Source organism: Phyllobates terribilis, unplaced genomic scaffold (assembly GCF_046119375.1).
Source record: "Phyllobates terribilis strain yellow unplaced genomic scaffold, ASM4611937v1 Scaffold_11__3_contigs__length_659146591, whole genome shotgun sequence".
NCBI classification, from domain to species: Eukaryota; Metazoa; Chordata; class Amphibia; order Anura; family Dendrobatidae; genus Phyllobates; species Phyllobates terribilis.
In genome coordinates this window covers 324,204,935-324,265,882 of record NW_027362771.1, presented here as the reverse complement: position 1 = coordinate 324,265,882, position 60,948 = coordinate 324,204,935, and the positions used below count along the sequence as shown (strand labels likewise).

General features: G+C 44.5%; 1 protein-coding gene across 1 annotated transcript; it reads right to left on the bottom strand.

Moving 5' to 3' along the window:
* Window positions 1-692: 692 nt before the first annotated feature.
* CHKB (choline kinase beta) lies at window positions 693-49,885 on the bottom strand. The gene is made up of 11 exons (XM_073652628.1): window positions 49,485-49,885; window positions 43,248-43,356; window positions 42,121-42,234; window positions 41,551-41,684; window positions 39,487-39,591; window positions 38,078-38,136; window positions 30,739-30,826; window positions 24,446-24,554; window positions 20,337-20,434; window positions 11,554-11,635; window positions 693-3,362 (listed from the first exon to the last, which is right to left on the bottom strand). Exons 1-11 carry the CDS (start codon window positions 49,643-49,645, stop codon window positions 3,306-3,308), a joined length of 1,116 nt encoding a protein of 371 aa, XP_073508729.1. The 5' UTR covers window positions 49,646-49,885; the 3' UTR covers window positions 693-3,305.
* Window positions 49,886-60,948: the final 11,063 nt, after the last annotated feature.

Sequence of the window (60,948 nt, the reverse complement as noted above, 5' to 3'; positions counted from 1 at the left end):
GCTTAATTCAAATCTAAAATTAAAATGTATACATGAGCATACATACACACTGAGCCAAGCAGCCTGGGCTTCTGAAAGACACATTGTAGCAAACTACCAGAGTTGTGCAGCTGTTCTTCACATATTTAGCTCACAGAGAAGGCCTAGATTGGCTACAATTGTATCCACTTCTCAGCTGAAAACAGGATTAGATATATAGGGGTCATTAGCCTCAATTTATGAACAAGTGTCATTCACTGGCACTAAACCAAGGCCTTTTGTCTCCATTTAAAGGAGTTTTCCAGTCTAATCAAAAACGTCTGCGGTCACTGTCAACTTGTGCAAAGTGCACACCGTCACGTGACCACATGTATTATTTGCATACTTAAGGTCACATGCCGACTAGTCTCATCCAGCTGCTCGCAACTCTTATTGAGGACTAGTCGATGTGATTGTAGATATGCAAATTTCATACATGTGGTCAGGTGACCGCTCAATCGCATGGGGCCCATTGTTACGATTCATCTTAGACAGTACAACTCCTTTAATAAGTGTATACTGTCTAACAGACAGCATAAACCACGAGAACAGGACTTTGCACCAAGGCCTTTCTGAACAGAACGTATGTTGAGCATGAGCACCTCCTATCTATTCATGTGGGACAACTCCCTTAAGAGAGGATAGCAAGGATAGAACAAATGATTAAAGAAAAATTATATTTGGATAACATTTTTATTAAAAACCATGAATAAATTATACTGGCATCATTAAAATTCAGTCATTATACATAGAAGAGCAGATCTGGAAAAATTAAGTGCACAAATGAAGCGTCAGGAACATTTCCTCACAAGAGCCGCATTCACACATCGTAGTACCACAGTCAGGCCATAGATCTCTTGACCTGAAATGGACAGCTTCATAGGCATAAATGAGGCGGTCAAATTGGGTCATGAGTACCGCGGCCGGTCCATGAATCACGACCAGTACTCGGACTGCAACGCACGGATATGTGAATGTAGCCTCACAGAAAAGTATCAGCATCCTTATTTAGCAGCCTTTTCACGGTTACATATTGTCCTTAGAATACATGCATTGTATAACGGAAGCAAAAAACATTTGTTTAAAGCTGATCACCATGGAAAAAGGAGTTCGGCTGACATACTGCTAAAAACATATATTTACAAGGCGGCCATCATAAAATTAACATCCGACCCTGTAATAACGTGGGTGGGCTTGTCTGATTTTATTTTATGGTTAAATAAAATCTGACTGCAACAATTTTGTGAGTTTACACACAGATGTGACCAATTTTAATATCTGCTTTTTCTGTGAAGTGTGTGAAATTTTAGTTATTGTGGCACCTTTTTGTTATTTTATCTGCAAGTAGATTGAAAGAGAATGGGAAATATAAAGAAGGGACTTACATCTCCTTCCCCTTCATCCAATTTTAGCTTCATTTAAAAAAAAAAAAAGACCTAAAAACCGCCTTGTAGACCTGCCCTAAAGCGTGATACAGACAGCAGTATTGCAGGTGGATCTTGCAGGTATTGAAACCTCCATTAACAGTATCTTGGTGAAGCATGATGCGGTTTGTTGGGGCAAGCAGACCCGCCATCAGGCAAGTACTTGAGGCAGCAGTAATAGGATGCTGAAATGTGCACACAATGCCACCATCAGAATGAGGCCAACAGGCATAACTACATGCGAGTTGTTCTACAGATTGCATTTACAAGCCACAAACCGTTCAGTTTTATGAAGAGAGATGGATTTCAGAACCATTTGCCATTCACTCACATGAATGTAATTATTGGACAGAAATCTGTATGTTTAAAGGCTAAGAACATTTCCCGTGATAGTTACATTAAGTGACCTGATCAATACCGGTCTCTCAATTTTTAGCAATACACATGCTAAAGTCTTGATGGAATGAAAAGAGTGCACAATTATAAACCTTAAAGGGAATCTGTCAGCAGGTTTTTGCTACCTCATCTGAGAGCAGCCTGATGTTGACAAAGAGAAGCTGAATCCAATGATGTATCACTTAGATTACTAGGTGCAGTGTTCTCACAGAGATTTTACATTTAGAATGAAGCAGAGCTGAGGGAGCTAACCCCGCCCACACCAGGCTCTCCATGTGCAATGTCTATAGACAGTGAGGTGCTTATCACAGGGGGGGGCGGAGTTGGGCCAGGAGGCTGCTGTGTCCCAGCAACGATGAGCTAAAACAATCATTGTAGGCAAACAAAATGAAGCTTGATAAGAGATGCATTGCCGAAATCTGTGTTTTAACTCCTACAGCATGCTGTCTCCAGATTGCATAGCAAAAACCAGCTGACAGATTCCCTTTAAGGATATATTCACAAACCATACAGCTTACACTGAAGATTTCTCTGCTGGGTGTTCAGGATGCTTTGTAAGTTCTCATCCACAATGCTTGCACTGTAATAGATTTTCCATCTAAAAATATGCTGCATACAAGATCTGCGTGATGATAAACTTAAGTACCAATTTAGGCTATAAATTGAAATAGAAGGCCAGGGTCAGGTGGGCGTATGAAAAATCATCTGATTTTCATCCAGAAAACGCAAAGGATTTTCATCAGTGCGGTATCCATATTTATTCATCAACATTTCAAAATAGACATGATCAGTTTCATATATTAATAATGGCAGTGTATACATAAAAATAAGATGCAATACAGATGATCTGTATGGGATCTGATTTAGTTTTGCACACCCATAGGCTTGTATAGGTGATTCTCATCAGCTATACGGAAGAGAATAGTGCATGCTGCAATTCGCAAAAAAATAAAAACCTGTGATCTGAACAGCCCTATTGAAGAACATTGATCGGAGCGCTGTCCGAATTGTTCAAGGACAGCACACAGCCATATAATACCTGTACTGTCTAAATTTGCATTGCAACTAGTGTTCTTAAGGGCTTGTTCAATTCTGAAGACTATACAATGATTTAGTCCGTGCCGAATTAGAAATAATGGTGTGAAAGGGAAAGGCTTGGAGTAAAGGCGAAGTACTGCTGCCATGCAGACATCAGAGATGACCAGGGAGCATGCAGCACATGCCAGCTGGATAAATTACTGTATCGGAAGTTTTATAAAAAAGAAAAGCATGTAAATATCAGTAACTGCATATTCTCAGCTGCTGTCTGGTGTTTACAGGCGGAAGAAGAATTGAACATTTCCTCTCTTAGGGTTTCTTATACCATTCGTACTTCCAGTGCTTATAGTTGGCATCAGTGCGGCTGGACGGAAAGGAGAAAATCCTCAGCAGTGAAGATGAGGAGTTGTGAAGTCAGTCATCTGGAATTCAGGACCACAGACTTTTCTGATGAAAATATGCCTCAAAGCGAGAGAGAGCATAATCCTACAATGAAAGGACAAACTTGGTAAAAGATTTGAAGATTTCATCCATTCCGATTTCCTATACAACAGGCATTAAATTGTGACTCTTCATCTGCTGTGGAACTAGAAGTGTCAGAACTGTCTGCTAGGGTTTGTGTTCTATAGGGAGATCTTGGCAAATACAAAAAATAACCCCTTTAAGAGAAAGTGAAGGTGGTATTTTTCAGTTATGGGGTAGTTGCTAGTCCTTCTGCAGAACAGGTAGGTAGATCTCTCTCCCGGCTCAACCGGCGATTCCCCTGCTTCATTTCACCTCTCTTTATCAGAGCAACTCTGCTCTGTCGATGGGGCATCACGGCCGACGTCATGCTAATTAACAGCTGGCTCCCCGCAGTTAGGCAGTGGGGAGCTGGCTGTAAATCATCATGATATCGGCAGAGACACCCCATCAGCAGAGCAGAAGAGAAGATGCTGCTCTGTCTATATGACGCTAGTGGAAGCAGGAGAATCAACAACAGGAGCAGTTGGTGACCGCTCTGAGCCAGAAGAGATAAGTCACCAGGAAGAACAGGTAGGTAGTTAGCAACTACCTGCCTGTTAGTCCTTAGCACCATACTTAAAAATAATGCAAGTCACGGATAACCCCTTTAAAAGTGTAATTTGAATTACTAAATTAAAATAAGTTTACCATTGATCGGTCTAGGCAGTTATAAATCTTTGCAATACACTTCATTACATCATCTTGCTTTGTTTTCTCTCAAACTCGATAGTGAAGGGGCTGATTGGACTGCTGTGTTCATACACATAAAATAGGTGAGCGTTTGCCAATAGTGTGTGAGCATGGGGGAGAGGAACAGAGGTTCACACAGGAGTACAATTGGTAGACCTGCAGTCCAAACTATGCACTCTTACGAGAATGAACACAGCAATTTACACGGCCCGTTCAGCATGCAGTTTGAGAGAAAAAGAAGCAAGATATTGTGATGGGTTATACTACAAAGTCAGATCAAGAATTACATTAAATTAGCTGCTCTTTAAAGGGAATCTGATTTTTCAGGAACGGACTGTACATGTAAAGTTATTGCTGCACTTTTTTTGAAAGGGCTACATGCGCATATAAATAGTTTGGGAGGTGAAATCCTGACAGATTCCCTTTAAAGGTCTCCAAATACTAGAGTCACTTTCACTTATGAGGTCTACATTAAATCTACCTGTTGAAGATCTATTCGCACCTATTGCCTAACACATACACATACAGTATATTTCTATTACAATGAATGAACAGGTTATACCCAGAATGTTTCAACAAGCCTATATGTTTACACGTGAATGCTACAATAAAATGTAGGTTAATCTGTAACTAATAGACATGTGTGAGGGAGCTCATTCAATACACAGAAAAAGCTCTAGACAACTTGCAGAACAAAAAAAGAAAAAAAAAACTGCAGACCCACAAGTTAAAGCTTGGTTCTTCTAGAAAGCTCAACACGCCCTGGTGCAAAGCGGAGAACACTAGCTGCACAACTAAGTGCATTTACACTGGCCAGCCGTATGATAGCCTGATCACACAAGCAGACCACACTTCCAAGCACAGAGATCGATCACTAATTCGATTGTTGTGTGTGAATGGATCATCATGTTTTGGGCACAACATCATCTGTTTACACAGAGCGATATGCAGCGGAGAACAAAAAAGGTTATAAAATGGAACTTATCAGGTGTTTCACGCTGTCCTAACCACAAGCAGCATGAATCTCTGCCTGGCTGCATGCAGTGGCTTAACTAGAGTCTGATGGGCCCCGCTGCAAGATTTGGACTGGGCTCCCCCCCTTCCACCTCATCCTGGTATAAAATAAAATAAAATTATATATAATTTTATTTTATTTTATACCAGGATGAGGTGGAAGGGGGGGAGCCCAGTCGAAATCTTGCAGCGGGGCCCATCAGACTCTGCCGATATGATTAGTGATGGGCCCTCTGCAGCAGCAAAGCAGGGATAGCGATCTCCCTGCTCTGCCTGCTGCCGCAGTGCCCCTCTGCCTCCTCTGCGCAGCACAACACTGCCGGCGCGTGCGCAGGAAGTCAGTCTCAGGGCGATGACATCGCCCTGGGACTGCTTCCTGTGCGCGCTGTGGAGGACGGACCCGGTGTCGCCCCAGGCAGTGGTAGCAGAATCCATGGGCTCCTGTCAGGTATGTATTATTGGAGGCAGCAGAATCCATGGGCTCCTGTCAGGTATATATTATTGGAGGCAGGAGAATGTATGGGCTCCTGTCAGGTGTATATTATTGGAGGCAGGAGAATGTATGGGCTCCTGTCAGGTATATATTATTGGAGGCAGCAGAATGTATGGGCTCCTGCCAGGTATATATTATTGGAGGCAGCAGAATGTATGGGCTCCTGCCAGGTATATATTATTGGAGGCAGCAGAATGTATGGGCTCCTGTCAGGTATATATTATTGGAGGCAGGAGAATGTATGGGCTCCTGCCAGGTATATATTATTGGAGGAGGCAGAATCCATGGGCTCCTGTCAGGTATATATTATTGGAGCCAGCAGAATCTATGGGCTCCTGTCAGGTATATACACTGCTCAAAAAAATAAAGGGAACACTCAAATAACACATCCTAGATCTGAATGAATGAAATATTCTCATTGAATACTTTGTTCTGTACAAAATTGAATGTGCTGACAACAAAATCACACAAAAACCATCAATGGAAATCAAATTTATTAAACAATGGAGGCCTGGATTTGGAGTCACCCCCCAAAATTAAAATGGAAAAATACACTACAGGCTGATCCAACTTTGATGTAATGTCCTTAAAACAAGTCAAAGTGAGGCTCAGTATTGTGTGTGGCCTCCACGCGCCTGTATGACCTCCCTACAATGCCTGGGCATGCTCCTGATGAGGTTGCGGATGGTCTCCTGTGGGATCTCCTCCCAGACCTGGACTAAAGCATTCGCAAACTCCTGGACATTCAGATCTAGGATGTGTTATTTGAGTGTTCCCTTTATTTTTTTGAGCAGTGTATTATTGGAGGCAGGAGAATGTATGGGCTCCTGTCAGGTATACAGTACAGACCAAAAGTTTGGAAACACCTTCTCATTTAAAGATTTTTCTGTATTTTCATGACTATGAAAATTGTACATTCACACTGAAGGCATCAAAACTATGAATTAACACATGTGGAATTATATACTTAACAAAACAGTGTGAAACAACTGAAAATATGTCTTATATTCTAGGTTCTTCAAAGTAGCCACCTTTTGCTTTGATGACTCCTTTGCACACTCTTGGCATTCTCTTGATGAGCTTCAAGTGGCAGTCACCAGAAATGGTCTTCCACAATCTTGAAGGAGTTCCCAGAGATGCTTAGCACTTGTTGGCCCTTTTGCCTTCACTCTGTGTTTATTTGTTGTTTTGGGCCTTTCGCGAACAATTAAATGGTATTGTATTATAGAGGAGAGGAAAACGTGCAATACAAACTTCCAAAATGCTTGCAGAATTGTTTAAGTTTTCCCAGTGGGCCAAGTTTGGTGCTGCTACAATGATGCTGGCTGCTGGGATGTTAGATAGATGCAGGTTCAATTTGTGGCACTTATACTTTGAGAATGTACCTTGAAAGTATTTATTATTACTGTTATGGCACTTTGTCACACACTGGTGTGAATAAGATAACAGTGTTCCTCTTTTGCCAGGAGTGTTTCTTTAGTTGGTTATTTATTGGTGAATAAAGTTGATTCATTTTGAAAGAGTTTGTGGACTTATGTTATTCCTATATACGGTAACTGCATGGTGCTGGTGGGCCCCAAGATTGATTTTTTTCCTGGTGGGCCCCAGGTACTCCAGTCCGGCGCTGTAGGAAACCCTGAAGAAGGAAACTGTAGTTTCATAAACATGTAGGTTTTCTGGTTCCTACAGGCAACCGTACTGGTACATACCATGTGACTATACGTCACGCAGGTCCTCCTGACCTGCTGCAGCGCGCCAATGTCGGGAGACCTACGAGGAGCTTTGAGTTATCTGCCGGGACTCTGCCCCTACCCTCTTCCCCGTCGCTACACCCACCGCTACAGAATAGCCCTGAGCACGCTGGCAGATCAGACCGCAGATCCACAGGCAGCGCCTCTGAAACGGTCACCCGACACTGGGACTTCTGAACTGTAAGTGACTACTCGCAGAATCTCTGCCATGTCTCCTCCTCGAGCGCTCTGCACGCCGCCGCTTCCCACAGCGGCGCTGCATCTCCTATATGCAAGGACTCTCCGCTCTCTGGCAGAGCAACACAAGCATACCCCATGCTCTATTACGCCTATCATCCCCCGTGTACCGCTGCACAAGCAGCACCTTACACAGCTGATTCACAGAGCCTGTGACAGTTAGCACAGCCATCACGGCCTGCTCTTCAGAGATCCTGCAACCCACACCTTAGTGGAGAGAAGGAACCCCATTCAAAACTTCAAGCACCATCGAGCCCAGTTGGACATCTGCAGATATAGGGATAACTCCCTACTTCTTGCCTACCAGCAACTTTCTTTAGCGCGTACTACCGCCAAGTGCGGCCTACACTGAACAGGGACATTATCTGCTACCGTCCATCTAAGTCTCCGAACTTTATACGGACACCGAGGGCTCTCTGGACACACACCACCAGTCCTGGTGTACCTCACTGCACTTCCGTCTGCCTAGGTCACCTGGAGACTAACTTACCTATATACGCTGGAAATTAATATACATCGAGTTTATCTCAGGTATACCTTATCCTTATATCCATTGTTTTATTTATTCTCTTTTCTCTCCCATCCTTACCCTTTTTTTTTCCCTAAACCATCAGCACCAGGTACTCTGTTTGTCCACCAGGGGCATCATCTCCACCAACACACACGTATCAATTAGTAACTACGAACAGGTAACTACTACCGATTATTGCTATTATTCACATTAATTACTCCTGGTTAAGTTACTTGTTACCTTTGTTTTTAGCACGTCGACACGGTTGCTTACCAACTGGATCCACCTTCCTACTCCAAACCTCCACTACCAGGTAATCACCACTCCAGCCCACCTGCTCATTGCTACTAGTGCTTATATTTACATTTCTATTTCTCCTTCTCTCCAATCAGGGAATTACCACGACCCTAGGTTAAATCTCACCCATCAGACTACGCTTCCAAGCTCCAACTGCCACCAACAGCTACGATCAATATCCTCAAACTTATCCTTTTATAATTACCCTATATCCTAACTTTTACCACCCCACCCTTATGTTTTAATCCCACTAATAAAATTTTATTTTTTTTTTTGTATTTTGGGGTCTCTTATGTAATCATTTATTTATCCTTTTAGCAACTTAAGTACATTATTTATATTACTCTAATCCTATTCACCCATTATTCCTATTCGTCCAGCGCAAGTTTATTTTAATTATTTTGAAGTATTTGATCATGTATATTTTTTTTTAGAGTAGTTGTATGAAAATGGATTGCACATGGATAGCGCATGAACGTGTTTTCTAGATGAAACTCGGACAATTTTTCATACGCTCGTCTGCAGACAGCCTTAGTCCGAGGAAAGAAAAAAAACTTTTTTTTTCCCCCCCATTTCCTTCATCTACATTTCCAAAAAGGGGACATGCAAAACTTGGAATTTTAATTATGCAGTTTAATCAAAAGAAAATTTGCTGTGAACATTTACTGTTCTGAAGGCCATGGGCTTTTTAAAGAGTTTGTGATAGAGCTCTTTCGGTTCTACATTAAAATTTCGAAACTTCTTAAAGAGTTTTTCTAAAGTTTACCTTATGTATTTAAGAGTGCACCACCACACTGTCTCCCACTTCTGAAGACTGCCAGTTCGGGCCAGCAGCGTGGCTGTGTTGCTGGTCCCAACTGAGTGCCACCCAATGCAGTTAAGAAAAGCAGATTTATCTCTGCAATACTGGAGAAGTATATGGAGATTGCAGTTGCCTGAGAACAGTGATCTGACCAGCGCCAAAGCAGAGTCTGCCAGCAGCGCTCCTTGCCTGGGTATCAGACCTCTCAGACTGCAGGGTGGTCCGTAACCTAGGCAAGGAGTTGTAAACTACAAAGTTAAAAATCCCTCAATTCTTGAGAACAGAGAGGATTTTGAAAAAGTAAATTGTAGAGTTGCTTAGTTGCAATTTTAACCACTAAGAACTTGAGGCAACCACTTTAAAAGGGGAGTTCATCGGTCCCAAAACGCTAATGTAACCACTTTAAAAAAAAAAAAAATGGTATGTAGGGAACATAGCCCCTATAAAATTAGGAGCCCCCTCATTTGCATATGACTTTTTTTGGCTACCAAAATACCTAACTCTGTACTACAGCTAGGATTTTTATAGGAGTTAAGTCCCCTACAAACCTGTTCAAGTGGTTTTATTCCATCTCTTTAAAGAACAGTCATACAGAGCTAATTGTGTCCACCCTAAAATGCTATCAGGAAAAAAATTGCATTAGGACCCTGTGCCCTGTATCAGTGTTTAATTTCCCGTAGACTTAGAAAAAAGCTGCATCTATTTACAAATGTTACTGCAAGTTCCCAAAATTATTGCCTTTCTAGCATATAATTGGCATTAGTATAATATATTTAAGAAAGCTGTCTGGTCATTGCTCTTACCTCCCCAATGGCTTCCGCTAGGTTAATATAGTAAACTCCAGAGTTATTCATCTTCCCCAGGTACAGGGCCGACTTTCCACCACTGCCCAAGTATTACTGACAGACTGCAGCAGTGACGTCACGACTACAGCACACATGATGTACCAGGCACAAGTCCCCGAGCCCAGCAGTCAGCAGCAACAGTCAGGAACGCGGCAGTCATGATGTCATTGCTGCGGCCACTCACACCGATGCAGCGGAGGGGGATAAGGAGGCATTGCTCGGGAGGGTCAATAACAGCCATGTTTATTAGATTAAGCTAGTGGAAGCTGATGTGGGGGAAATACATAGGTAAACATGTTCGAGTATGACCCAACTGTGGATCAATTTTTACAATAAAATAAGTGATAGTTGGCCAAAACATGTCGGAAGGGAATTGTTTCATGAGCATGGCAGTCTTACATTTATTAAAAAGAAAGTAAAACTATTTTATTGGCTCTCTGGATGCTGGCATATTTCTTCTTTTACTGATAGAAAGTGCCAGCTTATTGCCATGCAACAGGGGGTGAGCTGTGACTTACCATGTTTGTTTACTTATCCCATTAAAAAAAGGAGTACTCCCATATGTGCAGCATAAAGTGTTCGGGGCTATAGAATCAGCCTAGTGGGCTATGCCACACTGTTTCTACATCTCCCACAGAAGTTACAGAAACAGCCGAGATGGGCATATAACCCTCTAATACACTATTTCATTCCATGATCATTCTTTTTTCAGATTCTGGGCCAGGTAGCTACAAAGTAAACCTGCCAAGTAAGAATTCTCCATACGATATAGTCTTTATGGAACAGTAGCCTATTCGCTATACTGCAAAAGAATATAATTTCAGAGCTGACCGAGAGCAGATTCACTAAAATAGATAGTAGGAGCGTACATAACCCCTAGTACTGCCAATACAGGTCGTAGGTCTTTGAATTATAGACGTGATCCAATAAAGATGAAACCTTTAAACGCTCAGAAAGAAGCCAACAGTGATTAAAAATCTAAAGTATGCCCTGTTGAAAGGCAGTGACTTCTTCCATGCAATCGCCAATTGGTTTCACAGGACATGTAATGTGCGCAGTGGGGTTCAGCCTGAATCCCCCTAATATCGGGATTCAGATAAACCTCTGATGGGGCCATAAGGATGCAATGACACAAATGAACTCTAAGTTTACTCATTTTTAAAACAGATAGATACTGTCAGGAGGAGAAAAATAATATTTTAATTTTAACTCCATTCCTGTCATTACGGAAATTCTGTAGCCCTATCGGGGGTTTGTATTAATCCCGTTTTTAAATACAACTGGTAAAAGGCGAATGGACATCACAGAGGAGATTCCTTCTTGGGACCTTTCTCTTGGAGCAAAAAATAGCACTGTTGTATTGAAGATCCTCTGCTCCAATCAAGATGGGGCTCTACTAAGTCAAGCCCCATTGTTGGAATCACTGGGGTCCAAGCGGTCAGATCCTCAGTGATCAGCAAGTTATCTCCCATCTTATAAATAATGGGTTATTACTAAAATAGCTCATCACTAAATACATGAATGCATACTCACCAGGTATCCAAACTCAATAGTGGACATTTTTGCTTGTAAAATGGACCAGAGACCCCAAAAGAAATGTGAAGCCAAAGCAAATCTAAAAGAAAAAGAAAAAGTGAACAAAATATCGAACACTGAACAAATGAAAAAGGATTCAATTACTTATGACTACTGGAGTATAGGGGAGATTCCTAGTAACCCAGTCAGTGTCAGGGTAGGGTAACATGACTTTTCTCCACATCTGAGAAAAATGGTCCGAGTATTCTGATCAGACTCTGATCAAACGTTTCTCCACCTTCTCCATTCTGTCAGTCCGTGAAAATGACATCAGAGCGCGGGTCGATTTTTTTTTTTCCCCCCACAGACCCTTTGACTTGCATTGCTAGTTTGATCCGACACTTGGATCAAATCAGATAAGTCTCCATCCGATTCTTTCCGTGGACCACTTGGTCTAAGTTAAAATAAAACAAAAAAAATATATATGTGCAGAGCCCCAGAGAATATCATAAGTTCTATCTGTGAAAACCACAGATAGCATTCATCTGAGAAAAAATCGGTTGTGTGAATGAGCTTTACCTCTGAATCTTGGGAGTGTATTGGTAGATGGCAAGGTGTGATAACAGTGATCTTGTCTGTTGTACATCAAACAGGTTTTAAAATTTAACCGGTATTCCCATCTCCAAGATACTATCTAAATATGTAGTAACATTAGCAAATACCTCCAATTAGAAATGTAGAATAGTTCTTCTGATTCCCCATATTGCTTACCCCATGGCCAGGACATTGCTGTAGCTTAAGGGTCCATGGTTATGACCACTCATATATAGTGACGGTTAGTTAGCTGTTAATGATCAGAACCATGGATACCCAAGCAACAGCAATGCCTGCACATGGGGTAAATGACATAGCAAATCATAAGAACTATACTACATTTATAATTGAAGGCATTTGCTATCATTATTAGTATACCTACTACATGCTGGGATAGTATCTTGGAGATGGAACTACCCCTTTAAGTCTAATCTGTGCACAGCCTGCCCTGATTATAGGAAAGCCTTAAGCCCCCGTCTCACATAGCGATATCGCTAGCGAGATCGCTGCTGAGTCACGGTTTTGGTGACGCAACAGCGACCTCACCAGCGATGTCGCTATGTGTGACACTTTGCAAAGATCAGGCCCCTGCTGTGAGGTCGCTGATCGCTGCAAAGTGTCCTGGACCATTTTTTGGTCGTTGGCCTCCCGCTGGCCAGCACACATCGCTGTGTGTGACCAGCGGGACCAACGATCAGGCTGGTATCCATGGTAAACATCGGGTTACTAGGGGCACGTGCGCACTTAGTAACCCGCTGTTTACCATGGATACCACTCTGCTACGGTGCGCGGGAGGTTACCGCTCACCTTAGCAGAGTCGTATCCATGATAAACATCGGGTTACTAAGTGCGCGTATGCCCCTAGTAACCCGATGTTTATCATGGATACGACTCTGCTAAGGTGAACGGTAACCTCCCGCGCATGGTAGCAGAGTGGTATCCATGGTAAACAGCGGGTTACTAGGGGCACACGCACTTAGTAACCCGATGTTTACCATAGTTACCAGCCTGCTCCTGCTTCAAGCAGGAGGCTGGTAACCGGGAGCAGGACATCGTGGAACGATTCTTTCCACGGTGTCGCTGCTCCCCTGATCGTTGGTGAGCCTGCCTGTTTGACAGCTCACCAGCTATGTATTAGCGACGCAGCAACGATCCCTGACAGGTCGTATCGTTGTCGGGATCGCTGCTGCATCGCTTAGTGTGACGGGGCCTTTATTCACTAAAGTTGAAATTCAATTTATTTATTTAGAACACCGAGTCATCCACTGTTTTTCCTCGGAGGGCGTAAAATGGCACCAAGATTGTATATAGGAGATGCTGTGGAGCACTTGGTTTAATCTAATCCTTACTATACATTTTTTAGTTTCACAGCATCATGACCCAAGCATTAATAAATTAAACAATCCTTATTATAGAATTTCTCCTAATATCTATGAAGATATCAGGAAGAAAACATCAGTAAAGCACTTTTCTCACAATGGACTTCTGCTTGACTGCAGAATTTAGCAAGTGTAAGCTCACAGTAATCTTTATCCCCATAATCCCCTTTTCTCCATACAAACCATTTGCGTTCCTTATAATCTTTTAGATATGAAAGTTCCCTCAAATGTATGAATTAGCTTCTAGAAGATACATAGCCAAGTTGGAAAGCCATCACCCATTTGCATTTGGAAAATCACAGACAGAGGTTCAAGTATGTTACAAATTTATAAATGGCTAATTCGATGACCTTACATACTGCAGATCAGGGAATGTGTCACCCCCTGGGCGATATCAGCCCTCTACTATGGGCATACAGGTGATAAGTATAGATTTACTTTTCTACCTGTATGGCCCAGAGGTCTGATTGCAGAGAAATCTGGTTCTATAAAGTCTGTTTTCCAGAGACTTTACAGACAGAAATCCCCACGTATGTGCTCATTATTCCCCTAAATCACCGCCTTTGTGCTAAATTACCATATTCCCCCCCTCCACTACACGTCACAGGGCCCTGTGACCGGCCCTGCTCTGCCCCACTCCCGCGCATGCGCAAAGCTCCGCTCCCATGGAGCGCACTTTGTTTCACTCCGGCTCCGTTTGGCTGCGTACTGCCAGCGGAGCAGAAGTCTCTGACTCACCATCGCTTGAGCAATACAAGGCAGCAGCGCAGTACGCAGCCAAACGGGGCTGGAGGGAAACAAAGCTCGTTCCATGGGACACATTCCCTTTAAAAAGGGGTATTCCCATCTCCAAGATCCTATCCCAATATGTAGTAAGTGTAATAATAAATACTAATAACAAACACCTCCAATTAGAAATGTGGTATGGTTCTTCCGATTCGCTATGTCACTTATCCATTTGTGCAGGACATTGCAGTAGCTTGGGTATCCATGGATACGACCACTAACTGTCACTATGAGTGGTCGTAGCCATGGATACATAAGCTACTGCAATGTTCTGAACATGGGGTAAGCAACATAGCGAATCAGAACTATACTACATTTCTAATTGGAGGTATTTGCTAATATTACACATATTACATATTGGGATAGGATCTTGGAGATGGAAATACCATTTAAAGGGTAGGACCTACCAGGAGGGTCCTGATCAGAATCCTGGAGGAGATGCCCATTTTCTCTTAGCCAAAATACTAGGATTATCTCCTTCATGAGATCTGGCAGCCTGTCCACTTATCCTCCCTCTGTCCCACAAGCAGACAGAGAGCAGCAGTGTTTAGGATAATGTTAACCCCCTTAACGACCGTCGTAACGCATTTTTACGGTGGTCATTAAGGGTACTTATGCCACAGCGCTGTGAAAAAGCGGCGCTGTGGAATAAGTGTATAGCGCCACTCGATGGCAGAGATTCCTACGGGTGTCAGCTAACCAGCAATAAGCTGGATCTCACAGACAGTCAGTGGGTTCAGTGACTCACTGACAGGTCTCATGCATATGAGACCATAGATCAGAATGAAAATATACAAGTCCCACAGTGAAAAAGTAAACAAACAAAAAAAAAAAACATAAAGTGCACACATCACTAAAAATCCATTCCGCCGCTCAAAACGCAGCGTTTGTGATAAAACAAAAAAAATTAAAAAACGTACACATAATTAGTATTGCAGTGTCCAGAACGACCCGGTCTACAAAACTGTTGCGTTATTTAGTCCGTTTGGCGAATGCCGTAAACAAATCAAATAAAAAAACACGCCAAAAATGATGCTTACTGACTCTCAAAAAAGTGATCAAAAAGTCGTATGTAAAAAAAAATTATACAAATAAAAACGCTAAACTGTCCCGCAAAATACAAGCCATAATTTGGCTCATTCGGCAAAAAAATTAAAAAGCTACAGCTCTCAGAATGTGACGATATAAAAATCAAAAATTTATTGTAAAATACGGTTTTTAAATGTGTACAAATAGCAAAGAATAAAAAAATAAATAAATAAATTTATAAATCTGGTATCGCTGTAATCATACCGACCCGACGAACAAATTGGTCTTATCACTTTTACCGCACGGCACAAAAAATAAAAATTTAAATAACTGAATTACAGTTTTTTGTTCAGTGTTTGAAAAAATCGGAATAAAAAGTGGCCAAAAATTACAATGTGATAAAATGGTACCAAAAATATCTGGAACTCATCCAGCAAAAAATAAGCCGTCATACAGCTCTATTCACCAAAAAAATTAAAAAAAAAGTTACAGCTCTCAGAATATGGCAACGAAAATTTTTACTGTGCGAGAGCAACAAATCCTAAAAAAAAACATTTAAATCTGGTATCACTAATCACACCAACCCGAAGAATAAATCCGCCTTATAACTTCTATCGCACGGAGAACAGCGCAAAAATAAAATTAAGAACTATTCTTGTACTGCTGTCTATTTCTTCATTCAGCCTCCAAAAAAAAATCGGAATAAGGCTCAGCTCACGTTTATCCTGTGCTCTCAGCTAAGCGCTTATGTTAGGGTTTCCATGTAAATTCACCAAAACCACAATGCAGACAAAAAACCCCAGATGGAGCCACTCACTTATGAGGCCGATGGAGTCCCTTGGAACTGGTCTCGGTTGCAGCGGCGTCCCATCATTTTAGGCTTTTTTTAGCGCATAAGTGTGGACGACCACAGATCTGTGTGCGCCTATAAAAATGGAGACCACCAGAGAAGACGTCAAACAGACTCCAAAGTGTCTCCATCTGCCTCATTATGGTGGGTGGTTCTGTTGGGGGTTTCGCCTGAATCGCATTTTTGTGGGATTTACACGGAAACCCAGACGTAAGTGCTCAGCATAGACTGGCGATCAAGTGTTATTCTAGAAGCAATCAAAAATTATGTACCCCAAAATGTTACCAATAAAACCCCTAATTTATCCCACACAAGACCAGCCCCCTCTCAGGTCCGTCATATATTACTGGGACTATAGAGGGTCCCATGTTACTGGTAAAACAAAGACTCTCCAAAAGCTACGACTCCCACCCCCTCAAATAAAATCCAGTGAATTCTGCGCTCCCAAATCCAAATGCCTCCCTCCTTCTGAGCCCCCATGTGCCTAAATCACAGTAAGTAGCCACATGTTTGACATTCTTGTAGCGGGAAGAGCATTTAATTTATGGTGTGTGTCACCAGGAGAAATGAATGGGGGCACAATGTATGGGCACTAAACTTGCATATTTGGAATTCTCCAGAATAAAGCCTGGTGTGGATGTTACATAATAGTCACTGACTGCAGCAGCAGATTAATTCATTGAGATGTGCAATTTCTACAATGGGGTCACTTTTGGGATTTTTCTGCTGCTCTGGCACCTTCGTGGCTCCTCAAATGTCGCCCACAAACTATTCTACCAAAATCTATGCTCCAAAAGCCAAATAGTGCTTCTCAGCCCTGACGTGTGGCCTAACAGTAATTTCTGATGACATATGGGGCATCATCGCGTTGGGGAGAAATAGCATAATAAATTTTGGGGTCCGTTTTCTCCTGTTATCCATTGGAAAAATTACAAAATTGGGGCTAAAACTACATTTTCAGTATGATGACCTAATATCAAATTCTGTGTAGTACCTGTGGGTTCAAAATCCTCACTATACCCCTGGATAAAATCCTTGAGGGGTGTAGTTTTCCAAATGGGGTCACTTGTTGGGGTTTTCCACTGTTTAGGCACATCAGTGGCTCTCCAAACGCAACATGACGCCCACAGACGATTCCATAAAAGTCTGCGTTCCCAACGTCACTCCTTTCTTAAAGCCCTGCCATGCGCCCAAACAATAGTGTTCCTCTACATATGGGGTATGTCCGTACTAAGAAGCAATTGCACAACAAATTTTGGGGTCCATTTTCACCTCTTACCCTTGTGAAAATAAAGAAATTGGGGCTAAAAGTACATTTTTGTGGAAAACCATTTGATTTCTTAAATTTCATGGCTCTACGTTAAAAAGTTCTGTTAAGCACCTGGCGGTTCAAGGTGCTCACCACACATCTAGACAAGTTCCCTGAGGGGTCTAGTTTCCAAAATGGGGTCACTTGTGGGGGGGTTTCCACTGTTAAGGCAAATCAGGGGCTCCCCAAACATGACATGGCGTCCGCTCTCAATTCCAGCCATTTTTGCATTCAAAATGTCAAATGGAACTCCTTCCCTTCCGAACCCTGCCATGCGCCCTAACAGTAGTTTTATCCCACATATGGGTTATCAGCATACTCAGAAGAAATTGCACAACAAATTTTGGAGTCCATTTTCTCCTGTTACTCTTGTGAAAATAAAAAAATTGGGTCTGAAGTAAACATTGAGAAAAAAAGTTAAATGTTCATTTTTTTTTCCCCTTCTACCTTGCCTCATTTCCTGTGAAGCATGTGAAAGGTTAATAAACTTCTTGAATGTGGTTTTGAGCACCTTGAGGGATGCAGTTTTTAGAATGGTGTCACTTGTGTATATTCTGTCCTATAGACCCCTCAAAGTCACTTCAAATGTGATATGATCCCTAAAAAAATGGTTTTGTAAATTTTGTTGGAAAAATGAGAAAAATCGCTGGTCAACTTTTAACCCTTATAACTTACTAACAAAAAAAAATTGTGTTTCAAAAATTGGGCTGATGTAAAGTAGACATGTGGAAAATGTTATTTATTAACGATTTTGTGTGACATACAGTACAGACTAAAAGTTTTGACACACCTTCTCATTTAAAGATTTTTCTGTATTTTCATAACTATGAAAATTGTACATTCACACTGAAGGCATCAAAACTATGAATTAACACATGTGGAATTATATACTTAACAAAAAAGTGTGAAACAACTGAAAATGTGTCTTATATTCTAGGTTCTTCAAAGTAGCCACCTTTTGCTTTGATGACTGCTTTGCACACTCTTGGCATTCTCTTGATGAGCTTCAAGAGGTAGTCACCGGAAATGGTTTTCACTTCACAGGTGTGCCCTGTCAGGTTTAATAAGTGGGATGTCTTGCCTTATAAATGGGGTTGGGACCATCAGTTGTGTTGTGCAGAAGTCTGGTGGATACACAGCTGATAGTCCTACTGAATAGACTGTTAGAATTTGTATTATGGCAAGAAAAAAGCAGCTAAGTAAAGAAAAACGAGTGGCCACTTTAAAAAATGAAGGTCAGTCAGTGCGAAAAAATGGGGACACTTTCAAAGTGTCCCCAAGTGCAGTTGCAAAAACCATCAAGAGCTACAAAGAAACTGGCTCACATGAGGAACGCCCCAGGAAAGGAAGACAAAGAGTCACCTCTGCTTCTGAGGATAAGTTTATCCGAGTCACCAGCCTTAGAAATCGCAGGTTAACAGCAGCTCAGATTAGAGACCAGGTCAATGCCACACAGAGTTCTAGCAGCAGACACATCTCTTCAACAACTGTCAAGGGGAGACTTTGTGTAGCCGGCCTTCATGGTAAAATAGCTGCTAGGAAACCACTGCTAAGGACAGGCAACAAGCAGAAGAGACTTGTTTGGGCTAAAAAACACAAGGAATGGACATTAGACCAGTGGAAATCTGTGCTTTGGTCTGATGAGTCCAAATTTGAGATCTTTGGTTCCAACCACCGTGTCTTTGTGCGACGAAGAAAAGGTGAACGGATGGACTCTACATGCCTGGTTCCCGCCGTGAATCATGAAGGAGGAGGTGTGATGGTGTGGGGGTGCTTTGCTGGTGACACTGTTGGGGATTTATTCAAAATTGAAGGCATACTGAACCAGCATGGCTACCACAGCATCTTGCAGTGGCATGCTATTCCATCCGGTTTGCGTTTAGTTGGACCTTCATTTATTTTTCAACAGGACAATGACCCCAAACACACTTCCAGGCTGTGTAAGGCTATTTTACCAAGTAGGAGAGTGATGGGGTGCTACGCCAGATGACCTGGCCTCCACAGTCACCAGACCTGAACCCAATTGAGATGGTTTGGGGTGAGCTGGACAGCAGAGTGAAGGCAAAAGGGCCAACAAGTGCTAAGCATCTCTGGGAACTCCTTCAAGATTGTTGGAAGACCATTTCCGGTGACTACCTCTTGAAGCTCATCAAGAGAATGCCAAGAGTGTGCAAAGCAGTCATCAAAGCAAAAGGTGGCTACTTTGAAGAACCGAGAATATAAGACATATTTTCAGTTGTTTCACACTTTTTTGTTAAGTATATAATTCTACATGTGTTAATTCATAGTTTTGATGCCTTCAGTGTGAATGTACAATTTTCATAGTTATGAAAATACAGAAAAATCTTTAAATGAGAAGGTGTGTCCAAACTTTTGGTCTGTACTGTATCTCTCTGATTTAAGAGCATAAGAATTCAAAGTTTGAAAGGTGTTACATTTTCACCAAATTTCCGTTTTGTTTTTTTCCACAAGTAAATGCAAGTCATATCGAAGAAATTTTACCACTGTCAAACAACATGTCACGACAAAACAAGCTCATAATCAGTGGAAGTGGAGTGGTGCTTTAACACTGAATAGCCAGCAATTCTGCTCCCAATCACTGGTGTGGGAGATGTGGGCAGAGCCTTAGACTATGTCATAGCCTCAAATTTTAATGGAAAACATAGCGCAGTACCTGATCAATGGCTGCACTACACACCCCAGTATTTTACATGGGGTTCTGCCCTGCTTCGCATTGTTCTGAGCGCACAAAATTCCGTTGTCAGCATTAAAATCACTATTCCATGAACCAAGACAATACTATAGGAAAAAATAAAGTTCAAGGAATACCAGATGTAAAGCAGAGTTTTCTTACCGGTTCACCTCAATGACCATGGCAGATTCCTGAACACACCGCTCCTCCTCCCCAAGCTCTGGGCAAATTTCCAACAAATAAGATCGGAAAAAATGAAGCTATGAAAATGACAATAGTAAATGATGAGTAAATTAATTAAACCATAAAAAGGTGTAAACAGATCTAACATTTGGTGCTGAATATTTTGTCCTGAAAGCTAAGCACCAATGATTTAAATAGACCTTTTTACAAAGTGATCCAAACCCTCTGCCTACAACCACTGTGGGGCGTTTGCTCAGGAGCTTGATGCTGCGAGATGACACATTGAACTATGCTGCATACAAAGACCCTGTAAAGCCGTTTAAGTGCGGAGCTTATCCTGGGAAAATGCATGCTGTCCAAGCCACAGGCAGCACACATCACACACCGGCTCAGTTATTGCAGCCATGTAAGTTACACTCAAACACTGCGCCATTTCATAGAAAACATCCTTTAAAATGCCAGTCAGGGACAATGTGACTAAAATGAACAGATACAAATTAAACTTGCTTCTCCTGACTGACAGGTTTCTCCCTATAGACCTGCATGACGATGATTAGGGTAAAGCCTCCGGGATCTGGCTCTTGGAGTGGTCATCACAGCTGCATCATCCCCAGCTAGTGCTCTAAATTAGGTTTTCTCTGAAATGCCGCAGTGTTTGAGTGATGAATACCAGGCTGAAATAAGGTAGCCTATCATTGATGCACGCTGCCCGTGGTGCAGGCAGCATGATGCAACTGACATGTTCCCTTTAAGACCTCAACAACCTGAGAAATGTACACACTTTATTTTATTTTTATTATTGCTCCAACAGCCATAATTTAATAAAACTTCTAATATGGCTATTTAGGCTGCGTGCCTACTATGCGTTTTTACAAACGTTTTTGTTTAAACGCGTGGTAATATGTGCCTCACGGTCCCCCAATGATAATCCGCATGTGCTGTGCACATGCTCAGGAAATTTCCGCTGCGGATTATCATTGCGGAAAAATCAGCAGCATGGCCATTATTTTTGCGGAAATGCGGCGTAATTAACTTGCATTGAATCGCTTAATATCCGCATGACTACATGTGCACATGCGGATATTAAGAGATTCAATGTGCGGGTGATACCTGGGTCTGGAGAAGAGGAGACTCTCCTCCAGACCCGGGTACCATAGTACCTGTTAAAAAAATTTAAGATAAAAAATATACATTATACTCACCTTCTGATGGCCCACGATCTTCTCTCTGGTGCATCCTGGCTCCCGATGCTGTAAAGGGACCTTCCATGACGTCATTTAGTCATGTGACAGGTCACTCAACCGCTGACGTCGGCGGTCACATGACTAAATGACATCATGGAAGGTCCTTCCACACCACCGCAAGCCGCCCAAGACACCGGATGCAACGGAGAGAAGACCGGGGGCCATCAGAAGGAGAGTATAATGTTTTGGGTTTTTTTTTTTACTCTTTTTTTAACTATTAACTTGGTCACACTATATAAATCCATGCCTGTTGCATGCATTATATAGTGTGACCAAGCGGTCAAGCACTTTTCCAAGTGACGCTTGATAACCCGCATGCAGAAATGCATGTGAAGAACGCTTGACAAACGCTTCTATCTGGCAGGAAAAACGCATACAAAATCCGCATGTGTTTTTCCTGCCAGGGAGATGCAGAAAAAATCCAGAGCATTTCTGCTTCTTGGGCACTTCGCCTAATAGAAGATATCATATACAGAAGAAAAAAAAAAAAAAAAAAACACAACTTGCTATTTTGCTATGTTTTTTGTGTTTTGTTTTTATGCTTCAATAATTTTTTATATTTTGAGTGACTGGAAACCACAAAGCCAAATGTTTTTTTTGTGCTATACATATCCACCTCTCCCCCCTCATTCGTACCTTTACTTTATTTTTTCGTACCTGTAGTGGGCTTGAACCTGCAAGTGTCCAATTACTTGTACTATACAGTGCCTACAAGTAGTATTCAACCCCCTGCAGATTTAGCTGGTTGACACATGCGGAATTAACTTGGCATTGTGACATTTGTACTGTAGATCAGCCTGGAAGTGGGAAACGCACTGCAGCAAATTTTGTTTTTGTTTTTTTCTTTTTTTTAAAACGTAAAAAGTTAATTCAGAGTGTCATTTATTATTCAACCCCTCAAACCACAAGAATTCTGTTTGGTCCCCCTAAAGTATTAAGAAGTAGTTCAGGCACCAAGAATAATGAGCTTCACATGTGTGGATTAAAGATCTCTTTTGCCAGCCTTTTCTGACTATTTAAGACCCTCCCCAAACTTGTGAACAGCACTCAGACATGGTCAGCATGGGAAAGACAAAGGAGCATTCCAAGGCCATCAGAGACAAGATCGTGGAGGGTCACAAGGCTGGCAAGGGGTACAAAACCCTTTCCAAGGAGTTGGGCCTACCTGTCTCCACTGTTGGGAGCATCATCTGTAAGTGGAAGGCTTATGGAACTACTGTTAGCCTTCCACGGCCAGGACAGCCTTTGAAAGTGTCCTCCCGTGCCGAGGCCAGGCTTGTCCGAAGAGTCAAGGCTAACCCAAGGACAACAAGGAAGGAGCTCCGGGAAGATCTCATGGCAGTGGGGACATTGGTTTCAGTCAATACCATAAGTAACGTACTCCACCGCAATGGTCTCCGTTCCAGACGAGCCCGTAAGGTACCTTTACTTTCAAAGCGTCATGTCAAGGCTCGTCTACAGTTTGCTCATGATCACTTGGAGGACTCTGAGACAGACTGGTTCAAGGTTCTATGGTCTTATGAGACCAAGATCGAGACCTTTGGTGCCAACCACACACGTGACGTTTGGAGACTGGATGGCACTGCATACGACCCCAAGAATACCATCCCTACAGTCAAGCATGGTGGTGGCAGCATCATACTGTGGGGCTGTTTCTCTGCCAAGGGGCCTGGCCATCTGGTCCGCATCCATGGGAAGATGGATAGCACGGCCTACCTGGAGATTTTGGCCAAGAACCTCCACTCCTCCATCAAGGATCTTAAGATGGGTCGTAATTTCATCTTCCAACAAGACAACGACCCAAAGCACACAGCCAAGAAAACCAAGGACTGGTTCAATAGGGAAAAAGTCAAGGTGTTGGAGTGGCCTAGTCAGTCTCCTGACCTTAACCCAATTGAAAACTTGTGGAAGGAGCTCAAGAATAAAGTCCACATGAGACACCCAAAGAACCTAGATAACTTGGAGAAGATCGGCATGGAGGAGTGGGCCAAGATAACTCCACAGACCTGTGCCGGCCTGATCAGGTCTTATAAAAGACGATTATTAGCTATAATTGCAAACAAGGGTTATTCCACAAAATATTAAACATAGGGGTTGTATAATAATTGACCCACACTTTTATGTTTAAAATTGAATAAAATTCAACTGAGCAACATAACTTTTTGGTTTGTAAGATTTATGCTTCTGTTCATAAAACCTACTCTCGTTTGCAGTTTGAAGGCTCTAACTTATTTGCATCTTATCAAACCAGCTAAATCTGCAGGGGGTTGAATACTACTTGTAGGCACTGTATACTGCAGTATAATGGTATTGTGGCATATAGAAAAATAGCGGTTCTCCTATGAAGCTCAGTATGTGGCTAAACTTCACATGAAAACACAAGATGGCATTATGGGGGCTTTCAGCAGGTTCCTTGCGATTCAGCTAGGGTGCACGTCCTCCCTGGCATTGACATCATTTCAATGTTAAATGTTGTGAGTGACTGCAGCATTGAAATTGTTAAACTGTGACAATTAGAACAAGCTCCAGACGCTGCAGTTACAGGCAGATGCCAGCTGTGTAACACGGCTGGCATCTGCCCAGTATATGGAGCAGGCTCAGCTCCTGAGATGGCTTAATACATTCCTTATTGGCCAATGATGAAGAAAGTACTTCATAGGTCATTAAAGAGTTTTAATATACAAGTTTGCTTGACTGCAGACTTGTGAATCCTCACATTGCGTGCAGTGAGGATTCTCTGATGATGGCACCAGCTTTTTGGACGTGATAGAAAAGTACATTTTTCCAGATCAGTTGCCAAGAAATGCAACTTTTACACATTTAGTTGAATAATTAATAGAATACCTGCTGCTCCCGCGAGGGATAGTTGCTCAGCTGTGCTTTGTAGAAAGGCCACTCATCATGTTGATAATTATATACCCACTCGCAAAAGTGATTCCCCATGTCAAATCCTCTGAGGACAGAAAAGAGAAATGGCTTTAAATAGACCATGAAAAATAGAAAACGTAGAACAAATACACATGGGGAAACTACAGCAACAGACTGGCACACAGATGGGACCGCACATTTCTCCCAAGTTTTAACCAATGTGGACAATAGACATTGCAGTCAATGGCAATGAGCAGGACTCCCTGAGGCATCGTGATACTGTGCACACATCTCTGCCCGCTCCAATAAGAAACAAACAATAGCTGGTATCTACAGGTCAGGGACAAGAAGCGTGTACTAAACGCTTACACAAGATTAGACCAGAAGAAACTGATCCCAATACAGATAGTTGGCAATTTGTCGTATGCCTCGATACATTTTGGTGAGTCTTTTGGAAACTTGTGCACACACATTGACGAAAACATCTTAATGAATCGAGCCCAGTTTTCTGGTGTAAAACAACTTAATAGGGTAAGAAGAAACAAGTATGCAAGTGCTATATTATCACCATATATACATAACTTGTTTTAACATTAATACAAATGACACCAAGCTAGTGACAAAAAACACAAATTTAAAAAGCCAAAACAGCCATTATAGATACAGAGGTGAGAGACTATAGTAAGGCACCAATCCAATAATCATGATAATACTCAAGATATCCAAAGACCATACTACAGACAATTATACAGTGCTGCTCACCATTATTGGCACCCCTTCATTTTTTTCATAGACTGTACAATATCTTCAGAAATACTGTATTTTTCACTTTATAAGATGCACTTTTTCCCCCCCAGATTTGTTGGGAAAATAGGGGTGTGTCTTAGAAAGCGAAATCACCTTACTGGCTGCAGTGGAGCGGGTCCTGGAGATGCGGACGGGGTGCTGGAGATGCTGCAGGGTCAGGACGGAGGGTTCAGAGCCGAGATCTCAATCTGAGCATGCGCCGCCTCCGGCAGCCATCTTCCGAAATCCATCACATAGGACAGTATGGAAGATGCGGGGTTTCGGCTGCCACAAGATGCCGGCGGAGCCCCCGCACCACCGGACACCTCCAGAGCAGAACTTGGGAGACAGCATGGGGCCCGCAGCCACCTCCAAACACTCAGTCCTGACCCCACAACATGTCTGACACCCAGTCTGCATGTCCGGCACCCCGCAGCATCTCAGGCTTCAGCCAGCGGCAACCCTGGGACCCCGCTCTACCAACGCCACTCCCCAAGTAAACTGATTATAATACGCACCGGTTTATTAAAAAAAACTTTTTTTCCTATTTTCCTCCCCAAAATTTGCTGTGCTCTTATAATCCGCAAAATAAGGTAAATGGAAATGTACCAAAGTTCTATCCTCAGGATTTTGTAATTAGTGGTCCAAAGTACTACAATAATAAAACATTGTTTTAAACTTCCATGTTGCAATTTCAAAGAAAAAAACTGAATAAACAGCATGTGCAGCAATAAAGGCACCCCTAATTAATACTTGCTTGCACACCCTTTGGCATTGCTGACAGCCTCCAAACGTTTCTTGTAGCCATCTATAAGCTTCTTGCACTTCTCAGCTGGAATTTTCTCCCACTCTTCCTTTGCAGATTGTTAAAGCTCTTGGATGTTTGCAGGGTTCTTTTTCCCAATGGCAGATTTCAGCCCACCCCAAAGATTTTCAATGGGATTGAGGTCAGGACTAATTGCTGGCCATTTTAAAACAGTCCATTTTTTCCTTTTCAACCATTCCTGTGTACTTTTGGATGTGTGCTTTGGGTCATTGTCTTGCTGGAGGACCCATGATCTTTGACTCAAACCAAGTTTTCTTACACTGTAGGACATTTCGCTCTAAAATCTCTTGATAATTCACAGATTTCATAATTCCTGTGATACCATCAAGGCCTCCAGTACGAGACGCAGCAAAGCAACCCCACAGCATTATAGATCCTCCACCATGCTTACCTGTTGGTAAGGTGTTCTTCTCCTTATACGTTTCATTGCGCCGTCTGTAAACAAATTGTTGCTTTGCATTGCCAAAAAGCTCTATTTTTGTTTCATCTGTCCATAGAACAAACTCCCAGAAGGATTGTGGTTCGTCAGGTTACCTTTTGGCGAAGATCAGTCTTCATTTTTTATGTCTTTTCTTCAGCAATGGTTTCTTCCTCGGCCTTCACACATAAAGCTCTGCTTGGTTTAGTGTACAGCATATGGTACTTGTTTAAACCATGACCCCAAGACTGTTCCAGGTTGGCCTTCAGATCTTTGAATGTTTGACATGGCTTTTTTCCCACCATTCGCACAATCCTTCGAAGACATCTCAATTTTCCTCTATCCCCCACGTCCAGGGAGGTTCTTGACAGTTCCATGCTTGGCAAACTTCTTAATAACATTGCGCACTGTTGAAACTGGGATACCAAGGTCTTTGGAGGTGGCCTTATACCCTTTTGAAATCTTGTGTTTGCCAATAGCAGTTCTGATGTCCTCGGATAGCTCCTTTGTCTTCACCATTGTGACAAAGGAACAGGGCCTACTATGTGTTTTTTTTAAAACACTGAGGTCATCATTCATTGGCTAATTCATGCCACATGGGCTCCAATAATCACAGGTAAATCACAAAAGGGATTCACCACAGGCGAGTCAAAATGTGTTTCCGTACTAAATTAATGTAAAAAATGCCAATACCAGTGTCAAAGCAAGCTTTAGATTTTTCTATTTTCCCCTCCCATTGTGTTTTTGTTTTTATTCTTTATTATTTGCTCTTTTGTGTTTAACACGAGGGCTCTATACAAAAACACTTTCACTCAGTTCATTTTTTTCAGGAGATATTCCATATTATGTACTTAAACTTCATGGGTGAAAATAACGATGAGCAGGACTGTACCATACATAAATTCACAAGACTAATATCATAAATAATATAAAATCAAACCGCAAGCACTACAATAGTACTATAATTGGTAGGGATGTCCGGAACAGCACTGTATGAAAGTGTGACGTATCAAAAGATCCTAATATAAGGGTAATTAGATAATATAACGAAGACCAATGACCCTGATGAGAACATGTCCCATAAGAAAGATGAATTGATGCAAAAGGTATGCTAAATGATGGGTAAGACTATAATTACCAAGTAGGGAAAAATCAGACAAATCCATCATTAAGGCTATGTGCCCACGATGCGGAAATGCTCCGGATTTTTCCTGAGCGTTTCTGCATCTCCCTGGCAAAAAAAAACGCACGCGGATTGTACATGTGTTTTTCCTGCCAGGGACAAGCGGATGTGAAGCGTTCGTCACATGCATTTCCGTATGCGGGTGTCAAGCGCTTTCCAGGCGATTAGCATCACTTGGAAAGTGCTTGACAACTAGGTCACACTATATAAATCCTTGCAAACGGCATGGATAGAGAGATATATAGATATATATATAGATATATATATATATATATATATATATATATATATATATATATATATATATATATATATATATATATATATATATATATATATATATATATATATATATATATATATATATATATATATATATATATATATATATCCGGAAAAGAATGATAAAAAATAAATATCACACACACTTACCTTCTGATGGCCCCCGGTGTCTTTATCCGATGCGTCTTGGCTAGCCGGCAGCTCGCGGTACACTAAAGGACCTGCTGACGTCAGGGGTCGCGTGACCCGTCACATGACTAAATGACGTCATGGCAGGTCCTTAAGTCCACCGCAATCTGCTGGCAAGCCAGGACAATACACTGGGGGCCATCAGAAGGCAAGTATATTTTTTATTTTATTCTTTTTTTTTTTTTACAGGTACTGTGGTACCCGGGTCCGGAGGAGTCTCCTCTTCTCCAAACCCAGGTACCATCAGCACATTGAAACGCATGGATTCCACATGTACAGATGCAGTGATGCTGATTCCATGCAAGTCAATGGCGGCGAAAACGCAGCGCTTCCACAAAATAATTGTTAGTGCTGCGGATTTTTCCGCAATGATAATCCGCAGCGGAAATTTCCGCAGCATGTGCACAGCACATGCGGCTTATCATTGGGGAACATGGCAGGCCTTCTACCAAGCGTTTAAGCATTTCAGCAACGGAATTGACGCTGCGGAAAGGCTTAAAAAAAAAAGCATCGTGGGCACACAGCCTAATAGTAAAATCACAACTGAGCCGGAAGACCTATAGTATAAAATGGAGAATGGATAGATAATAGATCTAAAGCGACTATCCAGAGGAAAACCTCGAATGAGGCATATAATAAAATGAGGAACTGAGACCCCACGCTTATCGCCACAGCTGTTGTAGCTTCCTCACCCCTTTAATCTTCCTCTTGGGACATGTTCTCATCAGGGTCCTTGGTCTTCGTCATATTATATTACTACACCTAAATTAGGATCTTTTGGTAAGTCATGCTTTCATATCTATTTCAGTACTTTCATACAGTGTTGTTCCGGACATTCCTACCCATTATAGTACTATTTTAGCTCTTGCAATTTGATTCTATATTATTTATTATATTAGTTTCGTGAATTTATGTATGGCATATATAATTATCTATAGTATTGTCTTTGGATACCTTGAGTATTATCATTATTACTGGATTGGCAAATGAGGATAGGAGTTAGCCTTATAATAGTCTCTCACCTCTGTATCTATAATGACCGTTTGGCATTTTAAATGTTTTTTCATTTATGTTTTTTGCCACTAGCTTGGTGTCATTTGTATCAATATTAATAAAAGTTATGTATTTATGGTGATTGCATAGCTCTTGCATACTTTCTTTTTACCCTATCGATGTCTTTAAAAATATTCTAGGTTGATCCCAATTATTTGGTTGTGCCCTCATACAAACATTTTCTTAAAAGCACCTTAAGTCGCAAACTTTCTATGCAACGGAGAAGTTGCAAAAAAAAAAAAAAAAATGTTAACCTCAATTGGTGCTTTCACGCCAGTCCAGACCAACTTCTCCAAAACAGGAGAAGTATGGGCATGACTATGTCCACCTAATTTATGAAGAGTTATGCCACTTTATTGGATTCCCTTCTGCGGCCATGTCCGAGCCTTCTAATCTGTTCCATGTTCTTGAGACTGTGCCTGGAGGCATAGCTAACCCTGTTGTGATGGCACATACTGATGTGCCTGGCGCTGGACTACCCATGCAATCTGAATAGACTGCCGGTACAGCTTTATGCCATCAGTTTTATTTAATTAAATGGATTGTATTAGGTTAGAAATACATGGCTTTCTTCCTCAGCAGCACCGCTCTCGTCATAGGCCATGTTTGGCACTGCACTTCATTCAAATGGAGCAGAGCTGCAATGCCACATAAGGACCATGGACCAGATTGTTGCTGCCCGTTGGCATTGGATGGAGTAGTCTGATATCTTACTACTTTTAGGGTATGTCCAACGTAAACGCTTGTGAAACGCTAAGTAATCCACCCCCCCATGGTCCCCAATGAGAATCCGCAATTTCAATGCCCATGCTGAGGATTTTTCCGCAGCGTTTTTGATGCGCTCAAAAATCCGCAGCATGTCCATTAATTTTGCGTTTACGCATGCGGAATTGCCTCGTCAATGCAATAAAAAACGCAAGGCAATTCCGCATGTCCCAAACGCATCATAAACGCGCGAAAAACGCTTGCCAAATTCCGCAAGCGTTTTTCTGGGAGAGGACATGCGGAAATGAAGCAGAAATTTTCTGCTTCATTTCTGCAACGTGGGCACATAGCCTTACCCACTCCCCAGATATATTAATGGTTCTAGCTAGTCATGAGCAAGTGTGCTCGTTTAACCCTTTAAACGAGCACGCTCGGGTACTTGCCGAGTAGTTTCGGTGTGCTCGGCATTTCAGTCTCAGCCGACGCGGCTGCATGTGTTGCAGCTGTTACACAGCCGCGACATGTAGGGATTGCCGGGCAATCCCTACATTTCACAGCCGCGACACATGCAGCCGAGGCGGCTTAAACTGAAATGCAGAGCACGCCGAAACTACTCGGCGAGTACCTAAGCGTGCTTGATTAAAGAGTTAGACGAGCATGCTCGCTCATCACTAGTTCTAGCTATTAAAAACATAACATAACATAGGGCTGAGCGGTCTAATAGAGGTACCACTCCTTTACGTAGCTTTGTGAGCTAAAAGGGGGCTGTCTAAAGACTGTCTTTAGCAAAATATTTGAGAAAACTAGCTCATGCGGATTTGCCGGACCTGTAATTGTAGCTGCTGTACTCGAAGTCAATGAGCATGAGCTTATCTGATGGGTGGGAGGAACGAGACGACAGCAGCAGGATATTTCCTATCAGAGAAAGACAAGTCAGTGAAGTTCAGTAGAAAGGACATTCTTCACAGTCATTAGAGCAAAGTCTAAGCCATATGTATATCCTGAAATAACAAAAGTCTCACTGACAGATTATGTAAAATTTATGGGTACAACCATATTGTAACCAGAATGCTGAAGATATATATCCCATTATAGAAAGCATGAGAGATCCAAGAATACAATTTATTAACTTTGCCTGCAGTGTCAGACTCAGGTGCCAAGGGCCCACCAGTTACACTGACTGTGGGGCCACTGTTCAGTTACCTGCCCCTCATTCACCATTTTCCCTCTGCTTCTATAATACACTGGGTCATTAGCGAGATGAATGAGGAGATGCTGCCTGTACATAGGGAGTCGGGTGTATTGTGCCAACTACTGCTTACAGAGAAGGGTGGGGGGCCCACTGCTGCACAGAGGACCACCGGGGATCCACCTGTGGCCTGTACGAGCCCGTGTGGCCAAAATACGCATTACAAACCGCATGTGCATTTGCCGTGCTCTTCTTTGTGGTTTAGCACAATCATACCTGAAACCACACAGACTGCCCTGATCTTTGGGTGGGTAATATACACTGGCAATGAAGGGAAGGCGTCTAAACCTGTTCTTAGTGGGACTAATCACAGGCTGTGTATATTAATGAGTTTACCAGCCCTTCTTAGTGACATCCAGCGAACATATAGGCTGGACGTACCCAGTTTTATGGAGCGTGCTCAGGAGTGGATGTATTATACAGCCGATGGCTTATTACAGCAGCTTGATCTCATAAATGCTACTGTCACCATTAATGGTGGGACCTAAGTAGTTAGACAATGGATCTGTTACCCCATCAGTCCTTCTGCAATGTAACTGCTGGGTGTCAATGGATAGTCATGACAGCTGGAAGGCCCCTATACCTGCCATGTTAGCACTTTTATGAAGCCCTGACAGTAATTCATAGGAGAGCGGTAAAATGACAGTATAACACTGCAAAAGCATTGTAGCGAATTGTAAAAATCAGTCCTCACCACCCCTCCCCCTACAACATGTTTTCAGGATTTCCTTAGTATTGGACAGGTGAGAGAATCTGTGGCCATTTTTGTTGTCTTAATAATTCCATCACCTGTGCAATACTAAGGAAATCCTGAAAACATGGTCATGTTGGGGGCTGTGAGGACTGGAGTTTGGCAAACACTGGTATAAATGATAAAAAGGTTCAAACCCACATAGTCCAACAACAAAAAAAAAAGCCACAAACTAAAACACAGCAGATCTCCATAGTCTGACCCATTATGCCCCTCATATACATTAGACAAGTATCAGCAGATATTGACAGGTTCGGCCAACAGTATAATGTGTATGGGAGCCCCAGACAATTTATTGTCAGGATAAACATTAGGTTTTGTTCACACGTTGCTTTTTTGTTTCAGCCAAAACCTGATCTCTTGACAGTAAAAAAAGATGCAGACAAAAAGCAGGTTTTGCTGGCTTTTTTGCTACATTTTTCAGGATTCCAAAGTTCAGCTTTGCTGCCACCATACAAGCATGAACAATACAAGGTGTTAGGCCACCAATGCAAGACACACGTGAAACCAAAAAACATTTTTGAAAAATAGGGCAAATTGATCAAATTATTTAGTGGAAAAAGATTTTTGTCAACACCAGGTCATATTACCAATGCACTACAGGATGCAGCAGACCCCCATGACAAAGGCGGGAGCAGCATAGGTGCAAAATACTGACGCAACAGCCACTCCTTACCCACCAATTCATGGAGGGGATGGCTGTGTAGTATTAAAAATGCACACAGATGAGGTTTGCGTAGGACGCCAGTCACACAGATACGTGTGATGCACAGTGTCAAGCTTACAGCCTATTAACCGGTTCCCGACCACCGCCCACTGTACATAAACGTCGGCGCTTGCTGGGCTCTGTGCAGCGCCGACGTTTAAAAACGGTGGGTGGTCCCGCAGCACTCAGGACCCACAGGGTCCTGCTAGCACTGCGGTACCGGTTCAGAGCGATAGCTCTGACATGTGGCATCATGGGGACCTGATTGGATCAGGTCCCCATGATGTAAACCTGTTCCTATCTTCTAGATGCCGCGATCCATAGCGATCGCGGCATTTAAAAGATAGTGACAGCCGGTGGTCGGCGATCGGGACCCCCCACGTACCTTACCAGCGGCGGGGATCCCGGTGCTGTGACCTCTGACATCATGGAGACCTGATTGGCTCAGGTCTCGATGATGTCATCGTCACACCAGCCAATCATAGAGATCACCAGGGAAGTTTGTTTTAGCAACAAACTTTCCCGGGCGATCTGCCTGATAAATACATTGTTTCTCCTCCGATCTCAGTGAGAGAGCAGAGGAGAAACACTGTGACAAGAGCTGTCAGCCTTGCCACTGTGAAAGTGAAAAATAAAAATCAAAAAAGAAAGTAAGGTTAGGGTTAGTCAGTCCTGTCAGATCGGTCAGTCCGGTCCAGTCAAAAAATATAAAAATAAAATGGCCCGTCAGAGACTTATACCGCAGAGGATGTGTATGCCCTGCTATGTTCTGACACTGATGACAGTGCAATCTCAGATGGAGATATGGATTTTGAGGGCTTTAGTAGCGGCGACACTGAGCTCAGAAATGAGCAGTGATTCTGTTCCATCCTCAAGCCCAAGGACCAGAACAGCAATAGGGGCAAATAGCGCTACTGGAGAAACGTCTCCAAATCAGGGAACACTGCCCAGTACAAGCGCTGTCCCTGCTACTAGTGAATTGGCGCACGCCAGTGTACAAGGGGCTTTGCCACATGATCTAGCATTTCCCAGATGGGAGGCTTCGGATTCGGCTGCTCCATTCAGCCCTGATTTCAACGCCATTCCTGGTATAAATGTGGAGGTGGAAGATTTTGGACCAATTCATTTTTTTAATTTGTTTTTTACAGACAGCTTGCTAGAGCATATTGTTGTGCAAACAAATTTATATGCATCCCAATTCATAAGCCAGAATCCCCGATGTTACTATGCTAGGGCAAATTTATGGACACCAACTAATGTCCCGGAAATAAAAAAAATTTTAGGACTTACATTTGGCATGGGGCTTGTTAAAAAACCGAGCATTCGATCCTACTGGTCCAACCACCCTGTTCAAGCCACCCCTATGTTTTCAGTCGTTCTGTCTAGGACCCGTTATGAAATGCTCATGCGGTTTTGGCATTTTAACGACAATAGTCAATGCCTGCCCAGATATGCCCCAGAACATGACAGGTTATATAAAATTAGACCCATCATTGAAAATTTGTCAGAAAAATTCTTAAGCCTCTACACCCCAACACAAAATATTTCTATAGAAGAGTCCCTTGTAAAATTCAAAGGAAGACTGCACCTCAAGCAATTTATCCCATCTAAAAGGGCAAGGTTTGGAATAAAGATCTATAAAATGTGCGAAAGTTCAACTGTATACACATCCGCTTTTCGCATATATGAGGGGAAAGATAGCAAACTAAACCCACCAGGATGCCCTACTTATCTGGGGACATCTGGAAAGATTGTTTGGGAGCTGATAAGTCCATTTTTTCAAAAAGGCTACAATCTATATGTGGACAATTATTACACCAGCATACCCCTATTTAAAAGTCTGGTTGAACACAACATCGGGGCTTGTGGGACCATCCGTAAAAACCGTCAGGGGTTTCCACAACCATTGGTCAACCAAAAGTTTCAAAAGGGGCAGTCAGGGGCTGTACGCAACGGAGAGCTGCTTGCCCTGAAGTATAGGGATAAGAGGAATATTTTTGTCCTCAGCTCGATCCACACAGATGCCACAAGGGCCACTGTAGAACTAGGATCCACCACTCCGAAGCAAAAACCTGTGTCAGTCATTGACTACAACAAACACATGGGGGTGTGGACCTTGCAGATCAGGTTCTACAGACATACCAGGTATCAAGAAAGTCCTATACCTGGTATAAAAAGTTGGTTATTTATTTGTTTCAGGTGGCCACATACAATTCTTTTGTGTTGTACAAAAAAGCAGGAAATTCAGATCCTTTTCTTGATCATCAAGAAAAGGTAATTGAAAATCTTGTCTTTCAAAGTGTTAGCCCCGCTCATCCATTAGAATCTGAGGATGTGAAAAGACTCACTGAGCGACATTTTATTGCACTTATTCCAGCAACGGAAACAAGAAGGAACCCCCAGAAAAGATGTCGTGTATGTACTAAGAGAGGAATGAGGCGTGATACCCGCTACTATTGCCCACAGTGCCCATCATTGCCAGCCTTATGCGTCACTGACTGCTTTAAAATCTTCCACACAGAACCACGTTTTTAAACTGTAAAAATGTATCCCAATTTGTCATTCAAACATTTGGTTCATTTAGTGAATGACACATTCGAGTAGAGCTCACTTAATTTCCAGGGGGAAAGTGCTTGTTTATGGAAATCATCCATGGAGTTAAAATGGTCACTAAACCCATAGATGAATTCCCAGAGGGGTGTCATTTCCAAAATGGGGTCACTTCAGGGGGGAGTCTATAGTTCTGGTACTTAGCGCCTCTGAAAAGTGCCAGAACAGCAGAATCCCCCCTGAAGTGACCCCATTTTGGAAATGACACCTCTCTGGGAATTCATCTATGGGTTTAGTGACCATTTACCTATCTACTTATTTTCCCACCACTAGATTAATTTATACAGAGGAGTAGATTGTAAAATTCGGTCACTTGTTGGGGGTTTCCTCTGTTTAGGCACCTCAGGGTCTCTCCAAATGCAACATGGCGTCCGCTATCCATTCCAGTCAAATTTCCATTCCAAAAGTCAAATGGCGCTCCTTACCTTCCGAGCCATGCCGTGCACCCAAACAGTGGCTTTGCACCACATATGGGGTATCAGCGTGCTCAGGAGAAATTGCACAACACATTTTGGGGTCAATTTTTTCTGGCTGCCCTTGTTAAAATTAAAAATTTGAGGTTAAAGTAGCAGTTTTGTGAAAAAAAAGTTAAATGTTCATTGTTTTCTTCCACATTCCAAAAATTCCTGTAAAGCACCTGAAGGGTTAATAAACTTATTGAATGTGGTTTTGAGCACCTTGAGGGGTGCAGTTTTTAGAATGGTGTCACTTTTGGGTATTTTCTGTCATAAAGGCCCCTCAAAGTCACTTTAAATAAGAGGTGGTCCCTAAAAAAGTGTTTTTGTAAAAATGAGAAATCGCTGGTCAACTTTTAACCCTTATAGCTTCCTAACAAAAAGAAATTTTGGTTCCAAAATTGTGCTGATGTGAAGTAGACATGTGGGAAATGTTATTTATTAACTATTTTGTGCGACATATCTCTCTGATTTAAGGGCATGAAAATTCAAAGTTTGAAAATTTGCAAAATTTTCGCCAAATTTCCGATTTTTTCACAAATAAACGCAAGTGATATCGAAGAAATTTTACCACAATCATGAAGTACAATATGTCCCGAAAAAAACAATCTCAGAATCAGGGGAATCCGTTGAAGCGTTCCAGAGTAATTACCTCATAAAGTGACAGTGGTCAGAATTGAAAAAATTGGCCCGGTCACGAAGGCAAAAACAGGCTCTGGTGCGAAGTGGTTAATGACGCCCATAATTTTAAATCAAGAGGGCTACCCAGCACTATATACGTGCAGCCCACAAAACAGACGCTCCAATTCACCCAACCAACACTGCAGCATCCTGCTAGTGCATTGGTAATCTGAACCGGTGTTGGTAAGGCTGCTTTTCTTTTCTGTGATGTTTTTTGAATTTATGTCCCTTTCTTTTTTTTACTTTTAGAGTAGGGACTTGCAAGTATGAGGACCCTTGGCATGGGTTGCGAGCTTGCGTATGTTGGCCAAAATATCGACCAATACCTCATTATACATTATTTTTCATATTTTTATTGCACATTTTTCATTTTTTGCAAGATGCAGCCAGGCCCTTTAGTGTTGGCTGAGTGAATTGGGGAGTCTGTCCTGTGGGGTGCACGTATATAGTGCTGGACAGCCCGCTTGATTTTAAATTATGGGCGTCATTAATAGGCTGTAAGCCAGACACTGTGCATCACACCTGTCTGTGACTGGTGTCCTACACAAGCCCCATCTGTGTGCATTTTTAATGTTACATAGCCACCCCTTCCATGAATTGGTATGTTGTGAGTGGCTGTTGCATTAGTATTTTGCACCTGTGCTACCCCTGCCTTTATCATGGGGGGTCTGCTGCATCCTGCTAGTGCATTGGTAATCTGACCTGGTGTTGGTAAGGATACTTTTCTTTTCTGTGATATTTTTGAATGTATGTATTTTTCTGTGAGCCAAAAAAGTGTGTGTCTGAAAAAAATATAGTGACTATTCTGAACAAAAAAAAAGTTCATGAAAAAATTGCAAATGTAAAAACAGCGGGTGTGGGGTTAATTGGTCAGGAATAGTTTACCTAAGACATTGGCAGTGCATTGTTTACCTTCACACATTTTTCAGCCATTGAGTTGGTCAGGTATTGTTTAATTTCACACATTGGTCAGGCATTGAGATAGTCAGACAATGTTCAGTTTTACACATCACTAATTTAATTAAACTGTACTAATCATAACTGCCTTGCTCCTGTGAGGAGACAAGACAGTTTAAACTTGAGAAAAATCACAAAAAAAAAAAAAAATGGGTTTCACATACTGCTGTACCCATTTTTTTTCCACTAACAACGCAGCAAAAACTGATGGCAACTTTTTTTTACTGCATTTGTGAAATTACTCTATTCTTTCTATAGACGCTGCAAAAACACTAAGAACTGTCATGTTGCAGTAAAAAAAGAAACGTTTTCTAAATTCAGTCAGGAAAAAAAAAAAACAATTAGTGTGCATGAGATTTCTAAAATCTCAGCTTTTGCTGGTACTGTCAAAAGCAGCTTTTAAATTGGCATAAAAAAAATGCAGCAAATATGCAACGTGTGAACATATCGGACATGCCGGATTAAGGCTTTCAGACTGCCAATAATAAGAGAAGTTCTAGAAGTAGCTGGCATTAAAGAGAAGATTGCTAAAACGGATACTTGAAACAACTGTTCTAAATGCAATCTCATGACACAAAAATGTGTTCACTTATGTAAAGTATTTAGAAAAAGTGTTTTCCATTTCATCATAGGAAGGGCGCTTAGCTATTTACTAGTGTCCCAGTAGCTAAACAATTTACATTACGGAAATCTGCTCTGACAACTCGCTGCAAGGCTGCATTTCATCTCCATGCTAAGGAGGCTGGTGGTCACCTACCTTCCTGAACATCATTGTGGCAGAATACAACAGGAGATGGTGTAGACTCCAGCAGAACCCTGGAAAGATAAGAGGACACAGGGAAGAGTCAGGTCCGCGCACCACAGATTTGGCGCTGAAATGTCAGCATCTGCCTTGCTCATCAGACTGCAGTTTGCAGATGTCTATGCTCATGCTGCAAAATCTACACCAGTCAGATGTATGGCATGGACTGCAATCACACAAATCAGCCACATGTGAACAAAAAGTAGTATCCTCAGTAGGGTTCTCACACTAAATCACGTTACCACAGGCAATTATGGAAACCATATGGGACAATGCTTGCTTCACTTCTACATAACCAGAGAATCCAAAGATAATTTAGTCTTGGAGTATGAATGTAATTGTATTATGGAGGTGAATTCTGGCAAGCTCGTGTCTAATCACCTGAATTAACAGCATCATAACAACCCACAATTCTGTTAGCCCAAATTTTTGTTGTACAAATCCCAACCTGCTAATCTGAGTAAATGAACTAGGAAATAGGTCCACATTACACTAGAGCAGTGTTTCTCAACTCCAGTCCTCAGGACCCCCCCAACAGATCAGGTTTTCAGGATCTCCTTAGTATTGAACAGGTGAGAGAACCTGTGACATATTTTGGTACCTTGATAATAATTCCATCACCTGTGCAATACTAAGGAGATCCTGAAAACCTGATCTGTTGGGGGGTCCTGAGGACTGGAGTTGAGAAACACTGCACTAGAGTGAAATTGGCTTAAAAGTGTTTATATGGTTTACTTCTGCATCAGAGGTGAGCAGTATCAATGACATTATACCCCACTGACCTGTCGAGTAAGTATTGTGCATGTGTCCTGTTCATTAAACCGTACACGCATCTCGACAGGTGTGTGGGGACTGAACATTTAATGGCACCGCTCGCCTCCGATGTAAAAGTCAGAGTTGCAGAATTACCCTTAGTCCGATTTCACACGTCCGGATATTTCCGGTACCGAAGACATCCGTGTCCATGTGCACCTGTGTGGAACAATTGCGGCAACTGTGTGCCGCATCAGGAGCACACTCAGAAAAGGATTGGAACAGCGCTGGGCACCAGAGAGACTGGCGGTAGGTGAGTATATTAACACATTCCACTAACATACATACATGTTTAGCGGGAGAAAAAAAAAAAAAAAGTTCATGGGAGTACACCTTTAAATAAATTACAAGTTTGGCTAAACCTTTTTTTAAATATCAATCTTCCCGGCTCTTCTTGCCATATAACATGCTGCCTGCATTCTGTCAGTCATTTTCTTTGAGTGAAAGTCCCAAGTATTGTCTTTAGGCAAGTATATAATTCGTGGACATTACAATACATAAGCTATTGCCTTCTTCAAGACATCTTTAAAAAGAGCTTTTCAAGGGCTTACTTAAGGCTTTTCATTTCTTCCTCTAAGTGAAAACTCTTCAACTTGTTGAACTTCTCCACCAGGGCCGCTTGTGTGAATGACAGAGAAGAAATCTGAGACAAGTACCTAGAAGAAAGTGCATTGCACATAAGGCAGTTGCAAGACGGAAGTGATGGTGCTACAGCAAATTCAAGATAGTGGATTGCTGGTCAAGTATCACAAAATAATCTACACTAAAATCCACAGCAGAAAAGAGCAGAAGTCACCATCCAAGGTAAAAGCTCAGCAGTTTTCAGTGTTAGCAGTTCTAGAAAAGTAAGGTACTATATTGTATTATTATTTTACTCACTTATATAGCACCAGTAATTCCATAACACTTTACAGTCATCATCATCATCACTGTCCCAATCTAAATGCCCGATCAGTATGTCTGGAGTGTGGGGAAACTGGATACAAACTCCTTGAAGACAGTGTCATTGGTGGGATTTGAACCCAGGACTCCAGCGCTGGAAGGCTGCAGTTCTAACCACTGAGCTGCCTTTTCAATGCTGCAGTTTTTACACAAGACTAACATCAGTAATCTGGGGCTATCCTTAATTTAATAAAAAAAAGTGAACATCCGCAGATTGGGGATTTTTCTAAATATATACGTTATCAAAAGTGCTCTTAAGTAATCTGAAAGCACCCAACTTTCTCGTACAAGTCTGGCCTGAACTTGAGAGTTGTGGGATCCCACAACAGTCTGTGACCCCTCTCTAATTGAAAGAGCAAGATCTCTCTTTGCACTAACCCAATGCTGTAGCATACTATACAGCGGTTACTCACACACCTACTGGCCGCAGCTATGGGAGCAGAGGAGCCAGGAGTGTTCTCTCTCCTCACCTGCAACCCTGGAAGTATGGGCAATAAATCAGTGTGCAGCAGCAGATCCGGTCCATCCCCACACTTCTGCTTCTCCAGTATATGCAGTCACCAGCCCCCTCACTGTGTCCAGTGCCCTGATAGATTCAATAACCCATTAGTGTCTGTAAGCAGCACTGACGGTGCACTCCCTGAGCAGGGAGGTTGCCCGGGGGTTCTGGCCGCTCTTCTCACTGCACTTGATTGCAGTGCTAGTGGCCGAGCAGCCACGTTTGGCAGGTATGGACATCCTAAGCAGCGAGCGGCCAGGACACACAAGAGACCACCCTCTCACTGCTCAGGTGAGTGAGACATCGATATTGCACGCAGAGAAAGCCCTGAGAAGGTGGTCTGCAGCGAGGAGGAAGAGCTGAAAGAAGAACTGCCCAGACTCCAACATGTTGTATTCAGGGACCACAGCAGAGGCTCAGAGGCTGGGCATGGTGTTCTAGTGGAGGTGAGAGCTCCTTACTGCTTTATTTTTGAAAAAAAGTAAAAGGTGTTTGAAAACATGAATACATTTTAAATTCTAAAGAAATTGCCCAATATTAAAATATTGGGGCAACCCTTTTAAGTCAATAATTGTGCAAAAGGTCAACTGTCCTCGACTTTGCCGTACAGTCAATGGTGCAACTGATAAGACATAACGTAAGTTAGGTTTCCTCTTCAAATATTTACTGTGAATGTGGAAATATCTGGAAAGTGGATACAACGGGGATACAATACAATAGCTAATAAATGAAGATAAAAGATACAATGGAAAAATCCTCTTTTCCTTCTTCCTTGAGTCCTTTCCTGAAGAATGAAGAGAGGATCTTTCTGAAACGCGTTGGTTTTTGCCTCTTCCAGGTCATCACATTGTTGAGCAGCGAAGTCACACGCTGGATCCAGAAGGACGAGCGCGGGTTCAAGGAACGCCACCGGCCGGGGCTTCCGGGTTATACACCACAGCGTACGCCAGTAATAGACTTCATGTCCAAGGACAGACTTGCGTCAAATCTTGCGGTGCATTTTTGAGACACTAGATTTACCTAGCGCATATATTTTCTATGTGTTACATACAGTACTGTATTCTAAACCCTCAGTGTACTGTAATATAGGGCGTTTTACAGTGAGCGTGGTTATCTACAAAACAATTGCTATTCACAAAGAATCTGAAAATAATTACAAAAAAGTTGAACGTACTTTTCCATAGTCTTAAATAGCCAAACTGGTTCTTTGTTGAATGGCATCTCCATCATGTGGAATCGGGCCAGCTTCTGTGCGATCTCACTAGAGATTTCTGGAACGCTGAGTTCTGGGGTCACCAGTCTACGACTCTGAGGGAATAAAATAAAGAGAGAATCTAGATCCCAATGACATAATAAACTGATGGAAACATGGGCACATGTGAAGGGAGTCCTGTTCACTAAATGCTATTAATACATATTTATGTAATATATGTAGAATAGACATGACGCTGCCCATTAGTGTTCTAAATTCGGCCTTTTTAGTGACTAAGCTGTTGCTTGGTAAAACATGAATGCAGGTTAAGGCTCTGTTCACACCACATTTAGCTACTCTGCAGCCATACAGTGATAAATGTCAGCCATTAAAGGGGCATGGTGCATGGAGGCTTATGGCTACATATGGGGAACAAGCTCATCTAAATACAGTATGAACATGGTCAAACGTGTATGTTGTATAGAAGGATTACAGAAAAGACTTATGAATTAACAGTTGAAAATTCAGTGCTTTCCAGCCAGCACTCCTCACCGGAATGTATTCTTCCAGACGGCCTTGTGGAAAAACACCATACAAATGTGGACCCAGGGACCGTTCAGCAAGGATCGCAAACATTACACTCTCCAAGACAAGAGAGTCCACACCCTGCAAAACACAAAGAAACAGAAGAAAGATTTAAAGCGTACCTACCCTTTTAGAAAACTGATAATATGGCGCCAAGATCATTTTTTTTGTGAATCACCACTGGTAACTTTTGATGATAACACGGACCACGTGAAGTCTGTGCTGTGGGCTACACTAAACTTAAGAGGGTCCTCCTGCAGCCGGGCTTCTGTCTTCAGGGCGGCAGCAGACGCTGCATATTTTAGCAGCACAGACTTCCGGTGCTCCGTGTTATCATCAAAAAAAGGTAATAGAAAAATAAAGAAAAATTATTATATTGTAGAGTGCTGCACTACAGTCATTTAATTGTGAAAGCAGAGGTCACTAATTGTTAGAAGATGCAGCCAGCTTCCAAAGCCATCAGCTACTCCGGCTGTGTGCCTATGGTGAGTCTTTGATGTTGCAGGATTTCTGCACCCATTAGGTTACATGTGGGTTGTTTTTTTTTTTTGTTTTTTTTACACACACACACACACACACACACACACACACACACACACACACACACACACACACACACACACACACACACACATGCGGTTTTGACGCGGCGTTTTTTGTCTCTTGTTGGCATGTAGTGTTTTAAACAAAGCTGCTTTGTTTTTGACATTTTATGGTATTTGTCTTTGACAAAATGTTATTGATACAGTCACATGCTTTTGTCGCTACAGAAACGCATGTGCGTTTTTTTTTTTTTTTTTATCTGCGGATTTTCCGCATCTAACGCAAGTCTATGGGAGAAATCTGCACATAAAGCTCAGCGTAATTACAAGAGAAATTGACACATTGTGGATTTGAAACACACAGTAGATCTGTTTAGAGTTAAAATGGGGAAAGAAAAAAAACCCATACACTTCACTGGAACTGTAGACGCTGCGTTTGACGCAGCAAAAACGCGTCATGGGCACACAGCCTTATGTATAGCCAACATACTCCAAACTAATATACAAATTATGTTCTAGAACTAGAAAATAAGAGTCTGAAAAACAGATTACCTGCAGAATGGCTCCATAAAGCCGCAGCAGCACTTGTCGTGGCTCCGTGGATTGCGTTTGCACGGTGTCTGTCAGACTACACTTATACAGCAGGTTACTGAGGCCGCCACTGAAAGACACAAGTGAAGCAGTTAACAAGACTACAAAGAATTCCTTGTGAAGAACCACATGTGACCACTTTATAGATAACGAAGGTACTAGTAATCCACAATCTACCACTGGGTGCTAGTTAACGTGTCGGCCCAGGATGTGCATAGTGAGAACCCTTCTTCTCAATGACGGTTTGGATTTTGACGCTACTTTGTAAAAGTGTAAAAATACTCTTAAATGCAAATGAAAACACTGCTGGACGGATTCATCAAAGCTCTTACGCCAGAATTCTGGCACAAAAAGCCTTGAAAAGTAGCAACCTTTTGCAGCAAATCCAGGCTTCGCTAAAATTCTGTGACAATTCGAGGTCGTTTTCATTCTATAGTGAAACCTGACCTGATAGAAGCTGCCCGTTCCACAGGTAGCATGTATCACCTGTCAGGGTCCCTTTAAGAGAGCTGTGCATAAACCTCAATGAACTTAAGCAAGGTTACAGAGAAGAGGGGGACAATTTTTTCCAGAACTATGTGAAACTGATAAAGTAGTACAGAAAACACCTCCAATTGCTGCTAAATGTAGTTGTATAAGCTATTGGTTCATAGGATGTACATCATTTTTCCACTCAACATCTAGTTTTTATTAAATAATGACAGTAAAATGGAATTTGTCAGCAGGTTGATGCTAGGATATGACAGTTGCATGATGTAGGGGGAAAAAAGCCCGATTCCAGCGATGTGTCACTTACTGGACTGCTTGCTGCAGTTTTGAAAGAATACCTGTTTTCTCTGTTGTAGCTGTAGCAGAGGACAGAATGCGGAGGTGTAAAACCAAGCCCACGCTCATGATTGGCAGCTTTGCTACAAATAAGTGGTGGGGGCAGAGTTACAGATTGGTTGGACTTCCTGGAAAGCAATACCTAGTACCGCAGTGATAATCTCCTTCTGATAAAACTATTATTGTATTGAAACTACAGCAAGCTGCTGAGAAAGTGACACATCACTGTAATCAGGCTCTCTGCCCCTACATGTGCTCTCTGCTGAACTACCAAAAACCTGCTTGCATCTTCCCTTTGTTGTGTTTTGCTGTTCATCTGAAGTTGTATTTATCCAATTTCAAAAGCTTCTAAAGGACCTTTTTTTTTTTTGCGTGCATAAAACCGTAGACTTCAAACAGGGTGTACTTAGTTTCTCTCATTACTGTATATTTAATAATGGCACTGTGATGCTGATTAATATGATACCTGATATGAAGGGATCTGCTGAGTGGTTGTTTAAATACTCGCCTTATGAAGTTTTCAGAAAATCGAGTCTTGTGTGCTTCGGGGCGGGATGTGGGGGCAGGGTCTTCTTGTTCTCCGCCTCCCCACCAGCTTCCTCTGTTTCTTGTACAAGTCACTGATTATTCAGTGACCTGCCTTCTGTTTGAAATTCAGAGCCGCCATCATTGTGTTGGCGGCGCATGTGCAGTGGGAGCCGGCATCCTGTGTGCAGGACTTCAGTAAAATGGCGCCGGGGAACGCGCAGATCAAGGTCTTGGCTCAGTTCAGTAACTTTGCAATTTACTTATTAAAAATCCCTCAGATGGGAGAAATTTTCAATTTGATAGTTTGGCCTATTAGGCAGGGAGTTCAGCGCTTACAAGCTCATTGCTATAGAGCTTGTTAGCGCTGGCTCTGAAGCTGGAGTGGACCATGCATGCAGGATGGGAGAGCACACAGCAGAGCCGCCATGTCACTGGAGTGAACTGTCAATTAGTAGTGCACCCCCCACCCCCAGCTAGCAGAAGAGCAGTGAGCTCCTGAAGTTTGTAGCTGTTCATAACCTGACAAGGGTGGCCAGGCTATGAATTACTGCTTTTAGATGTTCGTGGGACCCTAGTGGTGACAGTATGTGCTTTGTTAATGGTTTTGTTTGCACGTGTGTATGTGGTCTGGGGAACAGGCCAGCAATCAGCAGACTGACTTGCATTTAGCTGCCATATGACATTTTCAGCAATTTATCACCATCTCCTAATGACCTTGCAGAACAGTTCATGTTACTGCTGAGGAACACAGGAAAAGACTGGAATGGAAAGAGCAGAGGACGAGACCATGGGATGGGGAGAAGACACTGGGGACCTGCCTTCTGGACCAGTCATGGTCGTTAGATACAGGTTCCCTGGTCGGGTTTTACAGGTATGATTTCTCTGAAAGACCACAGCTCTTCAGTGTGACACACAGCCGGTCGGTCTCTCGGTTTACGCTGCCAGTGTTTCTCGGTCAGGTCCAATATAAAATCAGACATACAGCCCCACTGCTCACCATTATCACAGTGACAAGCTTCTGCTTGGGAGAATAGCCTTGAGTGTCGCATGTTGGTTTCTTCTGTAATTATGACAGGTGAGACTGAGATTTACCGCTGCCACCTTAGCAAAGTCATTAAAGAAGCACTCCTCCCATCACAGTTTTAAATCTTCTTGATATATTGCAGTCATCATATTATATAGCATTGTGTATTTACAATTGCTCGTTTTGCCTTTCTACGCAGGTAATTCTTCTCAGTATGAAGGAAAAGAGAAGAGGACGAACCTTGTGTGGATCAATGAGAAGAAACAATATTGCAGTGGTGAGTGATTTCACTCCCCTGAACTTGTGCAGCGTCAGGCACAACACTGATAATTATAAAACCAAACAGAGACTAGGAGTATAAATGGCTTACAAAAGAAGATTGTTTATTAATAGACAAATATACAGTACAAAAATTTATTTTAAATATCATAAATGTAGGAAAAGGGGGAAAAAAAAAGTGTAAAGTGCCTAGACCAAGGTCCCCAAAAGTTCACTACATCCCATCCCAAATGCTGAAGAAGTTGCGGCCATCAGAATTTCAAGCCACACTCACCACGGCAATAGTGGCCCGAATGGATGTCATTAGACCCCACTTACAAAGTAGAAAAAACAGTATGTACTCACCACAAAGTGGATGGGAACGCAGGGAAGGGGGGAACTTCGTACGTCGAGGTGCGCCTGCTACCCTGTTTCGCTGTCACAGGACAGCTGTCCTCTTGAGGAACTCTAACCCGGTTTTGTTTGGTTATTTGACATGTTGGCTGCTGTTTATAAACAACACTGATAATTGCAGGGATCAGCTATAATGGCTGCAGCTCCCCCCCCCCCATCTGGATCTCAGAGGATCCAGACAAAATAAAATAAAAAAGGAGGTTTTCTTTGGATTAATAGTGCAGCCAAAAACAGAGAGAAATAAAACTTCTTTATTCCAGCTACGCTTTACGGAGCTGATCCAGCTCCTTCCTCAGGCTCATACAAGACAGATAGTGAAGGCTGGCTGATATACCCGCCCCAATGACATCAGAAATCTGGTTTAATTAATTAGTATACAACAACATGTACTATCAATCTTAAGTAAAGAAAGGTAAGAAGCATTAACAATACCAATGTTAAACACATGCTTAAGCCAACCCAATCCTATCATTATTTTTATATATTTGGGCTGTATTAAGCAGGTGTTTAACATTGGTATTGTTAATGCTTCTTCCATTTCTGTCCTTAAGATTGATAGTACATGTTGTATATTATTAATTCATTAAACCAGATTTCTGATGTCATTGGACGGAAGCTGGATCGGCTCCGTAACGTGTAGCTCAAATAAAGAGAAGTTCTTTATCAGCGCTATTAATCCAAAGAAAACATTTTTATTTTTACTCTTTGCTCAATGTAGAAACATGAAGTATATTTTCCCTGCATTTATCATTCCGCTCTTCAAAGCCTCACCCAGCTCCTCCTCTCTTTTTCCATTGACTTTTGCAGTGTCTCATGACTCATACAGGGAAAATTTACCTACTGTTAGTACATAAAGATGAAAAGGATTCAGCTAGTCAGTTTCTAATCACATGATGCCATAGACCTAATAGAAAAGAGAAGAATTAGCTGGATAAGGCAAAATGACCAATTGTAAGTATACAGCGCTATATAATAGGGATGACAGCAATATATTAAGACCAGAAATGTTTTGATGGGCGTGCTTCTTTAAGAGGCAGCCGAGGTTACAGCAGGTCAGGAGACAGGTATACAAAACAGGACTCATCCGTAATCAGTTAACTTTGCCCTTGCCATGTAACCAGAGGATGACGTCAGACCTGACTCTGCACCACTGTGAAAGGTCAGACAAGGACTAGGAGCCAGTGACTGGCAGGAGATGTCACCCACCGTCAGATTGAATCCTCTGTCTACTCTCCAGCACTGGGAACGGACGACCATCATTTATGCATTATCCTTATACACCACTGGCACATGTACAGAATAACAGGTGACTTCTCTCTGGTCCAGAGATCCGGAACAGACGCCATGATTTCTGCGGCACTTGTTGGTAGTCAACCACCAAAAAAATAAGATATGCACCCTGTCTACAAGTGGGGGCGAATGAGTAAACAGTTTTCTATTAATCCCTGCAGCAGCCGCACCTTATGTATTATAGACCAAACCCAAGATATAAACAAAATGAGCATATACCCTAGTGTAAGAAGCATCCCACCCTGTGGTGGTAAAAAGTTGGTGACATATTCCGTGTAAACCCCATCATTCTCAGCAGCACATCTTGTGTAATCAGGACATGTGCTGCCGAGTGTGATGGCAGTCTATGTATACTAAACCAACAATGCTGAAGTTGGTTTCTTATTATACAATTTTTTTTATTTTTTTTACAGGTTTAACAACAAAACACAATGTAGCGAGGTGCCCTGATGTGAACACTTAAAAGCAGCTGCAACAATTATAAAGCTGGCTCCAAAGGGTTATTGAAAGGGTTAAATGACTTTGGGTCACAGATCTCACAACGCAGACATACAGATAGTGATGCGCCACATCTAATTCAGCTTACTACAGCCTGGCCCAAACGGGTTCTGGGCATCAGGACTGGCATTAAAATTTGCTTTTTGCCCACTTTGATGTCAGTTCTGATTCCTAAAACCCATTTGGGCCACGCTGGAGTGACGTGAATTTGATGCGGGGCATCACCATCTATGGAAACACTGATTAAACAAGAACCACAAGACGAATTTCTTCAACACAGGTATCATTTTAATCAGTGTAACAGCGCCAATCTGACAGTAGGTAGTTTACTTAACAAAATCCTAATGACAGGTGCGATTTAAAAACACTAGCTACTTATTCAAATCTGTGAAAATTGGCTACTTGCCCACTAGAATGCCAGTTTCAGGAATAGCAGGGTTTTGGATGCAACTCACCTGCGCTGCGATACAACGATACAAGCAAAGTTGATGATTTATAGAAATCCCATGCCCGCTGTGCTTCTATTTGACGCTGCGTAAACTCACCGGCGGCACGGCTTTACGAGCCGCAGCATGTCAGTTTCTACAACAGAAATTTCCCCAATAGAAAGTATAGGGTGCGGTAACTCTGCATGGCTCAGTGATCACATACGGACTTAACTGCGTGATTGGATGCAGCTTCCAAAACGCTGCAATTTCCTGATCGTGGGTACGTAGCCTTAATGCCCTGAACCCATTTAGGCCAGGCTGGAAGGACCCGAGTTTAATGCGGGGCATCGCTGTGTGAGATCAGTTGACCAATGTCATTTAACCCCTTAAAAACAACAATGCTGAAGTTGGTTTCTTATTCGTCCAGTTTTACGACTGTTCTGTGCACACTGAGGGGCGGCTGACCTGTGTAGACAGCAGCTAAACAATGTCTGACCGGCTGCTATGTAACCGATAGTTTATGGCTGTGGGTCAGCCAGTCTCAATGCACCTTAAGCCATTGTTCACACTGTTATCATGGCTCCCTTTATTACAGACAGCTATGCCACGTCCATTACCAGTGGGAGCCTGACAGATGCCATGACCCCGGCTCAGGTGCATCTGTTTAATAGACCGTACAGACCGGGGCGTTAGAAAGGTATATTTATACCGGCAGCTAATATTAGTTATAGAAGTGCAGAGACGTTCCCAGCTTCCTGATCCACATTCACACTATAGGTGACAGTGCTGCCCGTGTGACTGCAGTGAGTGCGTTACTCCTAGTGGTCGGGATGAGGACCCCCGCCCTGTGCTGCCTTAGTGCCCCTCCAGCGCCGCGGTGTGGTGTGTACCGTCAGGAGCACGCTGCTCTCCGGTCACTGCCCCGGGCGTTACCTGACCACAGACACCCTCATCTGCTCCGGCCTGATGCTCCGCCATGCTCCCCGGAGGTACTCTCGGCACAGGGAGTGCGCTCTCCTCCGCAGCTCCTCGCTCAGCTCCAGGCGGCGCCCTCCCGGAGATAGCGGCACCGGCGCCCCGTTAGCAGAGGCCATGATGCGCTCAGGAGTGACAGCTGTGCCGGCGTCAGTCACTGCCGGTAATGTGACACCATAGCGCAGTCACCCCATCCTATGCTGTGCCCGCAACACAGGGCATGCCGGGCACTGCCAGCCACTCTGCCCGCCCCCGGGGCGGCACAGGCACTGATCACGGGGCTGATACTAGGACTGCCAGCATCCTGCAGAGCTATTCTATTCGGAGACAGCAATGAGGAGCAGATACTGCCGACTGACATCCTTCCCATCCAATCAGAGCGCGGACCCGCCCACCTCTGTGCAGACTAAACGAACACGCCAGGCAATAATGACGCCCCAGGACATCACGTGACGTCTGCTCGGCTAACCCATCTATACAATCCAACCCCAGGTTGCTGTGCGCGGCGGCCGCCATTTTATTGAAGACTTGATGTGCTGGCTTAGAGGACGCGATAAAGGCAGACCACGCCCCTTTCTCGTGTGGTCGCGAGGCTTCGTGTCTTGGCGGGAGATTTCCATGCTGTAAGGTGAGGATGACGCGTTCTTACACTGTCCAGTTTACTAGCATGACCTGTATGCCGCCATAGCTACCATACATATAGCTAGCTGGACTTGTAGTTCCACTATACCTGGTCAGTGTGCCTGAGTGAGCGAGCAGCCATTCTCCGGAGGTTCTCACAGCCCTGTACAGACGAGATGCCAGGAATGTATATAGTCCGGCTGGGGGTACAGCAGGGGTAACGTGACCCAGGTAATGCTGTGTATCCCACCAGAGGAGAGCCCTAATTGTAATGGCTCCCCAGCAGCAGACAATGCTAATGGGGGGGGGGGTAATCACTGTACAAGTGTCATGACCGATATGGCTGCCATATAGTGGTGTGGACCCTACAGGTGGGTACAGGTATATAGTAACAGCACAGCTCCTCTGTATCTTCTAACTGGCCCAGGCAGTCATAACCACTTCTCCCAGCCACCACTTGTATCTGCAGAGTTTGCCACACCGACACATTTCACATCTCCATCGTCATCCCCACCTATATCAATCCTACACTATCCCACCCTGCTGAGACCCCCAATTCTGTCCCTGTGCTGTGCCCTAGCCTAAAGCCTGTACTTTGGAAATATCAGAGTCATTGTAATACCCCAGGTGTGCCCCTCTAAAGGTTATAGCATCACCTTATAAAGCAAATGCCCAGCTTGTATCCTTAAAAGTAATACCCCTCTAAAAAGTAATGGCGCCCTTTTAACAAGCGATTAATGCCCTTTTGTTAAAGGAAACGGTGATGAACCTGTAGCCGCCATCTTGGTAATGATAAATCATATCCAGGGATGGCCACACTTCAGCAGCCCCCACCCTTGGGACCTTCTGTTAAAACGTCAACTAGATAGTTTCCCCCCATCCAGGCTCCTGTAAGATAAGAAGCCTACTTAACACTTGAATGCTAGGAGCTTCAAAGACTTCGAGAGGAAACACAGCCAGCAGGGGGGGGTGCTTCGTCTATCTGTACCTGACCATTTGTCCCATAGGACTAGTTTCTTTGTCTGTCACAAGCATGGAGGCATAAGATATAGAAACATGAATAGTACACGCATGTTGCGTGGGATGGGCCAATAAAAAAATATCACGGCGTCCCGGAGCCATTGCGCACACAAGCCTCCGCGGTAGACGTTTGTACGTGCTCTGGAAGCCAAGATATAGCGCGGAGCCATTCCTGAGGACCGTATGGTATCATAATTGATATCAAAAGGTCGGTTACGGCGGCCCGAATCCATGGGAACCCCTGGGGGTATCATGAGACCATCCCAGAAGAAGTTATTGGGTTCCATAGAATTTGGGCTTCTGATCGAAGTTAGACCTGAGGGTGGAGACTGAGCCAGCTGACCTCACCAGCAGTGGGCGGGACAGGGCAGGTAAGATAGCAGGACAGACAAGAGACAAGTCAGTCTTGACCCAAGAGTGGTGTGCTGAACATCTGAGCACCAGCTGAGGCCACCAAGGGGAGGAGCAGTTTGACCATGCGGTGGTAGGCCTCAGCCTGTAACAAAGAACCGTGCCTGCGACCGCAGAATCCTCTCCCTGCGTCACAAGAAAATCAAGAAACCGGTAACTGATATGCTGTGGTGATTCTGTGTGTTGTATTCCATTGTTGTATAGTTTAGCCTGACCTTATACCTGTGTATATTTAGTTGTATATCGTGTATCTAGTGTATTATTATAATCAATTACCTCAAGTAATTGTGGGCCTGCCTTTTATTCTGCATAACGAACGCACGTCCGTGTGAGCTCGGCTCAAGCCAAAAACGCTACCCAGGGTTGGTTCCTGACCCGATATAGGCCCATTCACGGACTGGGCGTATATCTAAAATAGGGACTGGTGGCAGCATACCAACTGGGGATTGGGGAAGGCTGGTAGTGACGGTCGGAGGTTCAGATATATATATTCCTGGCGCGGCCAAGGAAGATATATATACCGCCCTCACTACAGAGGGCCCCGATACCCAGTAGGTTACAGGACAGTCTCTCTGGCGACCGCTTATCCTAGGTGCAGTTCCTTGACTGACCTGTGGCTAAGAGGGCGCTAGCGAGTTGTGCTGTGTAGTGACGTTACGGTTTAGTGACGTTGAAGGGGAACACTCTACCGTGTTCCCTGCGCTGGTTGCAGCTTCCTGGCACTACTTTCTCTAGGTGCAGTACCTTGACTGACCTGAGAGGAAAGGGGGCGCCAGAGAGCTGCACCCACCGGCCGGCTTTCATCACATTGGTGGCAGAGCGGTGGGATTGCAGAATAATAGTGTTGTGGGACCCCTACTCCCAGGCACTAAAGACTGCCAGTGGTAACTTCCACTGCTGGAGTCTTAAGGTCAGCCCAACGTTAGACGGTCAGGCTAAAAGTATAACAAGGTGTGTGCAAACTCAGGGTTGCAGCGGTGTCGGTTACCAAGATGGCAGACGGCACCAGGAGCAAGACCCTGCAAGAGGCTAATGCTACGGTCCGTGTGGCAGGAGGGGAGGACATTGTTACTCATGGCGAGGAGGAGTCCAGCCCGGGCACCTCAGGGAGCCAGTCCCCAGTATACGGTCCCGCAGTGGGCTGCCCACCACCTACCCAGCCCAGCCTGTCCAGATCACAAGCCCTTTTACAAGCGGCTATGGCAAGTCTCCAGTCTCATGGCGATGCCGTCTACAAAACCCTCCTGGCAGCATCAGAGAAGGCAGCGGAGGAGGAGCGTGCAGAGCGGGCTGCGGAGCGGGCTGCGGAGCGTGAAGCTGCAGAGCGCCGGGAGGTTGCGGAGCGTGCAGAGCGAGCTGCGGAGCGCCAGCACCAACTGGACCTGGCCCAGCGGGGGCTTCCGCTAGAGCAACCAACCCATCAGGAGACCAAGTCGTCCAAAGTCCGAGCTGAGGACTTCCCTCTACTGGAGAAGGATGGGGACCTGGACTCCTTTCTGGTGGCATTTGAACGGACCTGTCTTCAGCACCATCTGGCCCGGGATCAGTGGGCCAGATACCTGACCCCCCGTTTGAGGGGTAAGTCCCTGGATGCCTTGGGGGACTTACCTGCCGGGGAGGTACAGAACTACGACTGCATCAAGCGGGCCCTGATCCGGCAGTACAACCTCACTCCCGAGTCGTACCGCCAGAAGTTCCGGAGCCTGCTGCGTGGCCCCAAGGACACCTGGACCGATCATATGCGGGCGCTGTTGAGAGCCGCAGAGCACTGGACCTCGGGTCTAGCGCTTACTACCCGCCAGGAGGTCCAGGAACTGTTCGTCACGGAGCAGTTCTTGTGGAACTGCCCAGAGGACCTCCGACAGTTCCTCCGTGACCGAAAACCAACAGGGGCTTCTGCTACAGCCGCCCTGGCAGACGAGTATGCCAATAACAGGGCGCCTGAGCTGAAGAAGTCTGCCAGCAGCACCTGGAGAGGGGGTAAGCCCAGTCATGCCCCTGTTTCCCCGGCCCCTAGAACACAAGGGGTGTATCCCCCTGTTGCCCTCTCCAGGCAAGGACCAGACGTAAGACGTTGTCATCTATGCAACAAACCAGGACACTTTAGGGCTGAGTGTCCCCAGCGCCAAAAGACCCCATCCCAGTCCCAGAGAGCGCCCAATGTTTTGTGTGTGGGAGGGGGTGGTGGTAGGTCCCTGGACAACATCCAACCCGTCACCATAGGCCGTTCTGCGGTCATGGGACTGCGGGACACTGGCGCTGAACGAACACTGGTACGGCCTGAGGTGGTGTCCCCCCAGGACTTGGTACCAGGAAAGACTCTTTCCGTCTCCGGGGTTGGAGGCGTGGAGCCGGCACTTCCCGTTGCCATGGTGTATTTGGACTGGGGTGCCGGAAGGGGGATGCGGGAGGTGGGAGTAACGCCAAATATTCCCGCAAATGTTTTATTAGGGACCGACTTGGGGCGTCTAGTATCGCAGTATGTACCCTCTGAACCCCCAAGTTCGGCCCCCCAAGAGTGTATTGATTTGTCTGCTGCTAATGCCAACCATGTTGTATGTAGTGTGTGTCCTGCTGAGGAGGAGGGAGTGAAACCTGAGGGTAACACCTGCACAGACACAACACAAACAGGGTTAGTGAAAGCAGGTGGGGAGTGTGGGGATGCCCGCAGAGGTGCTCAGCCGGCGTGCCGTGACCTCTTGTCCTCCGGTGAGGGAGGGGGCGGGCAGGATTCTGTAGAGGGAAGCTCAGGGATGGAGAGGGGGGCAGCTACCGGCAGTGTAGGGCTCCCAGGGGTATCCAGGCTGCTGAGTATAGGCCCACTGCAGGGGGAGGAACAGGCCATGGGAGGTGGGGGTGTCCCAAGAGAGGAGCCGCCAGGTAAGACCCCAGGGCAGGAGTTCCCCACATCCGAGATGTCCAAAGGCCTAGGAAGCCTGCCTGATCGGGCGGCTTGGTCAGAAACAGAGGGGAAGCAGGCACTACCCACGGTCACAGCGGTCATAGCCGCTGTCACCAGGAGTGGGAGCGCCGGAGCCCAAGGAGCCTTGCAGAGGTCCGACGGCTTCCCCACTTCTGACCAAGTGTCTGCCGGGTCAGACAGCGGCCAGGTGACATGCCCGGAGGGGCTGACGGAGGATGTGGCAGTTTCGTCGATTCTGGCCACATCAAGTCAGGAATTTCAGGCTGCGTTGGAAGCAGACGACAGCCTGAAAGCTCTCAAGGAACAGGCGGCACAGCCTCCCATGGAGTCAGACTGCGAGCGTGTGGTCTGGGACCAGGGACGGCTGTACCGGGTAACGGTCCAGCAGGGTTCACCGGAGGCGTGGCCCAGGGACCGACAGTTAGTGGTACCCTATCCGTTCAGGGCGGAATTGTTGCGGATCGCACACGAGATTCCGATGGCCGGACACCTAGGGATCGCTAAAACCAAGGCCAGGATAGCTCAGCATTTCTACTGGCCTGGGATGGGAGCCGCGGTGGGTGCCTACTGCCGTTCGTGTGACACCTGTCAGAGGGTGGGGAAGGCGGGGCCGCGCCCCAAAGCCCCACTGGTAACTCTGCCAATCATCGAAGAGCCTTTCTCGAGGGTCGCTGTGGATCTTATTGGACCTCTGTCCACTCCCAGCCACTCCGGGAAATGCTTCATACTCACGGTAGTGGACTATGCCACCCGGTACCCGGAAGCGGTAGCTTTGTCGTCCATTCGGGCCGACAAGGTGGCTACCGCCTTACTGGAGATCTTCTCCAGAGTGGGTTTCCCCCAAGAAATGCTCACCGACCGAGGGACCCAGTTCATGTCGCGGCTGATGGAGTCCCTCTGTAAGCAAATGCAGGTGCAACATCTGGTGGCCAGCCCGTATCACCCACAGACTAATGGCCTGTGTGAGCGGTTCAATGGCACCTTAAAGCAGATGCTTAAGATGTTGGTCGACTCCCACGGGAGAGACTGGGAGCGTTACCTCCCACACCTCCTATTTGCTTACCGGGAGGTTCCGCAGGCCTCAACGGGGTTCTCCCCCTTTGAGCTCCTGTACGGGCGACGGGTACGGGGCCCCCTGGCTCTGGTGAAGGAAGCATGGGAAGGGGATTTGGCCACCCCCGAGGTGTCGGTCATCGAGTATGTCGTGCGCCACCGGGACAGGATGATGGCCTTGGCAAAGCTGGTGCAGGACAATATGGCCCAGGCCCAGGCCGACCAGAAGCGGTGGTACGACCAGAATGCTTGTGAGAGGACCTACCAGGTGGGTCAAAAGGTGTGGGTACTGGTCCCCGTACCACAGAACAAGCTTCAGGCAGCCTGGGAAGGTCCCTACTTCGTGCACCAGAAACTCAATGCCGTCACCTATCTGGTCACCCTGGATCACGCCCGTGGAAGGAGGAAGGCCTTCCACGTGAACATGATGAAGGCTCATCATGAGCGGGAAGCGACTGCCCACCCAGTGTGCAACCTTCCCGAGGAAGGAGAGGTAGAAACCCTCCTGGATCTGCTCACCCAAGCCAAGGCGGGTGGGTCCATCGAGGATGTGGGGGTTGGCCACCAGCTCACGGAGGACCAACGGTCCCAGCTGGGGACCACCCTGCACCCCTTCCGGGGGCTGTTCAGCAGCCTGCCCGGAAGGACTGAGATGGCTGTCCACGACGTGGACACTGGCGATCACCCGCCGATCCGGCGTTCAGCATATCGGGTCTCTTTCGAGGTGCAGGGAAACATGCGCCAAGAGATAGACGAGATGATGAAGCTGGGGGTGATCCAGGCATCCAGCAGCGCGTGGGCCTCGCCTGTAGTCCTCGTACCAAAGAAGGACCGAACTACACGGTTCTGCGTGGACTACCGGGGGCTCAACGCTGTAACGGCCACCGATGCGTTCCCCATACCACGCATCGATGACCTGCTCGATCGGATGGCCGGGGCTAAGTACCTGACCATCATGGATCTGAGCCGGGGGTACTGGCAGATTCCTCTGACCCCCGCGGCAAGGGAACGCTCTGCCTTTATCACCCCTTTTGGACTGTACGAGTCCACAGTGATGCCATTCGGCATGAAGAATGCCCCTGCCACTTTTCAGCGGATGGTCAATACGCTGCTTGAGGGACTTGAAGGGTACGCGGCTGCGTACTTGGACGATATTGCAGTCTTCAGTCCCACTTGGGAGGATCACCTAGAGCACCTGCGGCAGGTGCTCGGTCGGATCCACCGGGCAGGCTTGACCATCAAGCCGGAAAAGTGCCAGCTGGGCATGAGTGAGGTCCTCTACCTGGGTCACCGGGTAGGCGGGGGGGTTCTGAAGCCAGAACCGGGGAAAGTGGATGCCATCGCATCCTGGCCCACTCCTGGGACCAAAAAGCAGGTGATGTCCTTCTTGGGGACCGCCGGGTACTATAGGAGGTTCGTCCCACACTATAGCACCCTGGCCAAGCCCCTGACGGACCTCACCAAGAAGAAGCTGCCCGTCGCAGTCGACTGGACAGTCGCCTGCGAGACAGCTTTCGGGGCACTCAAGGCCGCCCTAAGTAGCTCCCCTGTACTGCAAGCTGCCGACTTCGACCGGCCGTTTGTGGTACAGACCGACGCCAGTGACTTTGGCCTCGGTGCTGTGCTAAGTCAGGTCAACACGACAGGCCAGGAACATCCTGTCTTGTACCTGAGCAGGAAGCTACTGCCCCGGGAGGTGGCTTACTCCACGGTGGAAAAAGAATGCCTGGCAATTGTATGGGCCCTGCAGCGTCTGCAGCCCTACTTGTACGGGAGCCATTTCACCGTGGAGACGGACCACAACCCCCTCAGCTGGTTACACACGGTTTCTGGGTCGAATGGCAGGTTGCTACGCTGGAGCCTCGCTCTCCAGCAGTACCACTTCTCCATTCGCCACAGAAGAGGCCGTGACCACGGTAACGCTGACGGGTTATCCCGGCAAGGGGAGGGTGCAGAAGGACGCACGGGGGAACACAGGAATGTGCTACCCCCTCGCGCCCTCGTATAGGGGGAGGTGTGATGAACCTGTAGCCGCCATCTTGGTAATGATAAATCATATCCAGGGATGGCCACACTTCAGCAGCCCCCACCCTTGGGACCTTCTGTTAAAACGTCAACTAGATAGTTTCCCCCCATCCAGGCTCCTGTAAGATAAGAAGCCTACTTAACACTTGAATGCTAGGAGCTTCAAAGACTTCGAGAGGAAACACAGCCAGCAGGGGGGGGTGCTTCGTCTATCTGTACCTGACCATTTGTCCCATAGGACTAGTTTCTTTGTCTGTCACAAGCATGGAGGCATAAGATATAGAAACATGAATAGTACACGCATGTTGCGTGGGATGGGCCAATAAAAAAATATCACGGCGTCCCGGAGCCATTGCGCACACAAGCCTCCGCGGTAGACGTTTGTACGTGCTCTGGAAGCCAAGATATAGCGCGGAGCCATTCCTGAGGACCGTATGGTATCATAATTGATATCAAAAGGTCGGTTACGGCGGCCCGAATCCATGGGAACCCCTGGGGGTATCATGAGACCATCCCAGAAGAAGTTATTGGGTTCCATAGAATTTGGGCTTCTGATCGAAGTTAGACCTGAGGGTGGAGACTGAGCCAGCTGACCTCACCAGCAGTGGGCGGGACAGGGCAGGTAAGATAGCAGGACAGACAAGAGACAAGTCAGTCTTGACCCAAGAGTGGTGTGCTGAACATCTGAGCACCAGCTGAGGCCACCAAGGGGAGGAGCAGTTTGACCATGCGGTGGTAGGCCTCAGCCTGTAACAAAGAACCGTGCCTGCGACCGCAGAATCCTCTCCCTGCGTCACAAGAAAATCAAGAAACCGGTAACTGATATGCTGTGGTGATTCTGTGTGTTGTATTCCATTGTTGTATAGTTTAGCCTGACCTTATACCTGTGTATATTTAGTTGTATATCGTGTATCTAGTGTATTATTATAATCAATTACCTCAAGTAATTGTGGGCCTGCCTTTTATTCTGCATAACGAACGCACGTCCGTGTGAGCTCGGCTCAAGCCAAAAACGCTACCCAGGGTTGGTTCCTGACCCGATATAGGCCCATTCACGGACTGGGCGTATATCTAAAATAGGGACTGGTGGCAGCATACCAACTGGGGATTGGGGAAGGCTGGTAGTGACGGTCGGAGGTTCAGATATATATATTCCTGGCGCGGCCAAGGAAGATATATATACCGCCCTCACTACAGAGGGCCCCGATACCCAGTAGGTTACAGGACAGTCTCTCTGGCGACCGCTTATCCTAGGTGCAGTTCCTTGACTGACCTGAGGCTAAGAGGGCGCTAGCGAGTTGTGCTGTGTAGTGACGTTACGGTTTAGTGACGTTGAAGGGGAACACTCTACCGTGTTCCCTGCGCTGGTTGCAGCTTCCTGGCACTACTTTCTCTAGGTGCAGTACCTTGACTGACCTGAGAGGAAAGGGGGCGCCAGAGAGCTGCACCCACCGGCCGGCTTTCATCACAGAAACCTGTCAGCTGGTTTATGCTTCCCACACCACAGGCAGCATAAATCAGATCCTGGATTGCTGCACTATTGCTGCCTGGTATATTTCTCTAGGAAACAGACCGGCGTTTCAGAGAAAATAAACTCTTACAATCCGTCTGGGGACGAGACTAGTCTGACACCATCCAAGGCCAGCTTCTTTCAGCACTGCTGCAAGTGATTGTCAGGTCTCTCATTATGGGAGAGATCTATCAATCACTGGGAGGAGGAAGAAACCGGTTAGGGGCAGATCCAAACTAGTGTCGTTCCCGGCCGAATCCAACATTTGTTCGAAAAATATACCTTGCTGCTGCTGTTCAGCCTGGCTAAGATTCATGATGCCTGCGGATTGTGGAGCGTGAATAAGGTGATGGGTTCCCTTTACATAATATCGTCCTGACCATAAAGTTATATGGAGCAGTTCAAAAGCTACATTACCACTTGTATGAGGGTATTGTTTGCTCCAGTGATATCCAAAGATAAACTTAGAGTAACCGTCATGTTAATTTTGATTTGATAAATCAATGATATATTACAAAGTTGCTCATTTTCATATTGGAGAAATCTGCTTATTTCTCTGTCAGGACAGGTCTTTAACCCCTTTCCGACATGATGCGTACTAATACGTATCTGTACCATGGGCCTTATGGACCAGATACGTATTAGTACGCATCGTTGATTCCTCCCGCACACAGGCTGTGCGGGCGGAATCGCCGCCGGGTGTCAGCTGATAGCACCAGGTGTCAGCTGTGACAATGTGTTGGGGAGCGGTCCCGCATCGCTCCCAGCGCACTAACTCCTGAAATGCTGCGATCGAAGTCGATCGCAGCATTCTGGTGGCAAGAGGACATAAACACCAGTACTCAACTCCTCTCCGGCCGGGTCCCGTGGTTGCCATGACGACATCCGGGTCACCTGACACCAGGAAGATACTTTGATCATGCGCAGTGCACGATCACAGTATGTTTTCCCTCTGCAGCTGTGACAGCCTGTATAGCACAGGGATGCTGCTGCATTCCTGTGCTATACAGGAGATCAGAATGTAAAAAGTGAAAGTCCCATAGTGGGACAATGTGTAAAAGTTACAAAAGAATCAAAGTGGAAAAAAAATTGAAAAAATAATTTAAAAAAATGAAAAAAATAATCCCCCAAAAATAAAAATATATTGTACCCATCAATGAATAGTATTATGAAAAGGGAAAAAAACAATAAAAGTAAACATATTTGGTATCGCCGCGTCCAGAATGACCCGACCTATAAAATTGTCCTGCTAGTTAACCCCTTTAGTGAACACGGTAAAAAAACTAAATGAAGCATCGTTTCTTATCATACCGCCAAACAAAAAATGGAATAAAACGCTATCAAAAAGACGAATGTAAATAAAAATGGTAACGCTGAAAACGTCATCTTGTCCCGCAAAAAACAAGCTGCCATACAGCTCCAACGGGCAAAAAATAAAGTTATAGCTCTCAGAATAAAGTGCTGAGAAATTTTTTTTTCTATAGAAGTTTTTATTGTGTAAAAGCGCCAAAGCATAAAAAAACTATATAAATGTGGTACTGCTGTAATCGTACTGACCCGAAGAATAAAGCTACCTTATCAATTTTACTACACGCAGAACGGCATAAAAAAAAAAAAAAATTCCTGAATTGTTGGTTTTTGTTTATTCTGCCTCCCAAAAATTGGAATAGAAAGCTATCAAAAATTGTCACGTGCCTGAAAATGGTACTATTAAAAACTCCAACTCATCCCGCAAAAAACAAGCCGTCACATGACTGTCAGCCGAAATATGGAAAAATTATAGCGCTCAAAATATGGTGATGTAAAAACTAGTCTTTGCAAACAAAAAAGGGTCTTTTAGTGTGTGACTGCTGTCAATA

What these genes read in the sequence shown, in the direction of transcription:
- CHKB (XM_073652628.1), bottom strand. Translation starts at nt 49,645, where the DNA reads ATGGCCTCTGCTAACGGGGCGCCGGTGCCGCTATCTCCGGGAGGGCGC. An exon ending in ATGAGGGTGTCTGTGGTCAG is followed by an intron (nt 43,357 to 49,484) that starts GTAACGCCCGGG and finishes TGTGTCTTTCAG; the next exon opens with TGGCGGCCTCAGTAACCTGC. An exon ending in CTATTTAAGACTATGGAAAA is followed by an intron (nt 39,592 to 41,550) that starts GTACGTTCAACT and finishes ACTTTCTTCTAG; the next exon opens with GTACTTGTCTCAGATTTCTT.